The sequence below is a fragment of the Arvicola amphibius genome, chromosome 1, assembly GCF_903992535.2.
Source record: "Arvicola amphibius chromosome 1, mArvAmp1.2, whole genome shotgun sequence".
Classification (NCBI taxonomy): Eukaryota; Metazoa; Chordata; class Mammalia; order Rodentia; family Cricetidae; genus Arvicola; species Arvicola amphibius.
In genome coordinates, this window is record NC_052047.1 from 98,234,533 (window position 1) to 98,306,621 (window position 72,089).

General features: G+C 42.5%; 1 protein-coding gene and 1 pseudogene across 1 annotated transcript; both read right to left on the reverse strand.

The window, feature by feature from the left end:
* Positions 1-17,409: 17,409 nt before the first annotated feature.
* Positions 17,410-29,213, reverse strand: LOC121677260 (annotated as a pseudogene).
* Positions 29,214-31,139: 1,926 nt separating this feature from the next.
* Positions 31,140-46,872, reverse strand: LOC119807257 (zinc finger protein 431-like). The gene is made up of 3 exons (XM_038319327.2): positions 46,735-46,872; positions 32,358-32,484; positions 31,140-31,204 (listed from the first exon to the last, which is right to left on the reverse strand). Exons 1-3 carry the CDS (start codon positions 46,735-46,737, stop codon positions 31,140-31,142), a joined length of 195 nt encoding a protein of 64 aa, XP_038175255.2. The 5' UTR covers positions 46,738-46,872.
* Positions 46,873-72,089: the final 25,217 nt, after the last annotated feature.

Sequence of the window (72,089 nt, forward strand, 5' to 3'; positions counted from 1 at the left end):
ATAAGCTTAAAGGTAGAAAGCATCACTATATTTTGTAACCTTCAAAGTACCGCAAAGATCTTAGGCATCAGTGAGTCTAGAGACCGCAAGTGTTTCGACTGCACAACGAATCAGTAAAAATTAGGTCAATGTAGTATCTCAGAGAGTTCACATTATTTTATCGATATGTAATAGTTTATTGTTGGACTAAAATAATTTGTACAATTAGATAAATATATAAGACTGAAAGTAAGCTAAAAAGAACATTCTTTAAATAAATAAATGTAAAAATATTTTCATTGTAAGGCCAGGCATGGTGGTACATGCTTTTAATCCCGACACTTGGGAGGCAGAGTCAGGGGCCTCTCTGTGAGTTCAATGCCACTCTAGTCTATAGAGCACGTTCCAGGGCTGTCAGGCTAGATAACAGAGAAAGCCTGTCTCAAATTTCTTCATTGTATGTATTATTGTACACAGTGTGATGTTACACAAGAAACTTTCCATAAAGTATATAATGTAGTTGAGGATATTGCCCTACAAGCACTCTGCTCTGGCCCTTACTACTCTAGTTAGTCCTCAGGGTTCACCTATGTAGCTTTGCTTCTACATTCATGTATATACAAATATTTTATACATCTGTATAAAATCTAGGAACCCCAAATGGAGAAAAGGCGTACAATATTAAAATTTATGGGGGCACACTTTAATTTGTTTAATAGTATTAACCCAAGTGAATCGAGTTTTTCAGCCAATGATATCTTTTTTTTTTTTTTTGGTTTTTTTTTTCGAGACAGGGTTTCTCTGTAGCTTTGGAGCCTGTCCTGGAACTAGCTCTTGTAGACCAGGCTGGTCTCGAACTCACAGAGATCCGCCTGCCTCTGCCTCCCGAGTGCTGGGATTAAAGGCGTGCGCCACCACCGCCCGGCTAGCCAATGATATCTTTATTCTTATTATGGCCGAATAAAATTCCACTGTGTGCATGTACCACATTTCTTATATCTAGTCCTTTGTTGTTGAACATAAGGGCTGTTCCTATAACCTAATTATGGGAAATAGTGCTGCAACTGACATACAAGTTTATCTATGTTAAGATGACTTGAAGCCCTGCAGGTCATACAGACAGCATACGTGGGACATGTATGTAGTGATATAGTTCCAGTTTTTTGAGGACCCTCCATATTGGTACATATATTGGCAAGAACAATTGACATTCCCACCAGCAGTATATATGATCTACATTTGTCCACGTTTCCCATCATTTGCTGTTATGATAACGTCATACTAACAGGTGTGATGGTGTTGGAAATCTCCGCTCCAGTATCACTCCCCATTCCAAACCCCACCCTTCTTCTTTTGGAGGGGGCATTCGAGACAGGGTTACTCTGTAGCTTTGGAGCCTGTCCTGGAGCTAGTTCTTGTAGACCAGGCTGGCCTCGAACTCACAGAGATCCGCCTGCCTCTGCCTCCCGAGTGCTGGGATTAAAGCGCGAGCCACCACTGCCCGGCTCCCCCACCCTTTTAGAAAGCCCACCATTGGCAGCTCCCCCGCCCCCCTCGGAGCTGCTCAAAGACCATGCCTATAGGGTATTTAAGGTTTTCGTTTTGGAGCAGCAGTGTGATTTCTTCTTAGCCTCGAGATCATCCAGGGGTGCTTTGCTCATTAAACTTGGATTTTAATTTATCGGCAGAGAAACACACTACCGGGATTCAAAAATACCTATCGTCTGGATTCCTGTCAGGCTTAGCCCTTAAAATAATGATCTTGAATTGAAGCTCTTCTAGTATTAAAATAAAACTTTCAATCATAGATAATGGGTTCAGTAAAGAAACCAAAACAAAATAGCCATTTCGAGGGTAAAACCCAAGCAAGTTTGAACCAAGCTGTTAAGACTGTCTCCTGTAAAGACACAAGGGAAAGATCCAAGGGTGAAATGTGAACAGGAGGGAGTTAGATGTTAGCATTGCCCAGGACAAGTTGTTAGATACCACAGTCACTTGTTAATGGAAGGGCCTCCAGTTCCCTTTGCCAGAGATAAGGAGGGTGACTTGCTTTTTAGCAAGCAAAAACCTTCTCCAAGCTCCTGAGGGAATGGGAACTTTATCTAAATGCCCATCCTTGGTTAAAAAAAAAAAAGGTCTTTGTACTTTTATCTCTGTTAAGTGAGAGCCTTAAAAACAATTTTTTCATTGAAACTCCTTTGGGTATCAATATAAAACATATGACTCAGTTTATCTAAATACCTTAAGCTTGACAAAGTTAGCAAAGACCAAGAGGCTGGACATGCATCCTTAGGCATAAATAGACCTTGAGTAAGGAAAGACATTTTCTATGCCATTTGCTTTTAACTTTTCAAATACTTAGAACTTTTAATATTATTTCCCATGTTGTGGTGACCTGCCATTAAAATATTTTATAATTGCTATTTTAAAACTGCAATTTTGTCATTGTTATAATCTTAATGCAAACATCTAACATTCAGATGATCCTAGGCTACCCCTATGAAAAGATTTTTTTAACTCCAAGAGGGTCAAGACTCATTGGACTGAGAAGCTACTCTAAACCCTTTGCCAGACTGCTTAGGACATTGCCTTGCTGCATCACAAGAAATGAACATCCCAGTTTCTTTTAGTATTTGGTGATGATGGTTATGACTGTAATTTTTAGCCTTTCATTTTAATACCAAATATTAACAATATAAAACATTTTATACACTTAAAAATGTCCCAAATCAATTTTTTTAATTTTTGAGACAGGCTTTCTCTGTGTTTCTCTGACTGTCCTGAAACTCGCTTTGTAGAACAGCTTGGCCTCAAACTCACAGAGATCCACCTCCTCCGCCTCTCTGTGTGCTGGGATCCAATTTAAATATTTTAAAACCTGTTCTTAAAAAGTTATAAAATCTCTCAAATGTCTTCCTAAAATATCAAAAATAAAGTAGCAACTTCTGCTTTAAGGGGAAGGAAACATGGCATAGCCGTATTCTGTATAAGGCAAACCAAGATCCAATAGTGCAAAAAAGTTAAAGTCTAATATCCGGGATTCACTTATAATCCATTTGGGTTTTTTGAGAGATTTGGATCATTTCTTTGCCCTCCCCCACAGTGTATATGTAGCCTGCCTTCTAGATACCAGCCTGCTCAATTCTCTGTGGGTGCTGCTTGTGGTGACTATCCCCTGGCACTGGCATGTCTAAAGTCATTGAGGTCCACCATTGCAACTGTTCTCTTTGGAACTCCAGCCTTGCCGCTCATATGCAAACCACAGCTGCTCCTTACGACCCATTCATGTTTTTAAAACCATTTCTACCTCGGTGACTCTTAAATAGCATTTCTGTTGCTAGAGCAAGGAATAGTCTTGTGTTTAATATCTTATTGAACAAGCATTGTTTTTAAAGCCTATCATGTATAAATCTTGTTTTTAGGGTAGGACATGAATTAAGATACAAAAATGCACCCCAATCCAAAATATCTTGGAAACCTTGCTGCCGCCCTAGTAGCCCACTCCACATAGTCACCTTTAATCAAGATGGGGAAATCCGATGACGTCATCTTTGAAACTAGCAAAGATAGCAGACAGGCATGTGGCTGACTAAAAATGATGACAATCCAAAATGGAATCGCATTATATGGTTCCTTTAAAATTATCCATGTATAGATTTTTAATTATCAACTTTCAGTGTTACTAGTTTTACCTTTTGTCTAAGCAAGCTTTTAACCATATCCAACAAATAAATTTATAAATCTCAAAGTACAGAATGCTCATATAAACCAAGTCCAATTTTTTTTGGCTCTTCTCCTTTGATTTCTTCTCCCTGTCACTGTGTCAGGGACTCAGGGCTGACAGAGTGACACACAAGAATCTCTTAAATAAGTATGCCTGGGTCTAGTGAAGGAAGAGCCCTGGTCCAACTCTACCACCAGATTTTTAAATAAAGAACAACATAAAACAGTTTAAATATTATCTACATCAAAAAGACACCTGGACTCCTGCTCACCCAAAATCAGTGACCAGAGTTCAGAGATAAATTTTGAGCCACAGCAGCAGAGAGAGGCGACTGCTGCTGTAGGCAGCAAAGGCAGAAAAATGTCCATTCTTTCAGCTCTGTACTTGCAAGAAACTTATGAACACACCAGGAAACACAGACAAAGCTTTCCAATAAAGCAAACATACACAACTTTTTCAAGAAATAGTCAAAATTTTCAAACAAGATGATATTTTTCAACCAGAATTAACCTACTAGAGTCAAATAACTCTAACTTTGCATCAGCACACGAAGATCTTTACCAGCATGAAGCATCAGAGACTAGCAGTAGTTTTTTTTCTTACCCTAACCAATAATAATTCGTAACCAACCCCTGTAAATGACAACAGATATCTACAGCCCTTGGGATCTGAACGATGAAAGCAACCCTGGTGAAGGACGTGTCTGAGCTGTAACAGGCTGCTCAACCGCAGCCCTGGCCACAGCATCACAACATGGCTGCTGTAGTTTAGCAACCACAGGCAATGACTCCACGCCCTCGGCCCAAAGAGTCAAACCTCAGCCAGGTTTGGCCAAAAGTCAAGACAGGCAGCCCCCAGGGCAGGCCATGGGAACCCCATCCATCAGCGTGGGAGGGGCGGCATGCAGAATGGGGCAAAGGACTGTTACCTTCTCCAGTCATAGCACTAACCCAAGATCCTCTGTTCGGCATCTGAAATCCTGTTAGGGCACGCCAGCCCCTTGAAGCTGTGGATGGCAACTTTGTTACATTGTCGCAATTAGGCTACGTATATGCCATCTCACCAACATGAATGCGCTGCCCCACAGCCCTACCCATACTTGTATGGCATGCCAGGGATGAAAGATTTATGGCACTAGTGATCTTGGCAGGTCCCACTGCAGACTGGGGATCACAGGCAGGAAACAGAATATGCCATGCCGAGAGAGCTTGGGTTTAGAGAGTTTATTTAGAGAATGTTGGGGTGTGGGGGAAGAGAGAAAAGAAGAGAGAAAGAGAGATGGTGAGGTAGAGAGGGGAAAGAGTGGAGAGGGGAGGAAAGAGAAGAGGGGAGGAGAGAGGCAGAGAGCTGCCTCTTCAGAAGAATGGTGTGAGAGAAGAAAGAGAAAGGGGACTGAGGTGAGCTTGCCTCAGTGGGCAGAGAGAGACTGGGAGTGGGCAGAGCTTGCATCTTAAAGGGGCAAGGTACTTCCTGAATTCATCTTGACAGGTGACAGGGCAGGCCAGCATAATTATAACATTTCCATCTTTCTCTTATCATAAAAAGGTGAGGAGTTAGGCATGGCAGATTACAGGGATGAGGGCACCGAGTTCTCAAGACTGCTTCCTGCTGATTTGTGGGCATAAAATCTTGGGAGACCTGAGAAGGCTGGGCTATCAGTCCACATCTTAGGGTAAGTGGTTGCTTCGCTGCTGTCCAGGCACTGTGGAGCTGTCTGGTGTGTCTTGGACCTGCTGAGGTGTTGGCAGAGCAGAGGACAAGGTTAAGTTTAGGAAGAAAATATTTTGAAGGGGAGGGTGTCAGGTGATTGAAGGGGAGGGTGTCAGGTGATTGAAGGGGAGGGTGTCAGGTGATTGAAGGGGAGGGTGTCAGAACCAGGGAAAGGTGGGAAGACTTGTACTCTTAGACTGTGGTAATTGAAGGAGAGGAGCATCTGACCTGTTTAAGGTGAATGCTCCAATTCGGCTCCCTGGAACTCATAAGAATTCTTTGAGTCTGTGAAAACATAAATTTTAGACACATACATTGTATAAACAACAGTATATTCATGTCAGAAATGACTGTGACATGTTTTTGCTTAATAAAAATGACCAAAGAGAATTTAAAATCTTGATCTTGCAGTATAGTAGTGGTAGTACTAGATAAATAGCTTATCAGAGTTGTATTGATTATTACGACTATGAATGGTAGCAGAATGAGAGAGAAATCAGATAACTTCCAGTTGTATGCCCTAAGACATTTTCTTATACTTTGAAATGTTCTTGCCCTCAGATCTTTGTAAGATGTACACTGATGTGAGAGGGTCTTCTGTTTTAATAAAGAAACTGCCTTGGCCAGCCCTTAGGTGGGTGGAGTAGACAGAACAGGAAGAAGGAAGTGAGGTAGATAGCTCAGTCAGATGCCACGCCTCTCCTAAGTTAGTCAGACCGCCGTGCCTCTCCTCAGGGAGACAGACACGATGAAGCTCCAGCCCAAGGTGGACATATGCTAGAATCTTTCCGGTAAGACACCACTCCATGGTGCTACACAGATTATTAGAAATGGGTTAAAGCAAGAGATATGAGAATAAGCTAATAAGAGGCTGGAACTGATGGGCCAGGCAGTGTTTAAAAGAATACAATTTGTGTGATGTTATTTCATGTGTAAAGCTAGCCGTGCAGGATCCAGGCTGCCAGGAGCCAGGGCGGCAGGAACGCAGCCCGTCCGCTCCACACTACAGAATGGTGCCCAACGTGGGGCTCGAACCCACAACCCTGAGATTAAGAGTCTCATGTTCTACTGACTGAGATGAACCTGGCACACAGGTTACACCATGAAAGATCTGATTAACAGCGTCCCCATTCAGCAGGAAGCAGTTTGGAGAGAAATAACTGCGCCCATGTTCCCAAATATTGTTTATAAATGTTCTTTTACACTTAAAGGAGGATGTGATATAGATATGAATAATTTGCATTAATGTGGATTTTGCTTTGGTGATTTAAATTTAAGGTAAATTTTGTTATATGTATGTATATTTCTGATACTGATTAATGTATTGTGATTGTGTAGTTCATTTAAAATGTAATGTGTATAGGTTGTTAATGGATAGTCAACAATAATAGTAAAACTTGTAGTCATGTTAGTTAGATTTTCTAGATATATAGAGATATATTTCAGTTAGATAGGCATTCTTCATATCTTCCAAAGACTACAGAATATGGCATTTAAAATGTTTTAATAACTTAAGGCTTTTCATGACAATGAGACACGTCAGCTCCTGGCAACACCAATCTACTTCAAGAGGAAGATGGGCATCAAAAAGGATCCTTATGGAGTTTGATAGCCACTTGGGCAAGAAACTGCTCTTGCCTGGACTGTTGGCATAAACTGGACACAAAGAACCCACAGAAAGAGGACTGTTGAACTTGCCTAAAGGTGAGATGATCTTTCAGGGTTCCTCATACATGAAAGAGTCTGTGAGACATTGTGCAGGACACAGCAGATACTGACTGAACTGCCTTTGGAATTTCCTGCATCATGGAAATGTCTGCTGGAAACTATGGGCCTGAAGGCCGAAGATGGATGCCCCAATGGTACAGAGGAACTTTGGGTGACTGTCCAGGCAGCAAGATGTCTCTGTGATTTCTAGAGTTTTAGAAGTAGCTTACTTCTTGTTCACCTAGGTAATATTATATCCTTCTGGAGTCTTTGATGGAGTTGAAGAATAGATAGATAGTTATAGTTTTCCTTAGTTATGATAAAAGAAAGTAGATATAAATATTGTAACTATAATTCTTACTTGATAACTGTTTTATTATATGTAATTTTGCTGTTAAAGTTAAAGCCTTCTTTTTTGTTTAAACAGAAAAAGGGGAAATGATGTGGGAGGGTCTTCTGTTTTAATAAAGAAACTGCCTTGGCCAGCCCTTAGGTGGGTGGATTAGACAGAACAGGAAGAAAGAAGTGAGGTAGATGGCTCAGCCAGATGCCACGCCTCTCCTAAGTTAGCCAGACTGCCGTGCCTCTTCTCAGGGAGAGAGATGCGATGGAGCCAGCCGCCAGATAAGACATGCTGAATCTTACCGGGTAAGACACTATTCATGGTGTTACACAGATTATTCGATATGGGTTAGTCAAGATGTGAGTAAGAGGCTGGAACTAATGTGCCAGGCAGTATTTAAAAGAATACAATTAGTGTGATGTTATTTCAGGTGTAAAGCTAACCATGCAGGAGCCGGGTGGGATGAAAAGCAGGCCTGCCCGCAGCACCACACTACAGTACACAACTTAAGTCACTTTCTAATATCCTGAAACATTAACTGGCCTTATCCCCCGCTCCTGCCAAGGGAAATTGGGCTATAGGGGCTGCAATTGTCTTGCTCTCTTCCCTGGTAGGAATGAGCATATCTGGAGCAATGGGGATGTGCACCCCAGCCTTAATCTTCCAGGATAAAAACTACCAGGCCCTACAATTGGCCATTAATTCAGATCTCAAAATCATAGAACAGTCCATACTCAAGTTAGGAACCTCTTTAGATTGATTCCCTGACTGAGGTTGCCTTACAGAATCAAAGAGCTTTGAACCTCCTCTTCATGCGACAAGGAGGCCTATTTGCTGCCCTGGGGGAAGACTGTTGTTTCTATGTCAATCATTCTGGGGTAATTAGAGATTCAGCAGCCTTGTTTTTTAAAAAATGGATTAAAGATAGAGAACAGAATGCACACATGGAAGATACATGGTGTGACAACTTGTTCAACTGGTCTCCTTGGTTAATTACCTTACGTTAAGCTCTAGCTGGCCCCCTAATGATCCTGCTCCTACTACTTACTCTTGCCTCCTGCCTCATCAACGGACTGATGGCATGATTTGAGAACAGGTCAATAGTGTTTGACTGATGGTACTTTTTCAGGTCTAAAGATATAAAAGTTCATAGGCTTGAGGGTCTAAAAAAATAACTTAAAATATAAATAAATGTTTCTGATTTCTTCCTTCCCCTCCCCATGGTATAGCTCTAATAAGCTAATAGAGCAATGACTACTTACTGTGTGGGTCACAAGCTCAAGATTTTAGATCGATTGGTTGCCATTTAAATGTGAACTTAAAGGTGTTTAGTTTTTTGCTAGAACCCAAAGGTATGAGTCTATTCTTTCTGTTTACAGATGCCCGTTGTCTGCTCTTTCTCTACAATATGGGTTTTTCTTTAAGTAAATAAATTTTAACTTCTGTTCTTAGTTTAAACTTATTTCAATAGGCTTCCACTTGGCTGGCAGATGCATCTAAGCATCAGTTGCTGACTATAACCTTCTCTGAATGGTGGCGAGCCCCGGACTTCATAAGAGCTGATGTGGACCAGTCCAGCTGATAATGAACACTCCCTGTTTCCTTCAACAAAGTCTGATGAGTTCCCCATTGACTAAATGCTCCCCCCACCTTTGGCTAGCCTTTTTAACCTACTTGGGCCTGGATAACAACACCCCGATGTCAGCTTGAAGCAGTTGCAGAAAGGAATGCATCATCCCCTGTCCACTGCCCAAAGTGGGCTAAAAGGCTGAGACAAGGGGAAAAACCCTGACATGGGAGACAGGACAACTACCTATAGTGTCTGTTAATGTACTAGGTCCAGAGTTGTCAATAATAGATTTATTAATATAAGGTGGCCTCGAGGGGTAACCAGGAGGCCGCAAACGACCACCAGGAGGAAGGAAAAGAGACCACGTGATCCTCTTTTGGGATCTCACATAAATACCCTGTGGGATTGGTCCTGGCATGCTGGGATTTGGAGTCCAGACCAATACAACTCTCAGGCCTGGGGGCTGGGGTCTATGCTCCCAATTTAACAGTGCTCAGGTAATCTCAGCTTGTGGTTCTTCCTGCAACCAGGTATTGCTTCAGGATAAACTACTGAGACTCAGGCCTCTTATTAAATTTATCGATGGCTGAGTCCTACTCTGGCAGGTGATAATGGTTGGAAGTAAAGAACTTCCTTTGGGTGATCAGTTTATATTTAGCTTATCATGGCTGGCTCCTACAATTGTTTCCTTAGTTTAAAAAAGAAATACAATGATAAGCAGAGAGCTCAGCAGGGCTGAGAAGTTTTATAGGTTCTGCCTTAGTTGGTGTACATCATGTGGTCATCTTAAGATGGTGAAATCATATTGTAGGGCAATGTGTTACAGTTGTAAAGTTGCAGAGCTATCCGGAAGCCAGGCTATACTTAGAGCCACAGTAGGACAGCTCTGGAGGGGTAGAGTCACAATAGGACAGCTCTGGAGCCTGGAGCTTCAATAGGACAACTCAGCCCTTGAAGCTGGGGTGTGGTGGGGGATATCTCCCCACAGGATATAGTGATCCTGCTCTTCTCCTGGAGAGGTGCTACAGCTGAGTTCTGCTCTGTTCCCTTAAAGGAATGGCTTCTTCTCCACCCAAGATGTTTCCTCTTGCTAATGCTCTGCTAAAGGGGAAGCCCCTGTAGAAATGTAGCAATCTCCTCAGGCTTCAACAAAACGTTGTTCCCTTTTTCTACTCAGCCTTGCTCAGGCCCCCTAGGGAGCATCTCGGTCTGCTAGGGGATGCCCCAGCCAGGTTCTACTAGGTGAATAAAGGTCATCACCCAAGACTCTTTTGAGAAAGAGATTTATTTGGGAAGGAGGAATCCAGGAGAGCGTCTGCCTCTCCCAAGGAGGGGTAAACTGAATGGGCAGAGAGGCTTATATAGGGTTTCTTAGGGGAAGATTTTACCCAGGGAGACAGGAATTGGTTAGTTTATCCCTGTTCAGGGATTGGTTAGTTTATTTGATCAGGGGCAGAGATGGCATTGACTTCATGGCCAAACTGTCTCTTTCACTGGTCCTTTTGAGCTTTTTTACTCTAATCTTAGGATCACGCATATTTCTCTCACTGGCTCTAATTCTAGGGAAAAGGGTGTTTCTTTGATACTAGTTTCAGAGCCAGGGCACATGTCTTCAGTCCTGGGTTCAGGGAAAAAGATGTTTGTCTCACTGAGCCAGGTCTCAAATACAGGGTGTGTTTCTTTCTATGGCTCTGGGTTCAGAGTCAGGGTGCTCAGTAATTGGTTGGTTTCCTGCTCCAGTTGTCCCCTTTACCCTACACACATGACATGTACCCTTAGCAAAGATGACTACCAACCATATGGTATCAAAAATATTAGATTAAAATTTCTATGTATTAGATTTATTTTAAACGAGTTGAATCACATACATAGTAAGTTGTAGCAAACCAAGATTATCCATGTATAGATTTTTATTTTTTTTTCCTCATGGTTTATTTTTTTTCTCATGGTTTATTTTTTTATATTTAAAAATTTCCATCTCCTTCCCTCCTCCTCCCCCCTCCCTCCCCTCCTCCTCCCCCTTCCCTCCCCTCCTTCTTCCCCTTCCCTCCCCTCCCCTCCACCCATACCTCCCCTCCCTCCCTCTCAAGGCCAAGGAGCCATCAGGGTTCCCCATTCTATGCTAAGACCAGGGTCCTCCCAACTCCCCCCTGGTCCAGGAAGGTGATCGACCAAGCTGAGAAGGCTCCCACCGAGCCCGTCCATGCAGAAGAATCAGAGCCCAGAGCCATTGTCCTTTGCTTCTCAGTCAGCCCCCGCTGTTGGCCACATTCAGAGAGACGGGTTTGGTCGCATGATCCATCAGTCCCATTCCAACTGGAGTTGGTGATCTCCCATTAGTTCTGTCCCACCGTCTCCATGAGTGAACGCACCCCTCTCGTTCCTGACTTTCTCCCTCATGTTCTCGCTCCTTCTGCTCCTCATCAGGACCTTGGGAGCTCAGTCCAGTGCTCCAATGTGGGGCTCAGTCACCTTCCCCATCTGTCGCCAGCTGGAGGTTCCCTCACGGTCCTGACTTTCTTTCTCATGTTCTCTCTCCTTCTGCTCCTCATCAGGACCTTGGGAGCTCAGTCCAGTGCTCCAATGTGGGGCTCTGTCATTTTCTTCATCTATCGTCAGGTGGAGGTTCTATGGTGATATGCAAGAAATTAATCAGTATGGCTATAGGAACTGGCCTTTTCAGGCTCCCTCTCCTCAGCTGCCCAAGGAACTAACTGGGGGCATCTCCCTGGAAACCTGGGAACCCCTCTAGGGTCAAGTCTCTTGACAACCCTCAGGTAGCTCTTTAAATTAGGATATATGCTTCCCTGCTCCCATATCCACCCTTCCTATATCCCAAGCACCCCATTCCTCCGAGCTCCCCCCGTTCTTCCCTTCACACTTTTCTCTCCCCATCTTCCCTTGGCCCAGTCTTGCCCAACCCTCAAGTTCCCAATTTTGCCTGGCGATCGTGTCTACTTCCAATATCCAGGAGGATTACTATATCTTTTTTGGGGAGTTCACCTTCTTATTATCTTCTCAAGGATCCCAAATTTATAGGCTCGATGTCCTTTAATTATGGCTAGAAACCGATTATGAGTGAGTACATCCCATGTTCATCTTTTGGGGTCTGGATTCAATAAATTTATGAATCTTGAGATAGAGTTTACAGCATAGTCTTAAGAGATTTTTTATGGGAAATCATACAAATAAGATATATTTAAAAGTGGGAAGTAGAGGAAGTGCATATCAGTGTATGAGAGCATATGAGAGTTGGGGATTTTATGTTTTTGTAGAGGCAGATTTGTGAAAATTTGGAAATCATGTGCACCAATTTTGCAGATTGAACTGTATTGAGGTCAAGCCGTTTTTAGTCTGAGGAGGAAAAACAGAGCATTAAAAAAATGAAACTCCTCTAGAGGAAATTTCTATGTTCCAAGAGGAAGCTGAGAGGCATTAATTGTGTAGTGGGCCAGAACTGCAGGATGATCTCTGCCTAGGGAAGGAGAGGCCTAGGAGGACTTAAGGAAGAGACAAAGGAGGCAGCTGTGATGGGGAGAAAAAAACTGTAGGACAGAGGTGAGAGCAGAAGCTGCAGGACTATACCTGAGAACCAAGAAATAGCAGTCAGGTTTGCAGTTCCTAGGAGGAGGAGAGAGAGTAGAGAAACCCAGATGGGCATAGCAGGCCAGAGCCAAAAGATACTAAGTGACCACAGAAGCAGAATATCCAAAGTGGTTTGATTAGAGAAGTAGATAACTTTGTTATTTGATGCACGAGTATTCTATAAGCACAAATGTTATAACCATAATGAATATTAGAATAGTGATAGCTTGTGTGTAACACTCTCCCATGAAGAACAGGGATCCAAACTATTCTGACTACTATTAGTCATATTATCATATTGATAAGAAAAATCTAGAGAAAACTTGAAAAGAGTCCCATATGATTAGCAATTTTGTGTAACATGAGGGCTGGGCTTGTTGGGGTTTCTGTCCTGCCCAGTTCCCGCAGCTGGTAAGCCCCAAAGAAAAATCATACAGAGAGTCTGCATTAGGTTATAAACTGATTGTCCCATTAGCTCAGGCTTCTTATTAACTCTTTTAACTTATACCAACCCATTACTCTTATCTATGTTAGCCACATGGCTCAGTACTTTTTTCAGTGTGACAGATCACATCCTGCTTCATCAGTGATCTGGGCAGGACTGGGAGGAATGTGCTTCCTCCTCCCTAGAATTCTCCTGTTCTCATCGCCCCGCCTCTACTTCCTATCTGGTTGACCCGCCTACACTTCCTGCCTGGCCAATCAGCGTTTATTTAAAACATGATTGACAGAATACAAAACAATTCTCCAGCACCACCTCCCCCTCTTTAAAAAAAAAAGGAAAATATCCATAGTCCATTTTGGGGGAATGTAGGCATATATTCCAGGCTACTTCTGGCTAGTTGGGGGCACTAATAATCTTATGGGGACCTAAAAAAAATTAGAATTATCATCAAGTCCTGACTGGAGTATCCTGTGAGTCTTGATCATCTCAGGCAGCAGTCTTGAGCCTGTTCTGAATGTAGAACTCAGACATCTGGGTCATCTGTTCCTGCCAGACATTTCTCAGGTGGTCTTCCTTGATCAAACCTGATTTTTCTTAACTCTGAATAAATCCAGATCCTCTCATTTTTCTGTGGAAATAAAAGCAAAACCTCTTCTCCAAGGTAACATACCTTTTGACTTCAATTTTGAAGTCAATGTATTTTCAAAATACCTATCTTGAATTAATTCAGCAGCATTTATAAGCAAATATCTTTTAGCAGCTGTTGCTCCTTCCTCAGCATTCAAAAAATTCAAAGAGCACATAATAACATACAGTATCTAGATTCTCTGTGTGTTTTCCATCTTTATGTGGCTTTACTTTAACCTCTATTTTTTTTATTTTTACTTTTACTGTTTGAGACAGGTTCTCTGTGTATCTTTGGCTGTTCTGGAATTCCCTCTGTGGATCAGGTCGTCCTTGAACTCACAGAGATCCTCCTGTCTCTGTCTCACAAGTGCTGGGATTAAAGGTGTGTGCTACCACACCTTGAAGTCACAGAGGTCTGTCTGCCTCTGCTTCCCAGGCATTGGGATTAAAGGTGTGTGCCACCATGCCTTGAACTCACAGAGATCCTCCTGTCTCTGCCTGTTTCATAGAATATAAGCTTATATTTGCCTTTACTAGGAATACTAATGTAATGATGTCTTATGCAAATGGAAAGAAATTTGAATCCAAAGAATTATTTAAATATAGTCCCCTCTTCAGATGGATGAATCTATTATTGTCCCAAGATCCAGTCATAAACACAGAGACATGAGTAAAGATGACAGGAGCTGGATCCATTCAACCTACAAGCTGAAGTAAAGGAGGATGAGGAACATAAGACAATACACCTGTTCAGAGGCACTCACCACAGATGCACAGGTCAAAGCAGGTCATACCACCTGAAAAAGATTCTCAGGTGACATAGGGTCCCCCGTATTCCTCAGAACAACTGTCTTCACTTATAAGGCCTTAACTTGGACCCTGGTGGGCAGACATAAAAACTGATGGTACACTCAATATTGGGTTTTGCTCTTAGTTGAAGGTTGGCTATCTACCTGTTGACTTCCACTATCTTCTCACCCTCTACCATTGTCCTTGATGGCCAGGAGCCAGAGGAGCTGAAAAGGAATCTGTAATGATTCGGTGCATAAATTGGTAGTGACAGATGCATCCACTTCCCAAATTTTTTCAGTGAACCAGGATTCCACGTCTCAAATTGTTTAAACCACACAGGCTAACTTAAAGGCAGTTCAAAATGTTCTGTAGAGAAATGATCTTTAGCTCTCAAATGTATATCATCTGGAGAATTTTAAAAATCAAGAGTAAGTGAAAGAATCCCCTTTTGTGCTTCCCTTTTTGTTTTTGTTCTTTTTTCAGTTTTTTGAGACAGTGTTGGTCTGCGCAGCCCAGGCAGTCTTGAAACTAGCTCTGTGGACCAGACTGGCCTCAAATTCACAGGAATGCATCTGACTCTGCCTCTTTAGTGTTGGGATTAAAGGCAAGCACCACTGGTGTGGGAGGTCCCTCTGTCTATGTGATGCTTTTATTGGTTAATGAATAAAAAAAGTCTTGTCCTGTGGTAGGGCAAAAGAACAGAGGTAGGCAAGGAAAACTAAAGTGAATGCTGGGAGAAAGGAGGCAGGGTCAAAGAGACACCATGTAGTTCCTGGAGACAGACACCAGAACTTTAGCCAGTAAGCCACAGCCACGTGGCCACACACAGATTAGTAAAAATGGGTTAAATTAATATGTAAGAGTTAGCCAATAAGAAGCTAGAGCTAATGGGCCAAGCAGTGATTTAATTAATACAGTTTCTGTTTGGTTATTTCTGGGTTAAGCAGCCAGGAAGCAACAAGTGGCCTCCTCCCACTATACACCACCACCACCCAACCCCCCTTTTCATTTACAATAATTTTCATGTTCTATATGCTATTTCCATTGTAAACTGGCCTTGAGGATTATAAAGAATGCCTGTAATATGATTAACATTCCATTCCTTACAGAAATTCTTTGATTTATGTACATAGGCTGGTCCACAATTAGATTTCATAGAAGTAGGGACTCACACAACAGCAAAAGATTGTAGAAAAGCAAAATGCAGAAGCATTCTCTGAGGGTTGAAGAATAGCCCAAAGAATTCTGGAATAAGTATCACTGTATGCAAATTTGGCATGTGAGGGACAAGAACAAAGTGGATGACATTCATTTTTCATGATTCATTAGTATTTTTAACTCTGGGAATACCTTCAGCCACATGGCCACGGCAGTCTAGGAGGGCACAAATAGGGTGTTCCTGTACAAACCGTCTCACTTGTTTCAGCAGGGTATGGTACTGTACATGAAGCCAATTAGTCTCAGTGTGCAGTGTTGATGTTTCTGTTATGGAGAAGTGAAAATCAGGCAGGTTCATGCATAAGCTTGCTTTTTTTATTTCTGCAATAAAGACATGGAGGTTAAAATGTGCATGAGTATGAATAATAAACAAAGGATGTGTGAAGATTTTGAACCTGATGTAGTTTCTGTAGTGATGGGAGCATAGCAGGATGTGAAGACAAAACTGAAGCAGGTTCTATTGCTGGGAACAACCCAACTACATAAGCAGAATCCGAAATGATATTTAAGGGCTAATGAATTAATCATAACAGATGAATCAAAACACCACTTGCATCCATTAAACACAGGAATGTGGAATATTAATAAATTGATGAGTTATCAGGACTGAATTCCTCCTATACCACTAGATAAGACATCAATAAAGTATCTGCCTGTGGAATGAGAGGTTAGCAATTTTTGTAATCACAAATTCAGTTCATTAAAAAAATCTAATTGCTGGCCAAATGAATAATAATTTTTACCCTTCCATGATAATTTACAAATAAAATCTGAAAATCTATAGACTTGTATTACACTCTTAAACACTGATTTTAGGGGTTAATATAATACAGCAAGAAGAGTAAGGAAAGCGCTTAGTATTTTGAGACCATTGTGGTGTAAACTATCCATCCTCTGGTACTATAATACCTATAGAGGATAAGTTACTGAGGAAAATAAGTTTAAAGGCAGCAAAGTATCTTCATAATACACAAATACCTCTTCTAGTCTGGTTTCAAATAGTTATAGTTGTTTTCTTGCCTCATGAGATAATATTCAAAAACTGTACAAGGAAACCTTCTAAAGTTTTTAAATAGTATGGTTAGTGCATAATTTGGCATTCCTAAAGTGGAATGTATCCAAATAAATACCTCCTAATAACTTCTGAAAGTTAACTGTCTCTTTAAATTGTTTTGTGTATGGATATTTTTTGTGGCGTAAAAGTTGCTCTAGTAACCAGTTGTCCCAAATGTTGCACAGTATCTGATCTTTGTATCTTTTTAGTGTAATAATTAGCCCATTTTTACATACTATGTCCTGAGTCATGTCATAGATGGGTTGTAGCTCTTCCTCTTTGGAGATGACTAAGAGGATATCATCCCTGTTGAATAACAGAAGCCTGAAAGAAGGCCTTTCACCTAGTTCATGTTCCTTTCAATATTATTTTTGATTCTGTCCCATACATCATCTAAAATTTCTTCTTCTGGTAAGCAACCTGCGGACAGTTGAATAGTTGAGGTTTTAATGCTTGTGTTTCCCCTTTAAGAAAAAAAACGATGAACTTGACGAAGTCAAAGCCTTTCTTGGTGTCTGCCCCATTATTGTCCCTTACCTCCTTCTGCGAGGGCCCACACTCGCCTTTTGTACCTGATGTCTGGTTCTTGCTCAGTCTCTACTCACCATTGTTCTAGAGGGGATATTGAAGAATGGAGCAAATAAATGAGGCAGACTAAAGTCTCTCACAACAAACAACTTTATTCAGGGCCCAACACACTTTATACGCAGTAATTAAGACAGTCATATAAGGTCTCACGACTTCAAGCTGTATACAAGGACAAGCCAGACATGGAAAACATTCTTCCATTAGGCATAGAAAAGATAGTTTAAACATTTAATTGAATAACAGCAGCAAGCAATAATGAGTAATCTGAAGTAAACTCACTCTTATCTGCTACACCTAGGAAGAGCATAAAAAAAAATTCCAAGAACAATTCTGTTTTGAAGAAACTGAGGTCACAAGACTCTTTTTTGTATTCTTGTGAGTGTTCTCACAAGGATCCAGAAATCACCTCACCTGATATCATTATAGGACCATGTTCTGACAACATACTTAAGTTAAACAATTTTTATTTAAATTTGTAAAAAAACATACATAAAGAAAGCCCTTTTAACAATACGTAGTATCTTTTATGATATATTTAAACACTATATATATATATGTATGTATGTATAAACACACACGGCTCCATATTTTAAAAGGGCTTTAAGTTTTTATTTTTACACTTGAAAAATTATATTAAAAATATGTCTTTACACCATTTGCATATCTCATACAAAAAGAAGACAGAAGAATGCATCAGATTTCCTGGAGCTGTAATACAGGTAGTTCTGAGCCATCTGATGAGGGCACTAGGAATCAAAATTGGGTACCCTATAGCACAAGTACTGAGACAACAGTCTATTATCCAAATATGTCATTATAATTCGGAAGATGAAGATGCCCCGTGACTCCTTCTATCTTCTCTCACTTGGAGGTGATGAAAATTCCTGCTACATGGTCTACAAAGGATTGAACAGATTCCTTTCCCTCTGTGAATGGGCTCTGCACATTTCTTCTTATTGCCATTAACACAGTTCTCTTGACGTGAGTGAACACAATGGTTTAGCTGATTAGAGATGAGTCCAGATTAAGCTAGGAAAAATTCCATACTATGATATATGCTATAGTTACCTAAATGTTCTTTTTGGTTGAGACAGAATCTCTCTAGATAGCCAGGAGGATCCTGGAACTCACTATGTAAAACCATAATAGCCTCAAATTCAGAAAGATCCATTTGCCTATCTCCAAAATAAACCACTATTACCAGTTGAGATATGTTTATAAAATGACCTATCTTTGAATCAGAGACAAATAATGGGAGATTTAAACAATAACTCTCATTTTTGTTGAACAGTGATGTGACAGAATCCTACAATGTATTCATTTCAATGGGTAATCATTTCCTGTGTTCTCAATATTTTGGCTATTTGCTTTGTTAATTTCACCTCTTTAGATATTCTTAAGTTTGTAAACCCCTGTGCCATGCTGTGCATTTAGCAGGCAGAGGACATCTTACAGGTGAGTATTCTTTATTTCTTCTATGTCAGTACTAGAGAACAAACTGAGGTAGTCAAGTTTGGGAGCAGGTGCATTAAACAAGCGAGCATCATTTTAGTTACAAAAATATCCATGTGTGTGGGTGTGTGGTGTGCATATGACACAGCCCAAGTGTAGTAATCAGAGAAAAACTGATATGAGTGATGTGTGTATCCCAGAGACTGAACTCAGGTATTCGGGTTTAGTAGCAACCACTTTTACCCACTGAGACAATTCTCTGCCATTCATGTTTCTGAGAAAGTGTTAGGAAAAAGCATTTAGTGCTTAGAATAAACTAACAAAATTTTTTAAAAGGGATGGCAGGATAAATACCATTGTCATTTGCAAATAGGTTGTATTATTCAAAATATTCTGTGCTCCTCTCTTCTTGGGTGACAATTTGTTTATAATTTCAAAAGAAGACAATATTTGACCGATGGAAAGGTTCTACTACTCCTATTTGAGCATCAGTGAGACGGCTCAGTGGGAATAATGTGTGGTGTACAAAGTTTTACTGAATTTACTAGATTCATAATGCTTCTCTCCAGACAGTAACTCTTTCACGCCTTTGAAGAAGACTGTACCATGAAGAGGCATTATCACATTGTCATTTCTTTGGCTTTCTTCACTATTCTTTGATGTGTTGAGGACTACACTGACCTGCAAAGTTTTAGTGCATCAGTTACATTCACAGGGGCTTTTTCAGTATGACTCCTTTCATGTGTTTGAAGGTTTCGGTGACGGGTAAAGGCTTTACCACACTGATTACATTCATACGTTTATCTCCACTATGACTTCTTTCATGCCTTTGAAGATAAATGATATGTGCAAAGGCTTTACCACATAGATTACATCCATACGGTTTTACTCCTGTATGACTACTTTCATGAATTTTAAGATTACTGCGACTTACAAAGGTTTTGCCACACTGATCACATACATAGGGTTTTTCTCCAGTATGACTCCTTTCATGTGTTTGAAGATTACGACGACTGGAAAAGGCTTTACCACACTGACTACATACAAAGGGCTTGTCTCCAGTATGAGTTCTTTCATGTGTTTGAAGATTACTTCGACTTGCGAAGGCTTTACCACATTGACTACATTCATAGGGTTTCTCTCCAGTATGAATTCTGAAATGTTTCTGAAGACGACAGAACTGTGTAAAGCTTTTCCCACATTGATTACACTCAAATGGTTTATCGCCACTATGACTTCTTTCATGCCTTTGAAGATAAATGATGTGCGCAAAGGCTTTGCCACATTGACTGCATTCATAGGGTCTGACTCCTGTATGCGTACTTTCATGTACTTGAAGATTACTACGACATGCAAAGGCTTTACCACACTGATTACATATATAGGGTTTCTCTCCAGTATGAATTTTTTCATGATTTCTCAGACTGGTGAAATGTGCAAAGGCTTTGCCACATTGATCACATATATAGGGCTTTTCTCCAGTATGAATTCTTTCATGTATTTGAAGATTACGGCGACTTAAAAAGGCTTTACCACATTGATTACATACATAGGGTTTATCTGCAGTATGAATTCTTTCATGTGCTTGAAGATTACTGTGACTTGCAAAGGCTTTACCACACTGACTGCATTCATAGGGTTTCTCTCCAGTATGGTTTTTATAATGTTTTCGAAGGCTAGTTAAACATACAAAGGCTTTATCACATTGATTACATTCATACGGTTTGTCTCCACTATGACTTCTTTCATGCCTTTGAAGATAAATGATGTGCGCAAAGGCTTTGCCACATTGACTACATTCATAGGGTCTGACTCCTGTATGCGTACTTTCATGTATTTGAAGATTACTACGACAGGTAAAAGCTTTACCACATTGATTACATTCAAAAGGTTTCTCCCCAGTATGAGTTTTTTCATGATTTCGAAGACTAGTTAAATGTACAAAGGCTTTACCACATTGAACACATACATAGGGTTTCTCTCCAGTATGAATTCTTCCATGTATTTTAAGATTATGGCGACTTACAAAGGCTTTACCACATTGAACACATATATAGGGTTTCTCTTGAGGATGGATTCTTTCATGTATTTTAAGATTATGGTGACTTGCCATGACTTTACCACACTGATTACATTTACATGATTGCTCATTAGTATGAGTTCGATGTACTTGAAAGCAACTGTGATGTGCAAAGTCTTTTCCACATTGATTGTATTTATAGGGCTCTACTTCCATATGAGTTCTTTGGTGTAACTGTAAAGAGGAATCAGATCTAAAGTCTTTATCATGCTGATTATATTCACAGAGATCTTCTTCATTATGGGTTCCTTTGTGTGTTTGAAGATACCTGTGAAGGTTAAAGCCTTTAGTAGATATTGCACATTTATCACTTACATTTCTCATATGAGCTTTATCACATTTTTCAACAGAACTGGAAGAACTCTCAAGTTTACCACACTGGCTGCATGCATAACATTTTTCTACACTGTGAGTCACACGACAAGTGCAAAGTGAACTAAAGCAGACAGAAGAATTCTCACACTCCTTGTATTCGTAAGACTTTTCTACAGTGTGAGTTTGTTGTATTCCCAGTGTAGTTGGAAAACCAATTAACTGTAAATTTGTATCACATTCACCAAATCTGCTCATAGTGGGGACTACTACATATCTTCTAAGTGTTGTAGGAGACAGAGAGGTACATTGCTTCTTTCCGTATCTCTTATGTTCAAATGGTTTGTATCCAGAGGGACAGATGAGATATCTATTAAGGGGAGAATAACAAACAAAAGATTTTCACATTGCATTCACACAGTTTAACTTTTGCTCCCCATAAAGATGTGGTATAGGGATTAAGGTTTCTCCACCACAACACCCTTCTTGATATTCATAAAGTGACCTTCCCTCACTAAACCATGGAAAGTCTCTATATGAGTAGCACTAGATTTACTATGGACTATTTGCTTAGAATATGTCTTGCAGACAATGATCCCCTTATCAATGTATATGCCTATATGATACAAAGGTGCAAAATTAAAGGGATGGACAGTTCTACAAAATGGATCTGGTGGAGCTATTAAAATACTGTCATGTGGCAGCATTCCCGGTGGGATACACCTGGTCTGGCTCCAAAGTGTTGGCACCTAACCCTAATCCATCTTTGATTTAGCAGATAACCTTTGCTTCTCTTGTCACCCTATGTGAATCTTGTGAGAGTTTCTCAAGGATAGAAAGTCTAAGCATAACTCAGTTCAGGAAACCTGGAAAACTGTGGTACCTGATGAATTGAGAATTTGCACTTGGCATTGTATTTTTGGAGGCTTCATTCCTGTTGTTTTGAGCATATGGAAATCAACTGGCTAAAGTGTAAATATAGAGAAAAATAAAAATGACCTTGGTGAAGGGAAAAGTGCTTCATTTTTTAGAATATTAGGTAAAATCCCCCTGCAGCCAGGAAAGGCTAAATTCATTCTTAAGGTGTCTCTGGGTCTTTTTTCCACAGACCAGAGTTCACCCAACACTGTGCTGCAACATCTGGTGCTCAACAGGAGGCATGAAGAAGGACAAAGGACCTGTGAAGGACAGAGAAGTTGGCTATCTTAAGAACTGGAAGAAGTGCCCTCAGGGTACAGACTCCAGGACTGGCAGGGTCATGGGAAACTTCCCATCACTGGAGCAACAATACATGCAGTTATTAAAATGTCTGTTCTAAGAAGACGGAGTGAAAGTGAAGGAAAAAACTTACAGAGCTTTTTGTATTAATTAAATGGCATTGCCATTGATTTTAGGCAACTCCTCAAGTTCAACTGAAACTAAAGATATGGAAGCAAGTTATAGAGACTTAAGGAGGGCTCATAAGAAAGGAGAGCTAATACCATTAAAAAAATTGGTCTTTGTGTAACTTAATATCAAATGCTCTAGAGCCATTGCCGAGTGAGGAGGCACTTAAAGTTGTATCTGAAGTAGAACAGAAAAAGGGTAAGACAATCAGTTAGCAGAGAATGTTCCTTCACAGGTTGCTAGGAAAGCTGTTTCAGAGGACAGCAGAAGTGAGGAAAGTCAGCATACTGGAGGTGACTTCCTTCTTCATCAGATGAAACAAACTTAGAAATCAGAAAGGCTGAATGGTTAACTGCATGTTTAAAAAATACAAGAGTTCCAGAGACAAAAAAGGAAACTTTCCAGTAAAGAAAAGGGAAAGCAAGGAGATGAAAATAGGAAATCTTCCCAGTAGAAAAGAAAAGGAAGGAGAAAGAATTAAAAGGAAAATTTTCCCACTAAGAGAAAGGAAAATGTTCAATTATAGACCAACAGCTCCACCTTAGGAGGGAACTTGAGGGCTGGTTGCCCACGGTCATAAGGACACCTCCAGCACGTTCCTGCAAATGATCAACAGTCTCAAGGCTATGTTCAGACTGACTGGAGACACAGAGGCGTGAAAGATCTGAAAAGGTTAAAAGCAGCAGTGAGCATATGGGATGCATTTGCTCTATGTAAGACAGGTTTTAAACAACTGGGCTACTCAGAATACTTATTCCACTCGACTGGAAGGACCTAATGGCAGTTATACTAGAAGCTAGTTCTCAGAGGGTGCAGCAGCCATGGAACAGGGTAATTCAGAACATAGAAATGAATATAGCGAAGGACCGATTATTAGGAGAGGCCGGTATGCCAATCTGCAAACACAAAAGCAGTTTGATGATGCTACTATGGAGAAGTATCATCTAGTCTTTCAAGTGCCTGGGATAAGGTTGAGGAGCCAGGGATCCATCACAAAAGGATCTGTCTCCTTCACAAAAATCACACAAAGTACACAAGGAGTTTACACTGACTTTCAGTAAAGATTAACTTAAGCATTACATAGAGCAATAGCTGATCCAGATGTCAGAAAGGTTCTAATTGACCCTTTGGATTTTGAGAATGCTACTGTAGAATGCCAAAAGGCCAAATGACCCTTGAAGACTCGGGGAGCTCCTTCAGAGGAATGGGTTAAAGCTACTGCTGACACTGGATCCACAGACTATAACACTGATGTAGTTGGAACACTCTATAGCTAAAGGCCTTAAATCCCAGAATACAAGATGTTTTAACTGTGGGAAATTGGGACAGTTAAGAAAAGATTGCTATCATTCTGTTACTAAAAAGGATACCTCTTTAGAGGATAATCCAAATAGAAAGCCTCAACCCCCAGGAATTTGTAAGAGATGTGGGAAAGTTAAACATTGGATCAACTAATGTAGTTCAAAGAGAGATAGGAGGCAATCCTTTACCTTTGGGGAAAACGGTTGAGGAGCCTACCTTGGGGCCCAGTAACAAACAACACAAGCTACCAATTTCCTGTCAGCAATGATATGGCTCACCAACAGAGCCACCAGGAGAACACTGGAGATCTAATACATGCTACTTTAGGGAGTAGAATTTTAGAATTGGCGGTGGGCAGAACTTTAACTTCATCCTCACAAATCCCTTGTTATAAGATAGCCACTGGGATGTATGATTCCCTTCCCACAATAAACAGTAGAAATAATTTTTGATAGAAGCAGTCTAATCGCTCGAGGATTTATTGTACACCCAGGAACTACAGATGAAGATTCCCAAAGAGAAATTAAAGTTATAGCATATGTAAAAAGGAATATGCTAATAGAAGCTGGTAATAGAATTGCTCAATTGTTATTACTCCCATATTTAAAAGGCAAAGCTGCTTCAGTGAATAAGGACAGGAAGTTTTAGAAATACTGGGAAAAAAGGGTATTCTGGCAAATAGTCATCAATGATGAAAGGCACAAATTAAATGGAATCAAGATTGAAGGATTATTAGATTCTGGTGGTGAGATATCTATAATTTCACAAGAATCCTGGGATCCCAACTGGCCTGTATATTCCAGTTTAATTGAGATAAGGTTCCACTGCCTACAAATAAATGGAGACTTCTTGTAGAGTGAATTAAATGTATAGGGACTGAGGGACAAGTAGGAATGTTGAAACCTTATATGACTGATATAGCCATGAATATATAGGGGAGAGATTTGTTACAACAATGGAGAGCTCAAATTAATATTCCCACAATTTCAGAAACAGCTCATAAACTGATGTCTAAATTGGGATATATTCCTGGAAAGAACATTGGAAAGAATTATAAAGGAAGGTCACAGGCTATGCAGATTGTAGAAAGGAAAGATAGCACAAGAACTGGCTATCCAAATTTGGAGTAGGGGCCACTTCTGATAGCCCACCTGCTCTGAGTTTAAAGTGGCTAACTAAGAAGCCTGTATGGGAAGAGCAGAGGCCCTTAACTAAAGAAAAATTGCAGGTACTTGACGAACTCGTGAAAGAAGAGTTAGATGCTAAGCACATCAAAGAAATTACTAGCCCTTGGAATTGTCCTATATTTGTAAAAAAAGAAAAAAAAGGAAAAAAGAAAATCTGCAAAATGGAGAATGTTGACCGATCTAAGAGCAATTGATAAGGTAATTTAACCTATGAGATCCTTACATCCTGGGATTCCTTTACCTTCTTTATTGCCTTAGGTTGGCCTATTATAGTTACTGATTTACAAGATGGCTTTTTTTACAATCCCTTTACAAGAACAGGATAGGGAAAATTTTGTTTATACAACTCCTATTTATAATAAAGCTCAACCAGTAAGAAGATATCACTGGGATGTCCTCTCAAAGGGAATGCTAAATAGCCCAGTTTTGTGTCAATATTTTGTAAATCAACCACTGGAAGCAGTATGTAAATAATTTCCTCGGTCTATTATTTATCATTATATGGATGATGTTTTATTGGCTGCTTCTCCTGACATAGATACCTTAGAAAGAATGTTCAATGTAATCCAGAAAATTTACCCTGTTGGGGACTACAAATGTCTCCTGAAAAAATAAGACGAGGATATTCTCTTAGCTATTTAGGCTATTAAGTAAGTAAACAGAGAATTCAACTGCAAAAAGTACAGATTAAGCCGGACGGTGGTGGCGCACACCTTTAATCCCAGCACTCGGGAGGCAGAGGCAGGCAGACCTCTGTGAGTTCGAGGCCAGCCTGGTCTACAAGAGCTAGTTCCAGGACAGGCTCTAAAAAAGTTGCAGAGAAACCCTGTCTCGAAAAACAAAAAAAAAAAAAAAAAAGAAAAAAGAGGAAAAAAAAGTACAGATTAGGAGAGATTGACTGCATACTCTTAATGATTTCCAAAAATTATTGGGTGGAATTAACTGATTGCAGCCAACAAATGGATTGTCTAGTCAAGAATTAACTAATTTGTTTCAAATTTTGCAAGGCAAACATTCCTGCTAATTCAAAATTAACTTTATTATTGTACAACTACAACAGACAATCCGAGAAAGAACGTGCCCACTTGATATCCCATATTCAATCCCATATTGGATGTCCCGGGCCATTAGCAGAAGGAAATACAGAAACTGATCAATTGTTAATAGGAAATGTGTTAGAAGCCTTAGACTTTCATAACACACACCATGTTAATAGTAGGGCTTAAAGAAAAGTTTCTATTACCTGGCAAAAAGATAACAAAATGGTGGATTCTATAATTATACATTTATTAGAAACAGTGGCTGTAATGGGCACACCAGCACAAATTAAGACTGATAATGGCCCAGCTTATGTTTCCAGTAAAATGCAACCATTTTTTGCACATTACAACATAAAACATGTTACAGGGATGCCATACACTCCTACAGGACAATCAATTATTGAGAGATCTAACCGCACCTGAAAGAAATGCCTGCTAAGCAGAAGGAGGATATGAGGATCCCCCCCAGAGACAAATGCCTTATTAACCTTAAATCTGCTAAATGTTGATGAAACAAAGACAACAGCAGCAGACACGGGAGCACAGAAAAGCACTGCTGATTTAAATCAACCTGCACACTACAAGAATGCTGTGACATCTGCTTGGAGAAAGGGCGAGTGTCATGATGGGGCTGGGGCTATGCTGATGTTCACACAGGAGATAATAAATTGTGGATCCCATCAAAATTGATAAGAATCCCACATGAGCAAGAGACATCTCCCGGATGCTGCAGATGCAAAGACACCTCCACCAAAGTCAAGACACAGGAGACCTCTGCAACAAACAACTATTCCTCCCACCTGAGGACAGCTTAAGAATTTGTGTGACAAAGGAGAGGTGGTACTTCCCATGACTCACAAGTCTGTAAATTCTACCAACTGCTAAGTTATAAGAAATATCTTGGCATGCTTTCCATGGTAACAGTACAGGTAAAGGGGATGGATCATAATTATTGAGTTTTATCCCCAATTCTCCAATTAACTGAGCAGTAAGTAGAGGAGATGTGGATATTCCTGTAGTGGTTAATGAATCTTCATGGTTACCTGGTTCTTATGACAACTGAGGTCCTGCTCAGCCAATTAAGGGGGTAGAATGACTGACAATCACACTGCGGGAGTACGAGGAATTCCTATTTGCATGGGAAATAGAATTCAATGCTTAAATATACCCTCTCAAGTATGGCTACCCATAGACAAAACTACCCAAGATTATCTTAAAAAGTTGTATATGCTTCAAGCATCTGGTTTTAAAGGACACGAGATTAATGCTACTAGCTCCGTTAATCTACTGTTCTGTGAGATGTGGGTAACCAACAGAGAATCTGAGTGGGTGCGTTAGCAACAATGCCAGAGTGAGAGACCTTGAGTGCTAATTAGTATCTCCCAAAGAGATGCCATGAATTGGAGTCGTGGCTCCCCTCAAGGAAAATATTCTCACTCAAAGTTAAGATGGAAATAGTTTGAATGGAACTGTAGAAATCAGTGCTTCTGTTAATGAACCTATCCAATGGCATGCAGTTGGAATGTCAAATCTCTTCCTACAATTTGGCAATTCAATTCAGACTAACTCATGGAAATTGGAAAATGCCTTCTTGATAGAGGCCACAGAGCCCAGCCCTCAGCGAGATAGGAAGCAAGCGTATCCTGGATTCACCCTCTACAGATATGGGAAGTGTTACTCCAATTAACACTGTTATAACCCTAAACAGGCTACTAACACTCTATTTTTCATCTCAGTTTATCAATATAAGATCTTAACTTAGAAGATTAATTGGATCTTAACCAGGTAAGTAAACAGAAACAAGCGATTAAACATTTTCAAAGTCCAAAGGCAATTCTTTTCCACAGATGCCATGGGAACAAACCACAGTCTAGCCCAGGAGGCTGGGAAGACTCCAGCTCCAGATTTTGTACTATGTTACTAACAGGCCCCCTCCTACGGCTTAGGTGTAAATGTAATTCTTAGATCTGAGAGGCCCTGCTCCCTTTTCCTAGCCTGCTAACCATTAGGCAAATACGCTAAGGCAGACCAAATGCCACAGGCATCCTTCCATAGTCCACGCTGGCGCGTTTTCAGGGCAGTTCTGGTGAGCCAGCCAGGAGAAGGCACCATGTGTACTTCCCCCCTTCACATTTATCAACTATAAACTTTTAACATATCACCTAACCGTGCTTAGAAATGTAGTTCAACACACAAAACCCCCTTCTTTCCTCTTAGATTCTATTTAAAGTTCCCTCCTTAACTGATCCTCCAAGCAGCTGTCAGGGAGTCTCACAGCCACAGTTCCCCGAGCCATACAAGAAGCTGCCAAGCTACTGCTCTCTGTGAGCTTGGATCAGTTCCTAAATCCATGAAAAATAAAAGATCTATAGTTTTGCCTGAGAACTGTGTATGGTGTGAGATAAAGGAATGATAACAGAAGAATAAACAGACATGAGGAAAGAAGGCGTGTGTGAGCTGATTCTCTTTAGTCGGTTCCCTTGCCAGCTGTAGCGTCTTGACTGGACCCTAAAGAGTTCTAAGGGGCTGGTGCCTAGAACACCTCATTACCTTCCACCCTCTTAAGGCATCTGAAGGAAAATTAAACATTAAGGATAATAAATATACTTTGTCTTTCAAACCAAGTCAAAGCCATACCTTTATGGCATGTGTACCATTATTTTACTTACTCCTAAGGGGCCTGTACAATGGCACCCTAATAATTACAGCATTGCCGGGTTCTCTGGCAGAAAGGGCAGCAGTGGAGCCGGACCTGCCGGACTTTCCCTGAGGCTGAGTGAAATGCTTTGCATCAAACACTCAGCTCCACCAGGCCAGCAGGAGAAACACACACACTGAGCCGGGGGCCTGTCAAAGCAGCATCTCGTTCAATTGTATTAGGCAGGACCAGTGCAGAGCAAGGGACGAGGGCCAATAATGTTCTGCCACGTTAGTGGTGGCTGGGCAGAGGCGGTCTGGGCCAGGCTGTGCTGAGTCACTTCCTGTGTGGAAGTTATAGCCAGACACAGGTCTCCAAATCAAGCTAGGCTCAGAAAGTTACACTGGGCCTCATGCCCAACACGGCATCACTGTGAATGCTGTACCCTTTGTACCCATGCTTAAATTTGACCATTTGAAAGTTTCTATGTTCTTAGAACAAGGCCAGCAATCTGGATTCCTGTGAGGCTGTCAAGTCCACGATAAGACTCTCCTGTGATGATCCTGAACAGAAGTTTGCTGAGAGAATATTAAAAAGAACACATCAAACAGTTGGATTGGCTATTGCACTTATTATGGGAATCATTGTAGCAACAGCAGGAACAGCAGCAACAGCTGGAGTGGAGCTCCATAAAGAAATCCAAACTGCTGAATGCGTTACAGACTGGCACAAACATTCAACAGAACTTTGAACTGAACAAAATACAACTGATAATGAGATAATGAATTAATTAGCTGAGTTAAGGCAACTGTTTTATTGTTCGGAGATCAGATAGAAATTTTCAAGGAGCAGATAACATTAAAATGTGATTGGAATGTCTCTTCTTGTTGTATGTATCACATCCTTAAGATTTAATGAAAGCAAGTATGATTGAGATAAGGCTAAGATGCATTTGATGGGTCACCCTAATTATTCTCAAATGACTTCATTTACAAAAAGAAACTTTTGCAAATAAAGTTTCCTGACACAGCAGGAATAGCTATTATGGAAGGTCCTGCAAATACAATAGCATTATTCAACCCTATGAATCACAGCAAGTATTGCTTTTGTTCTAGCAATATTAACTTTATTGGCTTTAAAATGTGCTTTAGTCTACTTACATGCGATTGTAAGACAAATAGTTAGAAAAAAGCTGTGTATCCTGTAAGACTGCATTCAAGTTAATCAATTTTTGTATAAAGGAAGGAGGGATCTGTGGCAGCATTCCCACTGAGCTATACCTGACCCTAATCCCCACTGGCCTACCTCCGGAATGCTAGCACCTAGCCCTGATCCATCTTTTATTTAGCAGATACCCTTTGTTTCTCTTGCTGACCTATGTGAATCTTATCTGAGAGTTTTCCAAGGGTACAAAGCCTACGCAAAACTTGGTTCAGGAAAACTGTGGTACCTGATGAATTGAGAATCTGCACTTGGCACTATAGTTTTGGAAGCTTCAATCCCATTGTTTTGAGCATATGGAAATCAACTAGCTAAAATGTAAATATGGAGAAAGATAAATATGCCCTGGGTGAAGGGAAAGGGCTTCAGTCCTTAGAGGCTGGGCCCCTGCAGCCACAAAAGGCTAAATTCATTCTTAAGGTATCTCTGAGTCTTCTCTCCTCAGACCCGCATGAACCCAACACCTATCCTGTGACAGTGTCATGTGTTAACACATTGTTTCTGTAGAATCCAGTCATGACAAACAGATCACCCAAAGGAAGTTATTTACTTCCAACCATTATCATCTGCCAGAGTAGAACTCAGCCATCGATAAATTTAATAAGAGGCCTGAGTCTCAGTAGTTTACCTGGATGCAAGAAGAACCACAGGCTGAGATTACCTGAGCACCACCCAAAAACAGACCATCCAAAGGAAATGCTTAATGTTCCAACCCTTGTAGACAGGATCACCTGCCAGCACACACTCACCAGGACACCCCTAGACAAATATCAGCCAATCAGGGGTCCTGAACCTCAGAAACCCCTCCCCCCACCTTTACTACTATAAAACCCTACTCTGAGCTTGGGGACCTCGGTTTATTCCAATACGTTGGACGTGCAGAGAGACCGAGTTTGCAAACTTGTATAAAATCAGGGTTCTTTGCTTTTACATACGGAACTCGGTCTCCTTGTTGGCTTTTGAGGGAACTTTGCAAATTTGGGCATAACAGTTTCATTGACTTCTTTCTTAGAGGAATGCCTTGGAAACATGGATCACCTCCCTGACACTGAGGTGCACTGGTTTGTGAGAATTTAATAATCATCATAAACCTGTGCTATTTAGTGTTGTCTTTCCTTAAAGTTTCAGATCATACTGAAATTTCTTCGGATGTATGTATGTATTAGCTTGCATACGTAATTACCTTTCATGTCTTCTAGAATTTTGACAATGTTCTTCAATATTCTGGTCTTCCCATTTGTAGCCTAAAATACAGTACCAGAAAATGTATATTATATATTACTAGAAATTATGCAAAATTCAAGTCACTATCTTCACTGAACCTAAGAACTGTAATTATTCAGCTACAGATAAGGCTGCACTTCCAGGTTCTAAAGACAGGCATATGTGGATGGGCCCTCAGGCAAAAAGGGCCCCGCATGACCCGCATGTGTGCGTGTCTGGTTACATCCACATGTGACTCAGCTGAAACCCCTGCGCACACGCGTGAGTCGCCCATCTGAGTCACCACGTAGTTACACCAACCCGTGCCCTCCCTGTGCACCTGTGCTAGGCGGCTTTTAAAAGCTGGATGCGCCATTTCTCTCTCTCTCTCTCTCTCTCTCTCTCTCTCTCCCTCCCTCCCTCCCCCCTCTCTCCCTCCCTCCTTCCCTCCTTCCCTCCCCCCCCCTCTCTCTCTCTCCCTCCCTCCTTTTCTCTCTCCCTCCCTCCCCCCTTCTCTCCCTCTCTCTCTCTCCCCTCTCTCTCTCTCTCACTCTCTTGTTCTCTGTCTGCACACCGATCCCCAGGCCTGTACGCACCCCCTCTAATAAACTCCTAAGCGGGTTTGTGTTCCATGTTTCCTTCTCACTCACACCAGGTAATTTCAAGAACCATGCCTGATTAATTCACCACATTCTTCCTTTTTCACAACTGAAATCCCAGGAGAGAACCAATGATTAAGAAATGCTTGTCCCAGCTTGTGGAAACTCATGAACTCTAGACAGTTGTGGAGCCTGCATGGGACCAAACTAGGCCCTCTGCATGTGGGTAACAATTGCGTAGCCTCGTGTTTGAGGGGCCCCTGGCAGTGGGACCAGGATCTATCCCTGGTGCATGAGCTGGCTTTTTGGAGCCTATTCCCTATGGTGGCGGGATGCCTTGCTTAGCCTTGATATTGAGGAGAGGGGTTTGATCCTGCCTCAACTTAATTTGTCAGGCTTTGTTGACTCCCCGTGGGAGGCCTTACACTTTTGGAGTGGATGAGGGGAGAGGTTCAGGGGAGCCAGGTTCAGGAGTTGGAGGAGGGGTAGGAAGGGAACTGTGGTTGATATGCAAAATAAATTTAAAAAATTAAAAAGGAAAAAAGTGCTTGTCCCCTTATTGTAAAAAACTGACAAAAAAAATGAGCAGTCCTACCTACAGCAGAGAGGTTCTCCCAGGTCTCCAGCATCACATCTCTGTAGAGAGTCTTCTGGGAAGGGTCCAGCAAAGCCCACTCTTCATGCGTGAAGTTCACATGCACATCCTCATAGGTCACTGCATCCTGAAATATGCCACATAGGTACACAATAGAAATGGTGAGACTGGCTGCACTATAAAAGTACACTTCAAGCCGGGCGGTGGTGGCGCACGCCTTTAATCCCAGCACTCGGGAGGCAGAGGCAGGTGGATCTCTGAGTTCGAGGCCAGCCTGGTCTACAAGAGCTAGTTCCAGGACAGGCTCTAGAAACTACAGGGAAACCCTGTCTCGAAAAAAAAAAAAAAAAAGTACACTTCATTGAGAATATGTTGACACGATCCTGCGTGTTCCACACATATATTCCATGGCACGGAATTTCAAATGCAGTCACAAAGACAATTTAGAAGGAAACAGAGAAGGAGGATAAAACATCTCATTTCTGTACCCACTGAAAGGGACCTGACAAGGATGTTCGGGGAGGGTTGTGAAAGGACAGATTTTACCAGCCCTTTTGTGTGAAGAACCTGTGCTGTCTGGTCCACTGGAGCCAAAGAGTCAACCGTGATTAACAAGAAACCAGAACCACTGAAGTGAAACTTTTGACTGACTGGGACAATTGATACTGCTCAGCTCGAGCTGAGAAATTTGCAGTGATTAAGAAAAGACAAGCATCGCTGAGGTGAAATCTGGGCAGTGTTTCCTCAGAGTCGGCACAGAAGCTGTGTTCAGAGGTAGCTGTCTTAGTTAGGGTTCTACTGCTGTGAAGAGCTATCATGATCAGGGCATCTCTTATAGAGGGAAACATTTAACTGGGTGGTTTACAATTCAGAGATTCAGTTCATTATCACCGTGGTGGGAAGCATGGAAGCATGCAGGCTGACATGATGCTGGAGAAATAGCAGAGAGTCCTACATGTTGCAGGCAACAGAAAACAGTCTGTGTATCACACTGAGCGAGGCCTGAGTATATATCACAACTCAAAGCCTGCCTCCACAGTGACATACTTACTTCATACCTACACCAACACCACCACAGCTCCCAATATAGTGCTACTGTCTTTCATACCACCACAATGGCCAAGGTTGCACCTTGTACTGGCAGGTGAACTTAGGAGTGTAAGAGTCACCCAGGTGGTACTGGTTTTGAAGGCATAAAGGAGTTGTGAAGGGCACCTGAGGCTTGGCACAGTGAGAGGCCATTGGTGAAGATGCAGTCTTAGTAGCAGCTGAAGGCTCAGGATTGAACAGAATTATGCAGGGAAGTTGAGGTTTAGCACCAGGAAGTAAGCCAGGAGAGCCTATTGATGAAAGTGGAATTGCAGCAAGGAGCCTGAGCACAGTGGAGATACCAGTACCATGAGATGACACCAAGAACAGCAGCGGTGGAGCAGAGGCAGTCGGAGCCTAGAAGACAGGCTGTGTGCGCTGCAGAGGGCAGGGCAGGAGAAGTGAGCAGAGTCCCTTGGAGGAGCCCAGAAGACTGTGAATCCCAGATGAATGGACATTGAGCTATTTACACTGCTGGCATTTGTTTTTGCTTTGTTCAGACTGTGACAATGACCTAGTTCTTCCCAACAACTGGGCTGACAGTGGCTCCACACCTCTCCTGTTCTCCAGATCCAATTTCCCCAGACTCATGCACAGCTGTGTAGCAGAACACCTGCTGCTGTCTCCCTTTCCTCCCTGACTCCACCCCCAATGGATCACAAAGCTCTCCAACCTTCCTTTCCCCAACGCATCCCAGTACTCCAGCCTCCAACACCAGCAGGCATTCACTGTAATACCCCAGCCCAGCAGGCTGGAGAAACAGGTGAATTAACCGAAGACCTTCACCTTCCTTCCTCTCCTCCAAACCCAATACCCCAGTCTCGTCACAACCTCTGCAACAGACCCTCAGCTGCAGACTTCGCGTCTGTGCACATCTGCTGTGCATCCCACGGACTTCCCCCTTCAGCTGCCCTCTCAAACCTGTCGCTTTATCCCAGTCCCCAGTTCCAGCAGGCGCATCCCATTAAGCAACAGACCACTTCTGCCAAGGAAGCAAGTAGGCTGTCTGTTTATCTTACCCTCCCCTTTTGTTCTAGATCCAATCCATGAGTCTCATCCCCAGTCCTACAGCAGACTCTCTAGACCAGGCTCTTTTCACTGTCTCCCTCCATTCCAAGGAGATGCCATAAACAGATCCTCATTGGACACTCTACTCTGCTCCATGCTAATCCCTTCAGATCCCTAGTCTGTTCCCATTCCTAAATGTCAGCTCCCAATGCCCAGCAACATATTTTACCTGGGGCCACCATTGGCCAAAACTATTGAGTCCAGAGAAAATTTCCTACCAGGCAACACACAACCATTACACTCCCTGAAAATGCAGAGAAAAAAAAAAAAAACAGAAGCCAAGAAACAAACACCCACCCAACAAAGACAAACTCAGAAATCTGTCCTAGACCTATAAACATCCCAATCCCAGATGCCTAGATGCCAGCATAAAACACAATCATTAATAGCTAGGGTAATGGCTCCACTAGAGCCCAGGTATCCTACCACAGCAGGCTCTGAATATTACAACATAGTTGAAATACAATGAAAAAGCTTTAAAATTGCCTGTATGAACTATAGAGGTCCTAAAAGAGGAAATTAATAAACCCCTTAAAGAAATCCAGGAAAACACACATACGGAGTATAAGGAGATGAAAAAGCAGGCTGAGCAAGCCATGAGGAGCGAGCAAGTCAGTAAGCAGCACCCTCCATGGCCTCTGCATCAGCTCCTGCCTCCAGGTTCCTGCCCATTTTGTGCTCTTGTCCTCACTTCCCACAAAGATGAACAATGACATGAAAGTGTAAACCAATACACCGTTTCCTCCTTCAACTTGCTTTTTGGTCATGGTGTTTTATCGTAGCAACAGAAATGCTAACTAAGACACGATTATTCAGGAGACTCAGGATTAATACTACAGATACATACCATCCTGGAGGAAAACATGATAGCCTTTGCAAATGTTGAAATGTTAAGATGTAAATAAAGATATAGATAGATAGATGATAGATAGATAGATAGATGATAGATAGATAGATAGATAGATAGATAGATAGATAGATAGATAGATAGATAGATAGATAGGCAGGCAGGCAGGCAGGCCATGCAGAGTTTGGGTGTAGAGTTTACTTAGTGGGTTATGGAGGGGAAAGGGAAGGAGAGAAGGGGGAAAAGGGAGAAGGGGAGAGAAGAGAGAGAGAGGAAGAAGATGCCTCTCCAGAAGGGCAGATAGAGATGGGGAGGGAAGGAGAGAGAGGGAAGGAGAAAGAGAGAAAGAGAGAGAGAGGAGGGAGGGGGGAGAGAGGACTGAAGAGGGGGTCAGATGGGCAGACAGGGGAGATTGGAAGTGGGCGGGGATTATCTCTAAAAGGGACAGGATACCCAGGTGACAGACCAGGCCAGCAGACTACAACAATCCCTCCAAAGAGAATGGGCTCAAAAATGGCAGTTCAAGCACAACGGATAAATCCTGGTTCCACTGCCAGCAGCCCCACAGACTGCTTAAGTCACACAACTGTCACCCACAGAGGGCCTAGTCTAGTTCTGTGTAGGTTACCGTGCTGTCAGTCAGAGTCAGTGAGTTCCCACTAACTCAGGTCAACTGTTTCGGGGGTTTCCCCATCACAGTCTTTACCCCTCTGCTTGCTAACTCTGTTCAACTGGTCTCCAGTAACTCAATCCAGTGATTAGCTGTGGCTCGCTGATTCTGCTTCCCACAGTTGCTGGGTAAGGTTCTATGATGACAATTAAGATAGTCATCAATCTGATTACAGAAGGCCAGATGAGGCACCTTCCCCACTACTGGTTAGGATCTTAGCTGGGGTCATCCTTATAGATTCCTGGGAATTTCCCTAATGTCAGGTTCCTCCCAGCACCATGGTTTCAGTTCTCCCTCCAGGCGCCAGAATGACAGTCTATCCTTTGTCCTTGTGTTGTTATTTGTTCTGCCTTAGGCTGACACGGATGGTATGGGACAGACTAAGAGAACTCTCACTCCCCTAACTTTGATTCTGGAAGACTTTCAGGACTTTAGAAATAGGGCAAAGAGAGACAAACTGGAGACTAAAGGGGGTAAACTTACCATTGCATTACCATTGCAAGAATAAATGGCCAACATTTGGAACCAGGTAGCCAATAGAGAGAACTTTTGACCCATATTATCATTTCTAGGACAAAAGACATGACCTTTGACAAACCTGGACACCCAGACCAGATTCCTTACATAGTCACTTGGGAGGACTTTGTAGCACACCCTCCCCCTTGTTTAAAACTCTCTATCTCCACAGGGCTGATTAAGGAAACCATCTTTGCCTTACAGAAAAAGGCTTCATGGCACCTTGCTCTCAAAATAAATGAATGAATAACCAATTGAGAAACATCAAATAAAGTTCTTATTTCTTCCTTGTTTTGAAGTTTATAGACGGGGGGGGGGGAGTTTCTCTGTGTATCCCTGGCTGTGGTGGAACTTGCTCTGTAGACCTGGCTGGCCTCAAACTCACAGAGATCTGGTGTAGGAGGTTCTTCTGTTCATATCTTGCTTTCATTGGTTAATGAATAAAGAAACTGCTTTGGGCCTGATAGGGCAGAACTTAGGTAGGCGGAGAAAACAGAACTGAATGCTGGGAAGAAGGGCAGAGAGAGAAAAAAGCCATGGTTCTTCTGCCTCAGATGGATGCCAGTTAGAATATCCGGTAAGCCAGACACATGGCGATACACAGATTAATGGAGATGAGGTAAACTAATGGGTAAGATTTAGCCAATAAGAAGTTAGAGCTAGATTCTCCCCGGATACCGCCTCTCTCTCCCTGTCCCTTCCCAGCTTGCACCCAGAATCCTCCCCCCCCCCCCTGCCTCATCCTCCCGTCTTTGGGGCCACAAAATCCCACAGCTCAGCCTGTTTGGGCTCTGGGGACCTGGAATTGAGTGCACCCAGGCCGGTGGGAGGTCCCCTCCTTCATTTGACTGCCCGGAGCAAGGTAGGCCTTTGTCTGAGAGCTGCTTGGCCTGCAAGGGGATCTGACAGTCTGCAGGAGGATCCATCATTCTTTGGGGTGAGTGAGGAGTGAGTGCCCGAACCGCGGCAGCTGCCCGGAGAGGGACCACCGACTCTCCACAACTCCCCCTGCCACCAGCACACTTCCTGCTCTTCCTGCAGGGGTTATTCTCCCCGGACACCGCCTCTCTCTCCCTGTCCCGTCCCAGCTTGCACCCAGAATCCTCCCCCCCTCCCCCTGCCTCATCCTCCCATCTTTGGGGCCACAAAATCCCACAGCTCAGCCTGTTTGGGCTCTGGGGACCTGGAATTGAGTGCACCCAGGCCGGTGGGAGGCCCCCTCCTTCATTTGACTGCCCAGGGCAAGGTAGGCCTTTGTCTGAGAGTTGCTTGGCCTGCAAGGGGACCTGACAGTCTGCCAGAGGATCCATCATTCTTTGGGGTGTCCTGCTCCAGTTCTAAGGCCATCCACCCAAAGGGGTCAGACTCTGGCCTCCAGGCAGGTCTGAGGATTCCTGTGGAGGGGTGCGGGCTCCTTCAGATTGTGCTGCCAGGTTCGCTGTGTGGTATTCCATCCCGCCCTGCCCCCACCTTGGCCCTTTTGTCTGGGCTGCGACCCTGGGCTGCCTGGAATCCCTGATCCTGTGCCCTGACATTCCATCTGAACTGGTGAGTGAATGCGGACCCTGGGGCAACCTGCCCTGGAAGAGAGCACAGACCCCCTACCCCCACTTCCCTCTGCAGGCTTGTGTCAGTTTCTCCCTTCCCTGTGTGTCTCCCAAGCTTTCCCTAGTGTTCTCAGGTGTCCTGCTCCTGTTCTCTGACCATCCACCCAGAGGAGTCAGACCCTGGCCTCCAGGACACCAAACACCTCCGCGCTCCTTTTGAAGGAAGAGATGGGCAGGCGCCAATGCAGGAGCTCCTCCAACAACATGAAAGGCAACATGACATCACCACAAGCCAGACATCCCGAAACAACAAGAATTGAACACCCTACCCCAGAAGATATAGAAGAAACCGACATTAAACAGTACTTTATGAAAATAATAGAGGACCTTAAACAGGAGGTAAAAAACTGCCAGAAAGAAATGGAGATGACAAACAAAAAGGTAGACGAAATAAATAAATCTCTCAAAGATACCCAAGAAAAACAAGAAAAACAAGAAAAAGCAATCAAACAGGTAAGGGAAACAGTACAAGACCTGATAAATGAAATGGAGGTATTGAAGAAAACACAATCTGAGGGACGACTGGAAATGGAAACTCTGAGTAAACGAACAGAAACTTCAGAGACAAGTATTTCCAACCGAATACAAGAGATGGAAGAAAGAATCTCGGACTCTGAAGATACTATAGAGGAAATAAACTCACAGATTAAAGAACTAAACAAATCTAACAAATTCTTAACACAAAACATTCAGGAAATCTGGGACACCATGAAAAGACCAAACCTAAGAATAATTGGGGTAGAAGAAGGAGAAGAATTACAACTCAAAGGCCCAGAAAACATATTCAACAAAATTATAGAAGAAAACTTCCCCAACCTAAAGAAGGATGTTCCTATGAAGGTACAAGAAGCCTACAGAACACCAAATAGACTGGATCAAAAGAAAGCATCCCCACGCCATATAATAATCAAAACACAAAACATACAGAATAAAGAACAGATATTAAGAGCTGCAAAGGAAAAAGGTCAAGTAACATATAAAGGGAAACCTATCAGAATTACACCTGATGTCTCAATGGAAACCATGAAAGCCAGAAGAGCTTGGATAGATGTGCTACAGACACTTAGGGAACATGGATGCAAGCCTAGACTATTATACCCAGCAAAGCTTGCATTCACCATTGATGGAGAAAACAAGATATTCCAGGACAAAAACAGATTTAAACAATACGCAGCCACAAATCCAGCCTTGCAGAAAGTAATAGAAGGAAAATCACAAACCAAGGAGTCCAACAACGCCGACAATAACTCAGGCATCTAGCGACCCTTCACCAGCACAACTAGAAGAAGGGAAACACACAAACTCTACTACTAAAAATGACTGAAGTTAACAACCACTGGTCATTAATATCACTTAATATCAATGGACTCAATTCACCTATAAAAAGGCACAGGCTAAGAGACTGGATACGAAAACAGAATCCAACATTTTGCTGTTTACAAGAAACACACCTCAACCACAAAGACAGACATCTACTCAGAGTAAAGGGTTGGGAAAAGGTTTATCAAGCAAATGGCCCTAAGAAACAAGCGGGTGTGGCCATACTAATCTCCAACAAAGTTGACTTCAAACTAAAATCAATCAGAAGAGATGGAAAGGGACACTTTATACTCATAACAGGAAAAATCCATCAGAATAAAGTCTCAATCCTGAATATCTATGCCCCTAATATAAAAGCTCCCACTTATGTAAAAGAAACACTTCTAGAACTCAAGGCAGCCATCAAACCACACACACTAATAGTTGGAGACTTCAACACTCCTCTCTCACCAATGGACAGGTCAATCAGACAGAAACCTAACAGAGAATTGAAAGACTTAATGGAGGTAATGAACCAAATGGACTTAACAGACATCTATAGAACATTCCACCCAAATAGGAAAGAATATACCTTCTTCTCTGCGGCTCATGGAACCTTTTCGAAAATTGACCATATACTTGGTAACAAAGCAAACTTCCACAGTTACAAAAAAATATTAGTAACCACCTGTGTCTTATCGGATCACCATGGATTAAAATTAGAATTCAACAACAATGCTACCCCCAGAAAACCCACAAACTCATGGAAACTGAACAGTCAACTACTGACCCACACCTGGGTCAAGGAAGAAATAAAGAAAGAAATTAAAGTCTTTCTTGAATTTAATGAAAACAAAGACACAACATACTCAAACCTATGGGACACAATGAAAGCAGTGCTAAGAGGAAAGTTCATAGCACTAGGTGCCCACTTAAAGAAAACGGAGAAAGCGCTTATTGGTGACTTAACAGCACACCTGAAAGCTCTGGAAAAAAAAGAAGCAGACTCACCTAGGAGAAGTAGAAGACTGGAAATAATCAAATTGAGGGCAGAAATCAACAAAATAGAAACACAGAAAACAATCCAAAGAATCCATGAAACAAGAAGCTGGTTCCTGGAGAAAATCAACAAGATTGACAAACCCTTAGCCAAACTAATCAAACGGCAGAGGGAGAACACGCAAATTAACAAGATCAGAAATGAAAAGGGGGACATAACCACAGACACAGAGGAAATTCAGAAAATCATTAGATCTTACTACAAAAGCCTGTATGCCACAAAATTGGAAAATGTAAAAGAAATGGACAGTTTTTTAGATAAATACCATATACCAAAGTTAAACCAGGACCAGGTAAATGCTCTAAATCGTCCTGTTAGTCGCGAAGAATTAGAAACTGTTATCAGAAACCTCCCCACCAAAAAGAGTCCAGGACCAGATGGTTTCAATGCGGAATTCTACCAGAACTTCCAAGAAGACCTAATACCTATACTCCTTAAGGTATTTCATAATATAAAAACACAAGAGTCACTGCCAAATTCCTTCTATGAGGCTACAGTTACCCTGATACCTAAACCACACAAAGACTCAACCAAGAAAGAGAATTACAGGCCAATCTCACTCATGAACATTGACGCAAAAATTCTCAATAAAATACTGGCAAACCGAATCCAAGAACACATTAGAAAAATTATCCATTACGATCAAGTAGGCTTCATCCCAGAGATGCAGGGCTGGTTCAACATACGAAAATCTATTAATGTAATCCATCATATAAACAAACTGAAGGAAAAAAACCATATGGTCATCTCATTAGATGCTGAAAAAGCATTTGACAAAATTCAGCACCCTTTTATGATAAAGGTCTTGGAGAGATTAGGGATACAAGGGTCATTCCTAAATATAATAAAAGCTATTTACAGCAAGCCGACAGCTAACATCAAATTAAACGGAGAGAAACTCAAGGCTATCCCACTAAATTCAGGAACACGACAAGGCTGTCCACTCTCTCCTTATCTCTTCAATATAGTGCTTGAAGTTCTAGCAATAGCAATAAGACAACATAAGGGAATCAAGGGGATTCAATTTGGAAAGGAAGAAGTTAAACTTTCATTATTTGCAGATGATATGATAGTATACATAAGCGACCCCAAAAACTCCACCAAAGAACTCCTACAGCTGATAAACTCCTTCAGTAACGTGGCAGGATACAAGATCAACTCCAAAAAATCAGTCGCCTTTTTATACACAAAGGATAAGGAAGCAGAGAGGGTAATCAGAGAAGTATCACCTTTCACAATAGCCACAAATAGCATAAGATATCTGGGAGTATCGCTAACCAAGGAAGTGAAGGATTTATTTGACAAGAACTTTAAGTCTTTGAAGAAAGAAATTGAAGAGGATACCAGAAAATGGAAGGATCTCCCCTGCTCGTGGATTGGGAGGATCAACATAGTAAAAATGGCAATTCTACCAAAAGCAATCTATAGATTCAATGCAATCCCAATCAAGGTCCCATTAAAATTCTTCACAGAGATTGAGAGGACAATAATCAACTTTATATGGAAAAACAAGAAACCCAGGATAGCCAAAAAAATCTTATACAATAAAGGTTCTTCTGGAGGCATTACCATCCCTGACTTCAAACTCTATTACAAAGCTACAGTATTGAAAACGGCTTGGTATTGGCATAAAAACAGAGAAGTTAACCAATGGAAGCGTATAGAAGACCCGGATCTTAAACCACAAACCTATGAGCACCTGATTTTTGATAAAGGAGCCAAAAGTACACAATGGAAGAAAGAGGGCATCTTCAACAAATGGTGCTGGCATAACTGGATGTCAACCTGTAGAAGAATGAAAGTAGATCCATATCTATCACCATGCACAAAACTCAAGTCCAAATGGATTAAAGACCTCAATATTAATTTGAACACATTGAGCTTGATAGAGGAGAAAGTGGGAAGTACTCTACAACAAATGGGCACAGGGAACCGTTTCCTATGCATAACCCCAGCTGCACAGACTTTAAGGGCAACATTGAATAAATGGGACCTCCTGAAGTTGAGCAGCTTCTGTAAAGCAAAGGACATTGTCACTAAGACACAAAGGCAGCCTACTGACTGGGAAAAGATCTTCACCAACCCTGCAACTGACAAAGGTCTGATCTCTAAAATATATAAGGAACTCAAGAGACTAGACGGTAAAATGCCAATTAACCCAATTAAAAAATGGGGCGCTGAACTGAACAGAGAATTCTCAACAGAAGAAGTTCGAATGGCCAAAAGACACTTAAGGTCATGCTCAACCTCCCTAGCTATCAGGGAAATGCAAATCAAAACAACTTTGAGATATCATCTTACACCTGTCAGATTGGCTAAAATCCAAAACACCAATAATAACCTTTGCTGGAGAGGTTGTGGGGTAAGGGGCACACTCATCCATTGCTGGTGGGAATGCAAACTTGTGCAACCACTTTGGAAAGCAGTGTGGCGGTTTCTCAGGAAATTCGGGATCAACCTACCCCAGGACCCAGCAATTCCACTATTGGGAATCTACCCAAGAGATGCCCAATCATACAACAAAAGCATATGCTCATCTATGTTCATAGCAGCATTATTTGTAATAGCCAGATCCTGGAGACAGCCTAGATGCCCTTCAGTGGAAGAATGGATGAAGAAACTGTGGAATATATACATGCTAGAATACTCCTCAGCGGTAAAAAACAATGACATCTTGAATTTTGCAGGCAAATGGATGGAAATAGAAAACACTATTCTGAGTGAGGTAACCCAGACCCATAAAGATGAACATGGGATGTACTCACTCATATTCGGTTTCTAGCCATAATTAAAGGACATCGAGCCTATAAATTTTGGGATCCTTGAGAAGATAATAAGAAGGTGAACTCCCAAAAAAGATATAGTAATCCTCCTGGATATTGGAAGTAGACATGATCGCCAGGCAAAATTGGGAACTTGAGGGTTGGGCAAGACTGGGCCAAGGGAAGATGGGGAGAGAAAAGTGTGAAGGGGAGAGCGGGGGGAGCTCGGAGGAATGGGGTGCTTGGGATATAGGAAGGGTGGATATGAGAGCAGGGAAGCATATATCTTAATTTAAGGAGCTACCTGAGGGTTGTCAAGAGACTTGACCCTAGAGGGGTTCCCAGGTTTCCAGGGAGACGCCCCCAGTTAGTTCCTTGGGCAGCTGAGGAGAGGGAGCCTGAAAAGGCCAGTTCCTATAGCCATACTGATGAATTTCTTGCATATCACCATAGAACCTCCACCTGACGATAGATGAAGAAAATGACAGAGCCCCACATTGGAGCACCGGACTGAGCTCCCAAGGTCCTGATGAGGAGCAGAAGGAGAGAGAACATGAGAAAGAAAGTCAGGACCGTGAGGGAACCTCCAGCTGGCGACAGATGGGGAAGGTGACTGAGCCCCACATTGGAGCACTGGACTGAGCTCCCAAAGTCCCGATGAGGAGCAGAAGGAGCGAGAACATGAGGGAGAAAGTCAGGAACGAGAGGGGTGCGTTCACTCATGGAGACGGTGGGACAGAACTAATGGGAGATCACCAACTCCAGTTGGAATGGGACTGATGGATCATGCGACCAAACCCGTCTCTCTGAATGTGGCCAACAGCGGGGGCTGACTGAGAAGCAAAGGACAATGGCTCTGAGCTCTGATTGTTCTTCATGGACGGGCTCGGTGGGAGCCTTCTCAGCTTGGTCGATCACCTTCCTGGACCTGGGGGGAGTTGGGAGGACCTTGGTCTTAGCATAGAGTGGGAAACCCTGATGGCTCCTTGGCCTTGAGAGGGAGGGAGGGGAGGTATGGGTGGAGGGGAGGGGAGGGAAGGGGGAGAAGGAGGGGAGGGAAGGGGGAGGAGGAGGGGAGGGAGGGGGGACGAGGAGGGAAGGAGATGGAAATTTTTAAATATAAAAAAAAATAAACCATGAGAAAAAAAAAAGAAGTTAGAGCTAATGGCCAAGCAGTGTTTTAATTAATAGTTTCTGTGTGGTTATTTTGGGTGTAAGCTAGCTGGGTAGCCGGGACAAACAAAGGGCCCCCTCCTCTTGTAACAGAGATCTGCCTGCCTCTGCCTCCTGAGTGCTGGGATTAAAGGCCTGTGGCGCTACCACCAGGAATAAAGTTCTTGATAACCGGCAGTCCCTGGAGAACAGAAGTGATACTGTGGTGTTGTGAATGAGAATGGCCTCCACACGCCTTTATGACTGAACACTCAGTCATCAGAGAGTGGCACAGTTTGAGAGGGATTAGGAGGTGTGGCCAATCCCTCCTAATAGGTGCGGGCTTGTTGGAGGAAGTGTCTCATTGCAGGTGGGCTTTGGGTTTCAAGGGCCCAAACATGGCCCAGTGATTTTGCTGCCTGTGGATCCAATGTAGAACTCTCCAGTACTTTCTCCAGGACCATGTCTGCCTGTCTGCCACCATGTTCCTCACCATGGTGACAATAAACTAAACCTTTGAAACTATAAGCCAGGCCCAATTAAATGTTTTCCTTTTTAACACTTGGCATGACCAAAGTTTCTCTTCACAGCAACAGAACACTAACAGCGACACCAACAACCGGTGTGTAAGACTTAAATGTTAGCTGAAAGAACACTTGCCTATACTGACTGCACTGGAACAGGTCCTTTCTTGGCAGAGGGAATGTCATTACTGCGTGTGTGACCGTCTCTGTGTGAAATGTTAGCTGAGCGCTGTATGCCAACACACAAGCCACAGCCAAACGCCCATATCTCAGTCCTCTCAGCACGTCTGCACATACCAACATGAGAGTCGCCCAGTTGGAAACTTCAGAGGCTCGAGGTAAGCTCCCCAATTTGTACACCCACCAATTTGGTTTGCACTCATTCATAGGGTGTGAATGAACACACACTGGGAAAGTACACAGACGTTCACTCACGGTGCCCCATCTCTTCTAACCATCTCTTCTAACGGAGGCCCCTGCAGCTCACTGTCTTAGAATTAAACAACTTGAAATCCAGCCATTGCCTAGTCCGCTTACCCTTGCAGCGGACAACAAACTGGTCACACTATTCTGTTCTCCATGGAGAAGCCATGCTCCAAATACAATTTTCCTGTTACTGAAATGGACAGCCCACTCTGTGAGTCAAATGGGTAGATCTAGCACTGTGTGGTGCTACAAACCCTTAATCCAAGAATTGAGGAGCAGATTCAGGGGAACAGAGCATTAATAGACTGTGGGGCTGTACACTGGGATCCAGGCAACCTTGGAGCACACTGAGACCTTAATAAAGAAAAATCCCTTCAATAATAAGTCTCCAGCTCTGGCTGACACCCCAAGAAGATGGGTCCAGGAACAGATCTGCTAACTCACATACACCACAGGCTTATGTACCCAACACGTGCTGTCAACCTGAAGAAATGCTGCTGACTTCCCCCTGCTATCATGGCCTGCTCAGTTTGCCTCCTTACACAACTCAGGATCACGTGCCCAGGATGGGCCCTATTATATCAACCACTAATCAAGAAAACACCCCATAGCTTTGTCTACAGGCCAGTGTGACTCTTAGCTGTGGCAAGCTGACCAAATTTAACCAGCAACCCCCCCCCCCAGTCATCCCCCAAACCCCAAACATGGGCGGTAGTGGTGCACGTCTTTAATCCCAGCACTCGGGAGGCAGAGACTGGCAGATCTCTGTGAATTCGAGGCCAGCCTGGTCTAAAAAGCTAGTTCCAGGACGGGCTACAAAGCTACAGAGAAACCCTATCTAGAAAAACCGGGGGTAGGGGCACAAACTTAGAAACAAAATCACGATTATAACAGCGATATTTTAACACCTGAGATCCGGTAATCCAGTAGGTCTGGCCTTATTGACAACTGACCCACCCTGGCATTTCCATGCAGATGTGTTCATGACACAGACTTTAACTGCACAGAATTAACTGCAGACGGATCCTACACCTGAATGTTCAGTGCCAAATGCAGAACTTCTAGAAGACCCTAGAGGAATGAGGGCTCTTAGTCGGCCTCCCACTGCAGAGATGACAGCTGCGCGTGCGCGGCATGGTGACGTCATCCTCGCGCAGTTTCTCCGCCGCCCGCCCCCCCACCCCCATCCCCATCCGCGTGTTCTGCGCAGCCGTAGCCTTAGATGAGTCATTCCGGGCCACAGGACCCGGGAGCTGCAGGGAATGCAGGGAACTCTCCGCCACCGGTTCCCACAGCCCCGGGACCCCACACCGGCTCCCGCGGCTCCTCCCGCGTGGGGACGGCGGCCCTCGCTCACCATGGCGGATTCCGAGCTCGCCCCGCTCTCCCCACAGCGCCCGACCTCGGATCACAGCGAAGAACACGGAACACGAGACTCTCCCTTAGGCCCGGGGCCTCAGAACCTGTCGCATGGCGGACCAGAAGTGCCCGCCCCATTCTGACGGGCAGTCCGGCTGGGAGCCCTGATTGGCTACTGAGGCCTTAGTCACAGAAGCAGCGTCCTTGGGGACAAAGTGTTGTGAAGGAACGCAGCCCTCTCTATCTTCCAGCCCAGGCACACAACTGCCCCAGACCTGCAGAGACTGGCATTGCAGCAGAACTTGGGGTTGGGCTCAAAGTCTTCCCTGAACAATCCCTACACTCAGTAGGACTCTTCTGGGGCTTTAGTGAGGTTTTGCTAAGAAACTGAGAAAGGACTAAGGAAACCGTCCACTTTCTGGATAGTCATACACTGTGGAAAATGTGCTATTTTCATTTTTGTAAAAAGAAAGCTTGACTTAAAATACTATGCACCAAAAATCTGCAGTCTCTTAAACTATCCTGTAGAAATGGCCCGTCAACGTAAATACAGAATTTTGGTGAACTAAACCGTATGGGGTCAAAGTATATTTACTTAATCACTCCATATTTATCTCTTAATATTTTGACTAAATTATGCTTATTTTACTGCCCATTTGATATATAAATCTACAGATTTATTTTTCTCTCAGTTCTGCACCATTAGTGAAAAGTCACGTTAAGAATACTTATATATACATCACGATCCTAGCGTTTCATTTTCTTTGTCAGGGTCTCACTCTGTAGCCCTGGCTGTACAGGACCTCACTATGCAGACCAGGCTAGCCCTAAAATCATAAAGATCAGTTTGCCTCTGCTGCAGAGAGCTCAGATTAAAAGCCTGCTCCACCATGCCTGACTTCTATTCATTGCGCACTTTTATTAATGAAACAGAAGCCTGGTGTGGCACACAACTGAACTCTGCACTGAGGACATTGTATCAGGGAGAGCACTCTGAGAGTCAGGCAAGCCTGGGTTATAAGTGAGACTCTTTCTCAAAAGACCAAATGGCAAACACATGCGGCCACTGCCACCCCAGCATTTTGAGCCTGGAGTCCTGGAGTCCACGTGGGACTATGGAACCCTGGCCTTTGTCCCCAAGTCCACAGACCACTTTTGACATCTCTGTGTGGAACCCGTGATGGTGCTGCAACAGCAGCTAACAGCAGTGACAATGGCAGGAAGAGTCCGTGTCCAGCTGCTTTCCTGCTGTGCTCTACTGCTGTGGGGAGGAATTCCATCCCGTGTCCTGCTTGCAGGCCTTCCTCTGAGGAGTCCTTGAAACCATGCTAATGTGTGACTGCCATGTTCAGTCTGGCACACTACATGATTTCTAGCTCAGGTAATCAAGTTTCCCAGGGCTACTCATTTGTACATGAACTTAGAAACTGCAGGCAGTTACAGAAAAGGGTTGGACAGTCCTTGACAGCCCACTGGATGGATTAGAGGTGCATGTGGTATTTTGTCAGAACTTATAAACAATTGTTAAAAAGACTGAAAGCAGTGGGTGACGGGTGGCTGAAGATGGCTCTCCCTTCCCAGGCAACCCTGCTGGGGCCAGATATCTTCCCATTCCACCTCATCGAGCATCTGGCAGTGCCAAAGCAAAAGTTCATGCTGTTTGCACCATCTTACTGTTGACATGGAGACAACCAAGACCGGGGGTTCTATGGTGACTCCTGCTCTTTCTGAGTGTACATTGAGTTTTTCTCTTTAGAAAAGTAAAGTAAAACCATCTTCTGAGGGTACTGACTCGCCAACTTCAGAAACCTGCAGTGCCAGCCGAAAACACACAGCTGTGCTCTTGCAGAGGACCTAAGTCTGGTTCCAAACACACAACATGGTTGGTTCGCATGCCTATGATCCCAACTCTAAGGGGTCTGACCTCTCTTCTCTCCTCTGAGAGAATTAGTCAGGCAGGTATGCAGGAAACAAAGATAAACAAATAAACTCAACAAAGAAATTGAAATAAACCCTAGAAGGTAAGGTGCAGGCAGTGTTTTTAAAAAGCATGCTATGAACAAGTTGCATATGCTTGCGGTCTAGAAAGCGTTTTTCTTGTTTACCTCTCAGCTTGTGATATATTGTATAGATGTTACATAAAGATTATAAATATGGTCAGGTATGGTGACTTATGCCTTTAATCCTAACCCGTGTAGGGCTGAGGTGGTTGGATCTGTGACATAGACGCCAGTGAGGACCACACAGTGAGACCTGGGCTCAAAACTAAAAATGAATAAGCAAAGAGTGGAGGTGACAAATAGAAACTCTTTGTCTGGGGAGATGACTCTCTTGAATGTAGTTCTTGAACATCACCAGTATATCATGTGAATTGATTTTTCTCGTATAAATGATCCTCATAATTATTTGAATGCTTTCATGATGATAAAAGAATCAACTTTTAAACATCTGCAAAGGTAAACTTGATGATTTAAAACTGCAGAGGTTTAATACTTGTCATTTTGGCTGGAGAAGTGGCTCAGCTGTTAGGAGCACACACTGCTGTTACAGAAAACTCAAGCTGCACTCAGCGCCTGTGTTGGGCAGACATGAAAAGACTTGAATCCAGTTTTTTAAGTAAGCATCTAATTATTTAAAGTTTTTTTCTCTTTCTTGAGACAGGGCCTTTTTTTTTTATGTGTAGCCTTGGCTGACGTTGCACCTGCTTTGTAGACCAGGCTGGCCTTGAACTAACAAAGATCAAACTCCTTTACCTATTAAATGCTGGGTTTAAAGGCTAGAGCCACTACCACCCAGGTTCTTTAAGGGTTTTTGCTTGTTATTGTTTCTCTTTTTTTTTGAGACAGGCTCTCACTGTGGAGCCCCAGCCAGCCTGGAACTATTATTAGAGTGAGTAAGTTCACACTAATCTACCTAGTATCCCATTCAATTTTCCCTCCTTTTTATGAGATCTCCGGGACTACATAATTTCCACCCCAACCCTATATAAGTAATAATCAACCCCTAAATGGCACCCCTAACCCTGAGGATAAACTTTGTTGGGAGAGAGATCATTGTCTTCTAAATTGCTTCCAGTTGTCATGGGGGTGATGTTATTTCTATGGGATCCTATAAAAGTAAAACGATGTGTAAGTTTCAAGATCACTGTTTTGTATAATTGCAAATGGTCTCTGAGTAGTTGATAGGGTTTTACTGGAGCTCTTATTTGGAGTTCTGGCCAGGACATTGTAAGAAGGAGCACCATTTCTGCAGCTGGTACTCAAAACACAGTCTCATAGTAGCGCTATCAGCATCATGACATCATATCAACCAGATGGAGTCATTGTTGTGGGGCCCTATCTTCTTCCTGGGAGCTTCAAAAATTATTGCAGGAAAATCTACTGTTCGTTGTGGAAAACTTAGACATTATTCATATGGACGTATATTCAGTGAAAAGATACAATATAGACAAAATGGGCATAGAGGAAAGTAAAATATTTCCTTAAAATCTATATCCTTTCTGTCCCATACCAGATGGCTCCTAACATGAGACAGAAATTCTGAATTTTTCTTTTAACAGCATGCTTCGATTTAGAGAAGGATAACCATTGTCCAACTCCAAATCCAGCTCTGATTTTTAAGTAGAGATGTGTACATGTCTAGATATCAAATTTTAGTATGAAGATGATACATCATAAATTAGATTTCTCTTTGCTCATTGATTCTTTCTGGATAGCTATCTTTTCATCTTCAGTCATCCAAGGTATGAAGCTTGTCCAGTAAATATGACATCTCATCCCTGGGTGTAATTTTGGTAGTGTGCATGTTACCTTCCTGGAGAGAGACCTAATCCGTTAATCTGTCATAACTTTTCAATAGATTCTGGCTGTTAAATTCAACAGCACAAATTCTTTCAGATAATTCTCTCAAATTCATGTTATCCCTCTCCATAGTACTGATCTTCTCAACTAGCTGTCCATTATTAGTTTCTAAAAACTGTATTATTTCTAAAAGTTCCTTATTCTTGGCCCTGTTATCAAACCATTTTAATGAGATAATATGAAAAACAAAACTAATTCCTATAATAAAATAAAGGGATATAAAAGGCAAATAACAAAGGCCTTGCAGAATACCATTCATAGCATAAGCAAAATAATTATTGAACTCCTAGATAGTTATGTTATCAGTAATTTATGTAGTTTTTCAGATCTTACCTGTCGTAAGGCAATTACAATGAATAGGAGTAGGTGTAATAATCGATATTGGCCAGCAGGTGTCGCAGTTGCAGATGCAGGGCCTAGAGACACTAGCGGCAGTCAACATCACTTGTTGCTTACTTAGGTACTGAAAAATATGATTTGTTTAACAAATTAATAGCAGTTATTAAGGCGATCAAATGATTCCGAGAGTTGGGGACCAGGACAAAGAGAAAACCCAAAGTTTTCTGTCAGTGCGAGTTGCGGCAGCATCATGCACCCCATTCCTCCGAGCTCCCCCCCCCCGTTCTCCCCTTCACACTTTTCTCTCCCCATCTCCCCTTGGCCCAGTCTTGCCCAACCCTCAAGTTCCCAATTTTGCCTGGCGATCGTGTCTACTTCCAATATCCAGGAGGATTACTATATCTTTTTTTTTGGGAGTTCACCTTCTTATTATCTTCTGGCAGACTTTGACAAGCACTTTTTTCCCATTCCTGTGTATGGAAAAGATGGATCTCTCCATCCAGCATTTTATATTTCATTATTCTTATCAGAATATAATAGATCTTGGCCCTGACATTCCATCTGAACTGAACCTCCACCTGACGATAGATGAAGAAAATGACAGAGCCCCACATTGGAGCACTGGACTGAGCTCCCAAGGTCCTGATGAGGAGCAGAAGGAGAGAGAACATGAGAAAGAAAGTCAGGAACGTGAGGGGTGCGTTCACCCATGGAGACGGTGGGACAGAACTAAGGGGAGATCACCAACTCCAGGTGGAATGGGACTGATGGATCATGCGACCAAACCCGTCTCTCTGAATGTGGCCAACAGCGGGGGCTGACTGAGAAGCAAAGGACATTGGCGCTGGGCTCTGATTCTTCTGCATGGACGGGCTCTGTGGGAGCCTTCTCAGCTTGGTCGATCACCTTCCTGGACCTGGGGGGAGTTGGGAGGACCTTGGTCTTAGCATAGAGTGGGGAACCCTGATGGCTCCTTGGCCTTGAGAGGGAGGGAGGGGAGGTATGGGTGGAGGGGAGGGGAGGGAAGGGGGAGAAGGAGAGGAGGAAAGGGGGAGGAGGAGGGGAGGAAGGGGGGAGGAGGAGGGGAGGAGATGGCCATTTTTTAAATATAAAAAAAATAAACCATGAGAAAAAAAAAGAATATAATAGATCTTATCATTCATTCTCTGTGACTGGTATCCAGGGAAGTTACTGTCACCAGTTTGCACTATGTGTATTCCTGAGGCTTTTCCCTCTTCTCTGTCTGCATGCCCTCCTCTCCTTTCCAGAACTGTGAGACATGGTTGATGTTCCTAGTGTTGCTTTCTCATATGCATCTAACAGTCTCTATGGAGTCAGAAAAGATCCAGAGCAGCCCGCAGCTCTGCAGCTCAGAGCTGCAACCGATTCAGAGTCATAAGCGGCTCCGCCATGTTGGACTGGGCGTGGCAAGCTCACAGTACCTGTTTTTGATCCAGAAATGTCACAGCTTAGAGTCTTAAGTGCTTAGCGATGTAAAGGCGCAAATCAAACATGTTTCTGGACAGTAAAAAAATTACAGATTCACAATAGGACAGATTCAGACATAAAAGACTTTTAAATGGGTCACAATGTTGGATGGCTGTACGTAGGCTTGAGAGAGAAGAAAAAATATAGAGAATAAGGTTAATGCCTAAAAAAAGGGTAAAGTCTTTAAAGAGACAGAGTAGAGATAGTTATAGATTAAAAGAAGTAAAGTGATAGAGTAAAAATAAGCCACGTAAAAATGGAAAATTCACAGAGAGTCTGGATTATGTATTTTGTTGTGTTTTCTTTGAAATTTTTGACTGTAAAGGAGCTAAGTACAGAGAGACATTTCATTATATGGGCTGCCAGTCTAGACCAGAATGGACATCTTAACGGTATGACTTCAGAATTTGGATCTAAGAACATGATGCCTTGGAAAAGAGTTTCTTCTTTTGTTTTCACAGAGGACAAGATTCTGTGGATTGCTTCTATCCCAATATGGTATGATAGACCACGCCCTCCTGAAAGGTTGCTGTGAACACCCTCAAAAAATTACTTTGCTCAACTGCCGACTGAGATGAACCTGGCAGACAGGTTATACCGTAAAATAACAACGCCCCCATTCAGCAGGAAGCAGTTTGGAGAGAAAAAACTGCACCCATTTTCCCAAATATTGTTTATAAATGTTCTTTTACATTTAAAGGGGGATATGATATAGAGATGAATAATTTGCAATGGTATGGATTTTAAGGTCAATTTGTTATATGTATATGTATTTCTGATCTTGATTAAGGTATTATAATTGTGTAGTTCATTTAAAAATGTAATGTATAATTAGGAAGTATAGGTTGTTACTGGATAATCATCGATAATAGTAAAGCTTGTAGTTATGTTAGTTAGATTTTCTAGATATGTAGAGATATATTTCAGTTAGATAGACATTCTTCATATCTTTCAAAGACTGCAGAATATGGCATTTAATGTTTTAATAACTTAGGGATTTTCATGACAATGAGACACGTCTGCTCCTGGCAGCACCAATCTACTTCGAGAGGAAGATGGGCATCGAGGAGGCTACTTATGGAGTTTGTTAGCCATTTGGGCAAGAAACTGCTCTTGCCTGGACTGTTGCATAAACTGGACACAAAGAACCCACAAAAAGAGGACTGCTGAACTGGCCTAAAGGTGAGATGGTCTTTTGGGGTTCCTGATTCATTAAAGAGTCTGCGAGACGTTCTGCAGGACACAGCAGAAAGTGACTGAACTGTCTTTGGAATTTCCTGCTTCATGGAAATGTCTGCTGGACACTATGGGCCTGAAGGCCGAAGATGGATGCCCCAACGGTACAGAGGAACTTTGGGTGACTGTCCAGGCAGTGAGTTGTCTCTGTCATTTCTAGAGTTTGAAAGTTGCATATGACTTGTTTACTTAGGTAGTCTTATATCCTTCTGGAGTCTTTGATGGAGTTGAAGAACAAATAGATAGTTATAGCTTTCCTTAGTTATGATAAAAGATAAAATAGATCTAAATATTGTAACTGTAATACTTGCTTGATAACTGTTTTGTTATATGTAATTTTGCTATGTTAAAGTTGAAGCCTTTCTTTTTTGTTTAAACAGAAAAGGGGGAAATGATGGAGGAGTGTCTATGTGTTACTTTCATTTTTAATAAAGATACTGCCTTGGCCCTTTAAGAGACAGAAAATTAGGTAGGCGGAGTAGACAGAACAGAATTGTGGGAAAAGGGGTAGCAGGCACTGGGGAGACGCTTCAGGAAGTCACCATAGTGAGTCTCCATGATTCTCCTCTCTGAGATAGACGCAGGTTAAGATCTCTCCTGGTAAGCCACACCTCATGGTGCTACACGGATTACTAAATATGGGTTAAAGAAAGATGTGAGAATTAACCAATAAGAGGCTACAGATAATGGGCCAGGCAGTGTTTTAAAAGAATACAGTTTCCGTGTAATTATTTCGGGTGTAAAGCTAGCCTGCAGCCGGGTGGCAGGACGCAGCCCGCCGTTCCTTCTACAATCCAAGGATTAGGAGTTGTAGTTAGTAATTCCAGGTATGAGATTTGAGAAACATTAGCCCCCTGTTGATTCTTAGGGGGAAACATTTGAAAAGGAACAGAGTGTCCAGGGAAATGACAGCTGTTTTATTGTGACTGATGAAGTAAAATTAAGAACCACCCAAAGAACCACCAATATATTGAGAGAGAAAAGAGCCTGCAAGCTGCATGAATTTTGCAACTTCCTTCACTTTTTTTTGTCCCTTGCCAAGTGATAGTTCGTGGCTTGCTCCGTGGAAAATTGCTGGATGGGTAGTCATATGCCGGTCTGAGAGTAAACTGCATTGCTCCCAACAAAAAGCTGCATTGGATCATGCGAAAATGATTCTCAACCTGGGGAACAATTGTTTTTAGACCAGAAACTCTTGAATGAGGGGATGGCAACTTCCTCTGAGGAAGGACCTTGGTAAAATATCTAAAATTTTTACTGTTACCCTTTCTCCACCAGTTCTTCTCCAAAAGGACCTATGGCCTTTCACAAGGGTAACTATACACAGCGGGGGAAGAAACAATTAGAATTCTTGGAGTCTATTGAACACTGATTCTGAGTTGACACTGGTTCAGAAAGATCCCAAGAAACACTGTGGCTCTCTAGTTAAAGGAGAGACTTACGGAGGTCAAGTAATTAGTGGACTCCAACTTACAGTAGATCCAGCGGAACCCTGAAATCATCCTGGACTTTTTTTTCAAATCTCAGAATGTACAGTTGGGATAGATATACTTAGAAATTGGCAGAACTGTCACATTGGTTCTCTGACCTGTTGAGTTAGAGCTATTATGGTTGGAAAGGCTAACTGGAGCCTTCAGAGTTGCCTCTGCCAGGGAAAATAGTGAATCAAAACTAGTATTGCGTCCCTGGAGGAACCGCAGAAATCAGTTCCACCGTGAAGGACTTGAAAGATCCTGGGTGGTGGTTCCCACCACATCTCCCGTTAACTCTTCTCTCTGGCCAGTGCGGAAGACAGATGTTTAATAAGAAACCACAATTGACCTATAAAAGAGTCAGCCAGGTAGTAAAGACAACTGCTGTACCAGATGTGATGTCCTTACTTGAGCTAATTAGCACATCTCCTGGTATTGCAAATATCGACCAAGCAAGTGCCTTTTTCTCACTGTCTGTCCATAAGGACCACAAGAAGCAATCTGTTTTCAGTTGGCAAGTTCAGCAGAATCGCTTTACCGTTTTACTTCAACAATAAGTTACCTCTCCAGCCCTGTGTCATAACTTAGTTAGAAGGGATCTTCATGGTGTGTCTATTCCACAAAATATCACGCTGCTGCACTACATTGGTGACGATGTATTGAACTGATATATATTGGACCAAGTGAGCAAGAAAGAGTAAACACATCAAATGCATTGGCAATGGATACACATATCAGAGGATGGGACAAAAATCCAATCAAACTTCAAGGGTCTTCTACCTCAGTGAAATTCTTAGTTCAGTGGCATGGGACATACAGAGATATCCCATATGAGGTGGAGGGTGTTGTTGTACCTGGCCCCTCCCACCACCAAGAAAGAAGCACAACTTTTATTGGACCTGCTTTGGATTCTGAAGACAGCACATTCCTTACGTGGGTTTATTACTCCAGCCCATATACCAAGTGACGTGGGAAGCTGCTACCATTGTGTGGGGCCTGAAACAGGAGAAAGTGCAGGCTGCTGTGCTGGCTGCTCTACCGCGTGGGCCACATGATCCAGCAGACCTAGTGGCACTTGATGTGTCGGTACCAAATTAGGATGCTGTTTGGAGCCTGTGGTTGTCCCCTGTGGGTGAATCACAGGAGAGACTTTTGGGATTTCACAGCAAGACTCCATCATCTCCAGACAGCTATTCTCCTTTCAAGAGAAAGCTTTTGGCCTGCTCTTGTGCCTTAGTTGAACTGAGCCTTTGAAAGTGGGCCATGAAGTTCTCATACAATGTACGATAAAAGGGCAAGGGTGGGTTTCTTTCACTGGCTCTGGTTTCAGCCAGGGTGCATTTCATTGGTTGGCCCTTTTCCCCTACATGCAACCCAAGCTGCCCATCATGAAACTGCAGCAATCTATTATCAAATAAATCATCATGCCTTTAGATTAGAACTTGTTAAAATATTTAAATCAAAATTGAAAGCTTAGCGGCCTTGTGAGGCACTTCTGCACAGTTAATGCAGCTTCCGGATGTGATCTGCAACAGTCACACTTTACCACACCAAGGGACTGCCTTCTTTGTTTCCACCAGACATGCTACCAGGTTTCCCAGGTTCTCCGAGGAAACTGGGTAGGGAGGAAAACAAGGGATACTGATGTGCACTCAGAGGAAAGACAGAGACTTTAACCTTAGCTTGGAGGCCTAGAATTGTTTAATTTCTTCTTAGATGGGGTAAGGGACCCGATTGCCTGGCCAGAGGGACTGGATCCACACTATATCTGGGAAATGTTTACTGCCTTTCTCTCTGTCTCTCTGTCTCTCTCTGTGTGTCTCTCTCTGTGTCTCTCTCTCTTCTCTCTCCTCTCTCTTTCTCTCTCTCTTTCTTTTTATGTCATATTCCTTTCGTGGTTTATATTGTGCTCATCACTCGCAGACTCATATTTAAATACTTGGTATAATAATAGGAAGTATGTCCTTGTGGGGATAGATGTGTCCTTGTTTGCTGAGGTGTGTCACTGTAGGTGGGATTGAGGTTTCAGCAGTCCATACCAAAACAAGTGTTTTTTTCTGCCTGCCTGTATCTGTATGTAACACTGAGTGTCATGCCTTCCCAATGTATGATGATAGTTGACTAACCCCCTGTCACCGTAATCAAGACCCACATCAGAAACCGTCCAGGGTAAGAGTCACCTTGGTCATAATGATTCCCCACAGCAATAGAAAATTCACTAAGACAGGTTGTCTGGGTACTATTTTGATGTAATATCTCTCTGTGTGGTGCCCATGACATGTGCTATTGAGTAAGGCTGTATTAAAGAGTAATGGACTGTACTGACAAAACATACAGTCCATGATACAGTTAGTTTTGACGACACATGTAGGTCCATGGTGAATAAGAGCAACTGTGGGGACAGAAACAAGTAAAATCTGTGTGGTTTGGAAAGGAGAACAACACTGAGTCATTTCAGAGGTAGTCAGGTGCTGACACAGACTGTCACGTGCTGACACAGAGGCTGTCACGTGCTGACACAGAGGCTGTCATGTGCTGACACAGAGGCTTCCATGTGCTCACACAGAGGCTGTCACGTGCTCACACGGAGGCAGTCACCTGCTGACACAGAGGCTGACACAGACTGTCACGTGCTGACACAGAGGCTGTCACGTGCTCACACGGAGGCAGGAACTGCCCACCCAGCCAAGCACTGAGCTATGGAAGGTGATCACCGGTTCCCCAAAACACCTTCATACAGAATTTGCTGTTGTTCTGTTCTAGTGGGGCCAGGTCCATCCAAAGCTGGAACTTTGTATTATTATGTACTATGTACGTACTATGTTTTCTTGAAAGAAGGAAGACGCAACATTTGAAGTTCATGGATTTTTCTTGTGGGCGTTCAGCGCTGCTGCAGTCATCTGAATGAGGAGATTGGGATCGTTCATTGTACGGCAATGCGATAATGAAGCCGGTGTTGCGTTTTGAAACCGTAACAAGTGGAGATACCCAAGCTCTGAGACTCCGCATAGAATAGAATAGCTGAGAAAGAAGAAAAATGCGTCTCCTGTGCCATCTATGATTTGTGTTTTGATTTCACAAGATGCCATGTTCACGACATTGCCTTGATTTTTCAGGAACAAACCGTGATATGGAACAGGGTTGGGACTGTTACACAGAGTTCTGCTGCAACGCCAATCTCTTTAGGTCTGGGACATTCCAGTGCCTGGGGTGATAGCCAGGGCTGGAAACCTTGGTGCTGTGATGCTTCACAACACTCTGTCCCTAAGGGATCTGCTCCTGTCACTCAGGCCTCACTAGCCAATCTGAGCTTCCGGACGGACTGTCAGAATAGGGCGGGCACTTCCGGGCCGCCGTACTTCAGGCTTGGCCGCTCAGGGTCTGAGGCAGAGTCTCCTGATCCGTGTCTGCGCTGTGACCCGCGGTCGGGCGCCGTGAGCGAGGGCCGCCGTCCCCACGCGGGAGGAGCCGCGGGAGCCGGTGTGGGGTCCTCCCGGGGCTGTGGGAACCGGCGGCGGACGCGGTGCCCCGTGAGGTCACGTGAGCCCCTCCCCCGCTGTCCCTGCAACTCTGAATAATTTCGATGTGCAGACTAAGTCTGCACGTAACGCGAAGTTTGGTGGACTGTGTGGTTTGTCCTTATTACTGACGGCACCATGCAGCGCGCACGCATGCGTAGACGCCCCTTTCGTCTCTGCCCTGGAAGGTAGACTTGTTAACTCGCAGAGCCCTGGTTCCTATAGCGTCTTCTAGAAGTTCTGCACTTGTCACTGAACATTCAGGTGTAGGATCCGACTGCAGTTAATTATGTGCAGGGCGTAAAGTCTGTGTTATGAACACATCTGCGAGGAGATGCCAGGGTGGACCAGTCACGTGTGTCAGAAAAGCCAGACTACTGGGTTACCTGACCGCGTGTGTCAAAGTTGACTATATTAATTATTTTTTTAATTCATAAGTGTTCCCTCAAGTTCTCTTGGTCTCTTTATTCTTTCCCAAATAGTACTTTGCAAGTTCTAGTCCAGCTAGTGCTGCATGATGAGAGCACATCCCAGAAAACCTTAAAGAAAAGTCTGTCTGTGTACTTTGTTTAGAGTCAGGTTCGCTCTGCCTGATAGAAGTCATGGGAATAAACTTCAGTTCTCTGCACAAACAGTATGTGCTTTTAACAACCGAGCCGTCTCTCTAGCCAGAAATCCAAGCAGTAAATTTCTGTGACTTTGAATCAACAGGTTTACTTTTTCAAATATTTAAAAGTTGATTCTTTTATTAGTATGAAAGCATTCAAATAATTGTGAGGATCATCTATATGAGAAATATATATTCACACGATAGACTAGTAATCTTCAAAAATTACATTCAAGAGAGTGGTCTCCCTAAAACAATGAGATCTAGAAGGGAACTGATTTTTCTTATTAACCTATCATCTTATGATAGTTTATGTAAATATTACATAAATGTTGTAAATATGGCCAGGCAGGGTAGCTTATGCCTTTACACCTAGATGTTCAGATGCAGAAGTAGATAGATCTGCGAGTTCAAGGCCAGCTGAACTACACAGAGAGACCTGGTCTCAAATATATATATATATATATATATATATATATATATATATATATATATATATATTTATAATGGAGTTGAGACACAGAAAGTAGCATGGGTAGCCAGTAGCTCACTCCTGACCTGTCTGTACTCTCCATCTCTTTTTATGTGCTACTTCTGCATAGAGACCCTGGTGGGTCGTATGAGCATTCACTTTTCAATCCAAGCTAATATTCTAACCAACCATAGTAGATAGGCTTCCACTGTAAAAGTAGCTGCCCATATTCAGTAAAGCAGGTGCTAGTCCCTGAAACCATCTCTAGATGATTCTTCTATATGCCTTCTACTGTTGGAGAAGACACGCTTGTTTGTTCCCGGCTGCCCGGCTAGCTTACACACGAAATAACCACATAGAACCTGTATTCATTAAATCAATGCTTGGCCCATTAGCTCTAACTTCTCATTGGCTAACTCCTACATCTTAATTTAACACATCTCCATTAATCTGTATATCACCACAAGGTTGTGGCCTACCAGCAATGTTTCAGCACATCTATCTCTGGTAACAGTGGCTCCATGGTGTCTCTTTGACTCTGCCTTTTTTTCTCCCAACATTCAGTTCCATCTTCCTCACCTACCTAAGTTCTGCCCTATCAACAAGCCAAGGCAGTTTCTTTATTAGTTATGGTAATCACAGCACACAGAGGAGACTCCTTTTCTGTTTAAATAAAAAAGAAGGGTTTAACTTTAACATAGTAAAATTACATATGACAAAACAGGTATCAAGTAAGAATTACAGTTACAATATTTCTATTTACTTTATTTTTTATTATAACTAAGGAAAACTATATCTATTCTTCAACTCCATCAAAGACTCCAGAAGGATATATTACCTAAGTAAACAGGAAGTACATTGTAAGCAACTCCCAAAACTAGAATTGACAGAGACATCTTGCTACCTGTACAGTCACCCAAAGTTCTTCTGTACCATTGGGGCATCCATCTTCAGCCCATAGTATCCAGCAGACTTTTTCATTAGGCAGGGAATTTCAAAGACAGTTCAGTCACTTTCTTCCTGCAGAATGTCTTGTAGGCTCTTTTATGAAGCAGGAACCCTGAAGGATCACCTCACCTTTAGGCAAGTTCAGCAGTCATTTCTCTGTGGGTCCTGCATGTCCAGTCTAGCAGTCCAGGCAAGAGCAGTATCTTGCTCAAAAGGCTAAGGAGCCTCTCAATGCCCATCTTCCTCTTGAAGTAGTTTGGTGCTGACAGGAGCAGACATGCCTCATTGTCATGAAAAGTCCTAAGCTCTTAAAACATTTTAAATGCCATATTCTGAAGGTCTCTGAAAAATTTGAAGAAGACCTATCTAGCTGAAATATTTCTATATATCTAGAAAACCTAACTAACATGACTACAAGCTTTACTATTATAGATGATTGTCTATTAATCTATATTCTTAATTATACATTACATTTTTAAATGAGCTGCACACACAATACCTTAATCAAGATCAGAAATATACATATAACAAAATTGACCTTAAATTTGTATCAATAAGCCAGATCCGTACCAAAGCAAATTATTCATCTCTATAGCATATCCCCCTTTAAATGTAAACAAACAATTATAAACAATATTTAGGAATATGAGCTTCCTGCTGTTGGGGGTGATGTTAATCAAGTCTTTCATGGTGTATCCTGTGTGCTAGGTTCATCTCAGGCAGCAGTTGGGTGAAGTGACTTTTTGAGGGTGTTCACAGCGACCTTTTGGGGAGTCTTGTTGCATCATACCATACCAGTCCACAGGTTCTCATCCTCTGTGGAAACAAGAAAAAAACCTCTTTTCCAAAGCAACATATCCTTAGACCCAAGTTTGGAAGTCATGATGCCTTTATAATATACATGCTGGTTTAGCTTAACAGCCCATACAATAAAATGTCTCTCTGTACGTAGCTCATTGACGGTAAAAAAAAAATCAAAAATGACATAATAATATACATAATCCAGACTCTGTGAATTTTTCATTTTTACGTGACTTTTTTCTTTACTCCTTTTAATCTATGACTATCTGTACTCTATCTCATTAAAGACTTTACCCTTTTTAAAAAGCATTAACTTTATTTTATGACTCTCTATACTCTTTTTCTTCTCTCTTCCAAGCCTACGTACATTATCCAACACTATGACTCATCTGGATTTGTCTTTATTGCATATCTATAATTCTTCTTTGACCAGAGGTGCTTCTTAAAATGCTAAGCACATTTTAAAAACTTAAGCTGTGCCATTACTAGGGTAAATACAGTACTACATGCTGGCTCACTCCACACAGTCTAAAACTTAAGCTGTGCCACTAGTATGATATATATGGTACTGCCTTTCCGCTCTGCACAGTCCAGCATGGTGTAGCCGCTTGCTGCCTCTGAGAGAGATGCACAGTGGCCCATCTCTAGGCACATGGCCGGTCCATGCCACCATCAAGCAAGCTGCAGTTGTTTGTTCACAAACTCCAATCAAATGCTCCATCTCCTGAAAGAGTCAGAGGTCACGCTAGCAGAAAGCCGGTATTTTAAAATGGCTTTTTTCCTGCTATGGCTGAATCAGGAAAATCTCTCTTAAAGGAGCTGCGGCATGCCACCAGCTAAAAAATAAATGTGGCTAAACTTTGGGTTTTTTATCTAGAATTCCTTTTCAAGCCCTCTCAGGTTTTACGTGGATTTAGTTGGCCATGTAGGTGCCAATTTGTTGGAGAAGGCCCACTTGTTTGTTCCCAGTCACCTGGTTAGCTTAGACACAAAATAACCACACAGAAACTGTACTCATTAAATCGCTGCTTGGCCCATTAGCTCTAACTTCTTATTGGCTAACTCCTACATCTTAATTTAACCCATCTCTATTCTGTATATCGCCGTGAGGTAGTGGCCTACCAGTAAAGTTTCAGCACATCTATCTGAAAACAACTCTGAGATTCCATTTTACACCTGTAAGAATGGCCAAGATCAAAAACACTGATGAGAACTTATGCTGGAGAGGTTGTGGGGAAAGGGGAACACTTCTGCATTGCTGGTGGAAATGCAAGCTGGTGCAGTCCCTTTGGATGTTAGAGTGGTGATTTCTCAGAAAATTAGGAAACAACTTTCCTCAAGACCCAGTAAAACCACTCTTGGGTATATGTCCAAAGGATGCTCAATCGTGCCACAAGGACAAGTGCTCAACTATGTTCATAGCAGCATTGTTTGTCATAGCCAGAACCTGGAAACAACCTAAATGCCCCTCAACTGAAGAATGGATAAGAAAAATGTAGTACATTTACACAATGGAGTACTACACAGCAGAAAAAAATAATGACATCTTGGATTTTGCAGGAAAATTTATGGAGATAGAAAACATTATTTTGAGTGAGGTAAGCCAGACACAGAAAGACAATTATCACATGTACTCACTCATAGATGGTTTTTAAACATAAAGAAAACCATCCCACAAATCACAATCCCAGAGAACCTAGACAACAGTGAGGAACCTAAGAGAGACATACATAGATCTAATAATATACATGGGAAGTAGAAAAAGACAAGATCTCCTGAGTAAATTGGGAGCATGGGGACCTTGGAGGAGAGTTGAAGGGGGAGGGGAGAGGCAGGGAAGGGAGCAGAGAAAAATATAGAGCTCAATAAAAATCAATAAAGAAAAGAAATTCCGCTTCCAGATGGCATCATCTACCAAAGTAATGCTTAAAATACCAAGAAACTAACTTCCCTGTGTCCTCCAGACCTGATCCAAGGTTTCACGGGGTTTTTTGAGAGAAGGCAAAAAACGGATAATGCCGTGCACTCAGGGGATATTATATTGATCAAATATGTAATCCATCAAGAAGTACAGGCTCCCCTCAATTTGGGGTAAATATTTTCTTCCTTTATTTCTCTTCCCCACCCCTCCTCTACCCTACCTTTTTCTCTCCCTCCCCATTGTTATTTCATTTTTCTTGTATTTCTTTCACTGTTGTTCTTTAAAGTTCTTTCTACCTGGGTTACATTTCTTTCACAGTTTATATTTGCTACCCAGCCTCAGGCTCCTGTCTTAGCTCCTACTAGTAGAACAAGTTGTGTAAAATTAGGAGGCCTGCCCTTGTGGGAATAGGGGTGTCTTGTTTGTTAAGGTGTCCCTATAAATGAACTTTGAGATTTCAAAAGTCCAAGCCAATACAAGGGTTTCTTTCTGCTTGCATGTCTTTATCAGGATGTGATTCTTAGCCCCATGCATGCCTATCTTAATACCATTCATGATGATAATAAAGTGATCTGTCTGTGTTCAACCCCCAAATTAAAAACCTTGCATTATAACACTCCTTGTTCATAGTGTTTCTTCACGGCAAAAGAACAGTAACTAAGATAGATGTTTTGTATAATATTTTGGCATATTGTCTATACATTTGTCCCATGTGCTGAGAAAATGAGTAAGACTAAATTAAAGAGTCATGGATTGTCTTGACAAAACATTTAGTCTGTGGCTTGGTTATTACTGATGACTCATGCAGATCCATAGAGGATAGAGCGACAATAGGGGCAGATATTAATGAAACCTATGTGTTTGTTTGGCAAGAACAAAACACAGAAGGCATCCATGTCATTAAACAGAGGCTGGTGTGAGAAGTCCTATATATGTGTTGCTTTTATTGGTTAATGAATAAAGCTGCTTTCGGGCAATGGCTTAGCGGAATAAAACCAGATGGGAAATCCAAACAGGGTTGGAGAGAGAGAGTAGGTAAAGTCAGTGAGATGCCATGTAGCTGCTGGAGGAAACAGACATACCCCAGAACATGAGCCTCATGGTAAAATATAGAATAATGGAAATGGGTTAATTTAAGATATAAGGGCTAGCCAGCAATACACTTGAGCTATTGGCCAAGCAGTGTTTTAAATAATGTAGTTTCGGGTCTGGGTAGGTGTCTCAGCAGTTAAGAGCACTGACTGCTCTTCCAATGGCCCTGAGTTCAATTCCCAGCAACCATATGGTGGCTCACAACCATCTGTAATGAGACATGGTGCCCTCTGCCTGGCCTGCAGGCATGCAGGCAAAGCACTATATGCATTCTTTAAAATGTAGTTTCTGTATGATTATTTCGGTTCTGAGCAACAGGGAATGAATGAGCAGACTCCAACAACAAGAGGCTATAATTGTCAGGGAATTTAAGGCCATTAAAGAGAAGGTACCTGTTTCTCTTTGAAAATACAGAAAAGATGTTGCAAGGGTACTGTTCAACCAGCCAAGGATTTAAATAGTGAAGGAAAAGGCAACAAGATTCCTAGTCTCAGAAAGCAACTTCATACAGAAGTCGTTGCTGGTGTGCTCCAGTGGGGCAGAGCCAATACAAATCTAGAACCCCATGTGAACGCATCATTGATGTGTCACATTTTCTTGAAAGAAGAAAGATGCACAATTTAAAGGTCATGGGTTCTTCCTCTGTGCTTCAGTTCAGCACTGTTGCAGGCACCTGTTTGGCAGAGCACAGCAACAGGGAGGAGATGTGATAGTTCCTTGTATGAAGGTATTAAAATCAAGACTAGGTTGCATTTTGAGAGCACTAGATGTTGAGATACCCAAGCTTTGAGACACCTGCCATCAATAGCTGCATGTAGGGAGTGGAAGCCGCCAAAGAGAGAGAGATGTGTGAAAAGCTTCAGTGAGAAACAGCCACCTCAGCCCTTTGGTATCTGACACAAATTGCATGATTTGGTGTTTACCCAGCAAGGTTTCTGTCTTGTCTTGGTCCAATCTTCTTTTACTTCCTTGAAAGGGAAATGTGTATTCCATATATTTGTGTGTTGCATAGATATAATTTGTTTTTTATTTAAAAGATATCAGTCAAGAGACTGCCTTGAATGTCAGAAAACATGTTTAACTTTTTTATTTTTATTTATTTTACATACCAACCACAATCCCCTTTCCCTCTTCTCTTTACCCTCCCCCTCTCCCCAATTCACCCCACTCCTCAGAAACAATAAGGCCTCCCATGAGGAGTCAACAAAGCCAGGCACTGTTCAGTTGAGGACTAAGCCCCACCCCCACCTGCATCAAGGCTGAGCAAGGCATACCACCATATGGAATGGGCTTCAAAAACCCAGCTCATGTACTAGGGATAGAATCTGGTTCCACTGCCAGAGGTCCCACAAACAGACCAGGATACAGAACATTTATACTGATCTCCTGAATCAATACATTGCAGATGTATAACTTTCTCTATTTCTTTATGTATGTTTTAATTTCTTTTTTTAGTTTTTGAAATGTATGCATATCTTATATGTATATGTGTGTGTGTGTGTGTGTGTGTGTGTGTGTGTGTGTGTGTGTGTGTGTGTGTGCTGTGAGCAGTGGTGGTGTTCACTGAAGTCAGAAGAGATCATTGGATTTTCTTGATCTGGAATTACAAATTGTTGGGAGCTCCAAGTGAGTTCTGGGGATTGATGTCAGTTTAATGCAAAAAACAACAGGTAATCATTATCATTGAAGCATCTTTACAATCTACTGGGTTTTTTTGTTTGTTCGATTATTTTTTTAGCATCAGCCTTTACTTACTAATGTTTTTGAGAACTCTTTTGATCTGTCAGTCAATAACTTATTAAAACATGCATTCCTTCATAGAAATGTTGTATGGCCCTTGGAGCTTAGATGAGGCTCTCCAGTTTTCTAAAAGACAAGTACATATATGGAGTAGGTGTTTAACTCATTGGTAGAATGTAGAGTGAGCCCGAGTGCTCTCTTTTTATTTTTCCTGTTTGTTTGAGACAGGGACTCAGTATGTACCTTTTTGGCTGTCCTGGAAATCTCTCTCCAAACCAGTCTGGCCTGGAAATCACAGAGATTCACTTGTTTCTGCCTCCTGGTTTTGGTATTAAAGGTGTGCACCACCATGCCCACCCTGTCCATCCTTTTTTATGCCAGTAATTTTGATAATTTTGCTGGTGTTTACTCAGTACTATTGCTCTGTTTGTAAGTCTCTCCATATGTAAGTCCACATTTTCTTACAATGTCATATACTCCTCAGAAGGCCCATAAATAAGAGTCATAGTCCTCCTTTTCTGTTTCCTTCTTAAAAGACTTGGCGAATGCATTTGAAATTCTGTGATATGAAATAAATTTCTTCAGCACACAGAATTATGTAAATATATATACAATAAAGTATACATTTGAAATCACTCAATCTCACCATTTCTATTATGTACATATATGGCATATTTTAGGACACAGTGACCAATGAGGATGTGCATGTGAACTTCACTCATGAAGAGTGGGCTTTGCTGGATCCTTTCCAGAAGAGTATCTACAGAGATGTGATGTTGGAAACCTGTGAGAACCTCACTGCTGTAGGTAAGAATGTGAGTTTTCTGTCACTTTTTACTTAAGAGGACAAGCCTTTTTTTTGAAATTTTTGTTCCACTAGGATTTTACTTTTAAAGAGGAAGAATGATGAATAAGTCAGGCATGCTTCTAAAAATCACTGAAGATAACCCAAATTTTTTATATTTTCTAATAAGATATCATATTTTGGTACTATGTTTTAGGCTATAAATGGGAAGATCAGAATATTGAAGAACACTGTCAAAGTTGTAGAAGACATGGAAGGTAATTTTCATGTGGAATGGGATATATTTATGCCTTTGAAAGAATTTTAATATACCCTGATATTTAATGAAAAGCAACAGTGTAAATAATTACAGCTTTGTGATGCTTATTAAATTCTTAAACCATCATGTACTTCTGTTTCAGGTAACAGATCTGTGTTTGTAAGGCAGTCCTCTAAGAAACAAGACAAGGAAATATCTTAAGAGATGTCACCTTATTAATCATAACCCCCTGAGATGCATGTTGTAGAACTATCCATTCATTTAGGCTCATTCCATTCAAGTATTATAAAGGTATTCACTTTTATTAGGGGATTGGGGTATATCTAATACCTTTTATAAACAGATAGTGGACAGTAAAGCTAGTATTGCTCATGTACTTCTGCTGGCTTACCATAGTTTAGTGAGAAGGGCAGAGAGTCAAGAAGGTTGTAGGGGAGAGACCTGAAACTTTAAAGTGTTTTTTTAAGATTTATTTATATATTATGTATACAACATTCTGGCTCGATGAATGCCCACACGCCAGAGGAGGGCACCAAATCTCATTACAGATGGTTGTGAGCCACCATGTGGTTGCTAGGAATTGAACTCAGGACCTCTGGAAGAGTAGCCAGTGCTCTTAACCTCTGAGCCATCTCTCCAGCCCCTTTAAAGTGTTTAAATACAATGTGAAAACCTTTTTGTGTAATTGTTCCTTTAATAGGTATATCGTCTGTCATTGTGGATACATGAGGGATATGGAAAGAAGCAATGTCCCTCTGTCTCTCCAAGGAAAATTAGAAGATATGTAGTAGTCCCCACTATGAGAAAACACTGTGATCACAATATAAGTGTACAGTTAATTGGATTTCCAAATAATTCATCGGGAATACATCAACGTACTTACACTGGAGAAAAGCTTTATGATTACAAGGGATATGAAAATTCTTCCATCTGTCCTGGTTCAGGTTGCACATGGAATGTGACTCCCGCTACAGAAAAATGTTATGAATGTAGTCAGTGTGGTAAAGCCCTGAGTTCTTCCAGTTCTCTTCAAAGAAGTGAAAAAACTCTTGTGGGTAAAGGATGCAACAAATGTGAGCCACGTACTAAAGGCTTTAACAATCACAAGTATCTTCACACACATAGAAGATCCCATATTGAAGATGAACCCTATGAATGTAAACAATGGGGTAAAACATTTAGATCTGATTCCTCCTTAAAATTACAGGAAAGAACTCCTTTGAAAATAAAACATTATGAATATAATCAAGGTGATAATGCCTTTTCATGTCATATTTATCATCAAGTACCTAGAACTCATACTAGAGACAAACACTATGGATATCATCAGTGTGGAAAGACCTTTCAATGTCACAATTATCTTCAAATACATGAAATTACTCATACTCAAGAGAAACCCTATGTGTGTAGTCAATGTGGTAAAGCCTTTGCACAGAAGAGTAATCTTCACAGGCATGAAAGAAGTCATACTGGAGAGAAACCTTATATACGTAGTCAGTGTGGTAAAGCCTTTAAAGATAGTAGTAGTCTTCACAAACATGAAAGAAATCATACTGGAGAGAAACCCTATGAATGTGATCAATGTGGTAAAACCTTTGCACAAAAGATTAATCTTCACAAGCATGAAAGAAGTCATACCGGAGAGAAACCCTATGTTTGTAATCAATGTGTTAAAGTGCGGTGAACCCCCCTGACCTGCAGGGAAGAACAACCACCAGTCGAGGATTCTTCTCAAATCACACTTTATTGGAGCCTCTTGGTTGAAGGGAGAGCGGACACGGGTCATGCCTGGATTGGCTACTCGCTCGTCTTTCGATGCATCCGGCCACGGGATTGGCCATGATTACTGCACACTACTGCACATGTGAGAGGTTCTGTCTACAGCCTTGCCTAATATGGAGTTGTTTACTCGATGGTGCAGGGGTTCGGCGCCATCTTGTAATGGAGGCTGGCAAATTGACTTCCTGCAGTTCCCTCTTTTTGTTTTTATAGCAGGATAGGCAACAAGGGGTCTTATTCCCATTCTGGCTCCCACCTCATGATTTGGGGGCCGATCAAGGGAGGCCCTGGCTTGTGGTACTCCTTCTCCTGTGCAATGGGCCAAACCCCTAGGAGGTGCAAAGGCAGTATCTCAAGCGTTCTCAGCATATCTTCCCTGGTGCAATGGGAACTAGCCCTACAGGGGTGCAAAGGCTATGCAGGACAAATGCCTACTGGTTCTTAAGAACCAATAACCATATTTGGGGAGAGTCACCACACTCCAAAGCGACTAGGGCCTGTAGGACAGCAACCTTATCTCTATTTGTTTGGGCTCGAAGACGGCAAATCAGCCACAAGCAGACCGTGCATCCTCCCAGACAGCAAGCCAGAAATATCCCAACCCCCACCCATTCCTTAAAAAAGGAGAAAGCGGAATATAGCCAATCAGAAAACTGTTCAAGGGTGATGGGCTGGACATGAGTATTATTCAGGATAGTGATCTGAAACAATTGATTCTGGAGAAACAGCTCCACTTCCCGCGACCAGTTCCCTGCCAGATACTCCCCAAATCTTCGTGACTCATTCCTGGAATTGTTAAAGACAAGAGAAGTAATGCACACATGTTTTTGATAGGAGACACATCCGATCTGGACCAGACGGGTCAATTCATCCACCTGGGTCTGCACATAAACTATCCTCTGATTGGCAGCTATTATGCCAGAAAGGATATGATTGTTGATCTTATTCTGGGTTTCTAATGCATCAGCTGTTTTTGAAACCACGTCGTTAATTGTGGTCGCCATTTGCACCTGATTAGCCATGGCTATCCCAGCTGGGACGGCAGCCGCCGCCGACACTGCTATAACGGAGACAATGGCTGCAGTAATACCAAAGTCACATCGTTCATGCAAAAGCATTGTGATGGGAAATTGGTCCGGGTCAGCCTGGACCGGGAGGGGTACGAAGGTTGGGACCTTCACCATTATAGCCAGCTTTTGGGTGCCATTCCAACATTCAGACAAGTGGCACTTAACTGATCCATTTGTGCAATCCAAGGTACCCGAGGAGTCTGGGGTGGAATTAGTAAGCAAAAAGGAAAAAGGGGGGGTCACGCAGACCGCAGCATCCCCTAGAGTGGCATTACCCAATTCTTCTTCCTGATAAATGCGAAGCCATCTCCCCTGGCCCGATGACTCTGAAATGCTACCAGAAACATTAAGGAGCCAAGTCCTAGTTAATTGTAGCGTCGCCAGGGCTGAGATGTCCACAGTGGCTCCCATCTCATTAGAAAGCTGCCACTGATACCAGGACCATCCTCATCCGATAGTAGAATTTTGATTAGACTGGTTATAAAAGTATCTCCTCATAGATGGGGATAGGGAGAACCCATAGGCAACCTGTGCCTTTTCCTAAGTCTTAGCTTGGCAGGCCGTGAATGTGGGTGGAAATGAAAAATCTGGAACACAGTGTGGTGACTCCCTAAAACGAGTGGCATTTTAAGGGGTGGATGCACCTCCCAAAGGTACCATGGACTCCACTCTCATGGCCAAGGTGGTAGTGTTAATGGATGTAGCATTACTGGGCCCTCCTGGCTCTGAGGTAGCACCCTGAGTCACCTGGGCTAATGCTGCGCCCAGGAACCCTATCCCAACTTTACTCTGCATCAGGGGATCCATCCAATTGGTCAAGTTTTTGCGTAAAAGCCTTATGCAGGGTCCCTTCCCCTCAAGGGAGAAACACATAGTCCCATTTAGGGCTATCTTTGTAGCATTAAACAACTACTGTTTGGTGTCCGAGTTAGGCAGACAGGGTGCCTCCAGATCGCAGGAGGTGGAAAACAATGTGGGCAATATGGAGGAGTTAGCATGAACAGGCATCGGCATGGGCCAGGCCCTCGTTACCGCCCATAACGTCATTGGACTCGCGTTCAGCAGGGTTGTCTCTATTGCCAGGATCAGCATCCATGTTGTGGCCCTCATCTTCAGCTGTTGGTCTCAGGCTTCTTGTCAGCCATGTCGGTACCCAATGAGGAACTTCTTGACTCTGTGGGAAAACACAAACAGCTCCCCTGGAACTCGCAATGACTGGATCCGATCCATTCCATTTATTATCCAACACATCCTTCCACATAACAGACACTCCCTTATCTTCGGGGGTCATGTTAGCATGTCTATCAGCCGCCATTTTTCCATGGCCATCAGAGATTAGAAAATTGAGCGTAAAGAGTGCCAGGGCAATTCTATCCCTGGGGGACACTGCTCCTGCTATTCCCCCTTTTTGTTTTGTTGGAATATCTTTAAGGCTTCTGTTAGCCCTTTCAACGATCCCCTGGCCTTGGGGGTTATATGGCAGGCCAAAGGTATGTTCAACTTGAAGCTGTGTGCAAAAGGAGTGAAAGCCTTGGGAGGAGTACGCTGGGCCATTATCTGTTTCAAACACAGCAGTTTACCCCAGGCCGCCCAGGCTTCCAGGCAATGAGTTTTAACGTGGGCAACCTGTTCCCCTGCCAACGGGGTGGCATGGACAATGCCCGAGCAGGTATCAACGGACACGTGTAAATATTTCAGCCTCCCAAATTCAGGGACGTGAGTCATGTCCATCTGCCATAGATCAGTCGGGCGCAGGGCCTGGGGATTAACCCCTGTATGAGGAGGGTGAAGAAAAGTCACACAAGAGGAAGAGGCCTTCACAATATCTCTTGCATTGCTTCTGGACAGGGCAAATTTTCTACAAAGGGTATCAGCAGGCACATGATAGAGCATGTGGAATGCTTGAGCAAGCTCCACTGGGTCCGCAGCAACCAAGGCCATAGCTC

Excerpts from the sequence above, each read along its gene's own strand:
- LOC119807257 (XM_038319327.2), bottom strand. Across the intron at positions 31,205-32,357 it reads GGAGAACCTCTCTGCTGTAG|GCTACAAATGGGAAGACCAG; the intron begins GTAGGACTGCTC and ends ACTGTATTTTAG.